Source organism: Phragmites australis, chromosome 3, assembly GCF_958298935.1.
Source record: "Phragmites australis chromosome 3, lpPhrAust1.1, whole genome shotgun sequence".
In the NCBI taxonomy this organism is placed as follows: Eukaryota; Viridiplantae; Streptophyta; class Magnoliopsida; order Poales; family Poaceae; genus Phragmites; species Phragmites australis.
Window position 1 is genome coordinate 21714940 of NC_084923.1, and position 70822 is coordinate 21785761.

At 41.5% G+C, this 70822-nt stretch overlaps 7 protein-coding genes and 1 pseudogene across 8 annotated transcripts in view; 2 read left to right on the top strand and 6 right to left on the bottom strand.

The window, feature by feature from the left end:
* Window positions 1-2161: 2161 nt before the first annotated feature.
* Window positions 2162-6984, top strand: LOC133912624 (phospho-2-dehydro-3-deoxyheptonate aldolase 1, chloroplastic-like). The gene is made up of 5 exons (XM_062355467.1): window positions 2162-2937; window positions 3045-3322; window positions 4233-4509; window positions 4598-4843; window positions 6461-6984. Exons 1-5 carry the CDS (start codon window positions 2374-2376, stop codon window positions 6743-6745), a joined length of 1650 nt encoding a protein of 549 aa, XP_062211451.1. The 5' UTR covers window positions 2162-2373; the 3' UTR covers window positions 6746-6984.
* A 6662-nt stretch (window positions 6985-13646) lies between these two features.
* On the top strand, window positions 13647-21264 carry LOC133912625 (lysine-specific demethylase JMJ21). Of its 2 annotated transcripts, XM_062355468.1 has the most exons (16): window positions 13651-13905; window positions 15053-15160; window positions 15312-15367; window positions 15465-15607; window positions 15696-15893; window positions 15974-16173; window positions 16602-16701; window positions 16787-17371; window positions 17523-17645; window positions 18034-18114; window positions 18281-18588; window positions 18661-18897; window positions 19480-19564; window positions 19640-19820; window positions 20343-20517; window positions 20818-21264. In XM_062355468.1, the coding sequence occupies exons 1-16, from the start codon at window positions 13775-13777 to the stop codon at window positions 20960-20962; spliced, it is 2856 nt and encodes a 951-aa protein (XP_062211452.1). In that variant the 5' UTR covers window positions 13651-13774; the 3' UTR covers window positions 20963-21264. The 2 variants fall into 2 exon arrangements, with proteins under 2 accessions (XP_062211453.1, XP_062211452.1); XM_062355469.1 differs by lacking the exon at window positions 20818-21264 and having other exon boundaries at window positions 13647-13905; window positions 19686-19820; window positions 20343-20511.
* A 14706-nt stretch (window positions 21265-35970) lies between these two features.
* On the bottom strand, window positions 35971-36543 carry LOC133910591 (uncharacterized). The gene has a single exon (XM_062352935.1). It carries the CDS (start codon window positions 36541-36543, stop codon window positions 35971-35973), a length of 573 nt encoding a protein of 190 aa, XP_062208919.1.
* Window positions 36544-38240: 1697 nt separating this feature from the next.
* On the bottom strand, window positions 38241-39733 carry LOC133910592 (uncharacterized). The gene is made up of 3 exons (XM_062352936.1): window positions 39350-39733; window positions 38948-39273; window positions 38241-38734 (listed from the first exon to the last, which is right to left on the bottom strand). The coding sequence occupies exons 1-3, from the start codon at window positions 39586-39588 to the stop codon at window positions 38241-38243; spliced, it is 1059 nt and encodes a 352-aa protein (XP_062208920.1). The 5' UTR covers window positions 39589-39733.
* Window positions 39734-43619: 3886 nt separating this feature from the next.
* Window positions 43620-48272, bottom strand: LOC133912626 (serine/threonine-protein kinase SAPK1). Its single transcript, XM_062355471.1, has 9 exons — window positions 47884-48272; window positions 46533-46607; window positions 45106-45207; window positions 44966-45019; window positions 44785-44877; window positions 44607-44699; window positions 44411-44515; window positions 44217-44315; window positions 43620-44128 (listed from the first exon to the last, which is right to left on the bottom strand). Exons 1-9 carry the CDS (start codon window positions 48001-48003, stop codon window positions 43841-43843), a joined length of 1029 nt encoding a protein of 342 aa, XP_062211455.1. The 5' UTR covers window positions 48004-48272; the 3' UTR covers window positions 43620-43840.
* Window positions 48273-55241: 6969 nt separating this feature from the next.
* Window positions 55242-56231, bottom strand: LOC133912627 (L10-interacting MYB domain-containing protein-like; annotated as a pseudogene).
* A 10834-nt stretch (window positions 56232-67065) lies between these two features.
* On the bottom strand, window positions 67066-67638 carry LOC133910593 (uncharacterized). The gene has a single exon (XM_062352937.1). The coding sequence runs from the start codon at window positions 67636-67638 to the stop codon at window positions 67066-67068; it is 573 nt and encodes a 190-aa protein (XP_062208921.1).
* Window positions 67639-69335: 1697 nt separating this feature from the next.
* Window positions 69336-70822, bottom strand: part of LOC133910594 (uncharacterized) — a 1493-nt gene continuing 6 nt past the window's right edge. Inside the window, exons 1-3 of the mRNA XM_062352938.1 lie at window positions 70445-70822; window positions 70043-70368; window positions 69336-69829 (exon numbers count right to left, since the gene is read on the bottom strand). The exon at window positions 70445-70822 is cut by the window's right edge and continues 6 nt beyond it. Of these exons, the coding sequence (XP_062208922.1) occupies window positions 69336-69829; window positions 70043-70368; window positions 70445-70683 (1059 nt within the window). The 5' untranslated portion in view covers window positions 70684-70822. The remainder of the gene's footprint in view (window positions 69830-70042; window positions 70369-70444) is intronic.

Genomic DNA, 70822 nt, shown 5'->3' on the forward strand with positions numbered 1-70822 from the left:
TTGTTAGTTAAAGTTTTAAAAATTTGACTAAATATTTTCTAAAATACTATGTATTTATGGCCGAAGGTCACCATGGATGATAAATGTTGCATGTCGAATTCGTTAGGATATGATTCATGAGGAGATGATTAATTTGAGTTGCAAAGATTTTGAGAAGTAATTTGAGTTGGAGAGGTATATACCACACCAGAACCGTATTAATTGCAAAACATACGGTCTCAAAAACAAATAGTTATGGATAGCAAATGATATTGTATTTAACATTGTTGAAATTGTTAAAAGCCAAACACGGTAAACATAAAATTAGGATCTAAGGGTAGGGATGGGTCTTGAGCGGGGTTCTCTTAATTAGTCGCTTGTTAAGTAATCCCACAAGAACAAAAGACATGTAAGAAATTAATGATATACATGCACGCATAGCATCATCCCTGTTCACTATTTTCTTGTGAACTTGTCCCTGTTAGGAATGTTAGTGTGTTTTTGGTTGCAGTGCGAGGTTAGATATAATAGGATTATCTGTATTTTTTTGGATGAGATAATCTAATTTTTTATTTGGTTGAGATACATGGGATGAGCCAATTTTCTATTTTGTTGATGAGATTAAAGTGGATATGATGAGCTAGTTTTTCATTTAGTTGATAGGATTATATTGAATAGGATAACTCATTCATATTTATAAGCATTCAGATGAATTTGTACATGTTTAAATTTGTTTGAATTCAAATTAAATTATAAAGAAAATATGACATAAAATGATAAAAATATATATAGAGAGAGTATTATAAAAGAACTTACTTTTTTACCAAATAACCTAGTGTTAAAAATATTTTTATAAATTATTACATTACATGAGAAGAATATTAGTGAATTTTAGCAGTTTTTAAAAATTTATTCGAGGCATTAAAAATTACTAGAAGTTATATAATTATGTTTCTTTGAGAATTTTAATTAAATATTGGCTCATGATTTTTTATCAAACCAATTAAAATGGGTTGTTAGTGATATACACATCAAAATATTTAAAATGTTTTGACCACTGATGTACTCCCAAATAAAATCGATAGTTAAATGAAAAAATGAGAAAAAAAAAAAGAACGAACGCCCCCAACAACATCGATGGATCGGTCCGGGCGTTTTCGGTTGGATCGGCTTTCAGAATTTCAGAGAATATTTTTGAGCAATGGTCACCTCATCTACTCTATTCACCCAACCAAATACCTTTAAAACTAAAATCGTTATCTCTCTTCCACTCTTATCTTTCCAATAAAAATACCTTTAAATATGTGTTTGGTTGCTCGAATATCTTATAGTCTAGTATGTTGCAAAGTGTATCTAGTTGTTCGTACCTATTGTTCTAGTTTAACCTAACAAATACAAATATACGGTCCTATCCTATACTAGAAGTGAATCTTGATTCGAGCTTCACTTCGCAGCTTACCCGACAGATGCAGATTCTACATCCACTTATGCAGACGAGCCTATTTATCAGTATCAAAAATTTATATTCATATGAATAACTAATCACAATCAACCAAATAGAAACTTAATGTAACCTACCCAGATAGATATAGCTAATAATCATTTTTCTTTTTAATAAATATAAATTCACTTAATCTACTAATATAATACAACTTATAGAATCTTATCAGAAAACCAAATAAACCCTAACATACTTACTAGGTTGAGGGTACTTGGTCCAACATCTACTACTCACCCTAACATGCTTACTAGGTTGGGGGTACTTGGTCCACCATCTACTACTCACAAGTCTCCAATTAGTGATCAAAGTAGGAATCAAGTAGCGTACACACTGACCCCAAGCCATCATCTCAAAAATAATAAGACGAAACCCAAACCATGAACAGACACGTGTCATCGTCAGTTGGCATGTTAACATCCTACAATCCATATCCCATCACCCACCCCTACCACTAATCCCCCGCTGATCACTAACTCTCTAACCCAAGCTGCAGCCAGTGTCAGCTCAGCTCGACCCAAGCCAAGCCTTCTAGCGACACGGCCCCACCAGTCATACTCTTCACCTACCATTCCGGGTCCGGCTCCAAGTGGAGCAAGCCGCAAGCACCAAGCAGCCAGCCCAAACAAAAGTTATCCCCAAATTACCCCCGCACTCCTCTCCTCCACGGGGCATGGGGTCCAATTCAACTACCGCGCACTGTCTCACCAACCCCTATATGCCTCAGCCTCGGCGGCGAGCCGGCTCCGGCCACCTATAAGTAACCCCCGCCCCGCTCCTCTTCCTCCCAGGAGACACCGCGCCCGCCTCCCGCACGCACCGCCTCCTCGTCCATTGCCGAAAGGGACCCTAACCGTAGGACTTAACACCCAACTCGCCGCCGCATTCCGTTCGCAATGGCGCTCGCCACCACCGCCGCCGCCGCCGCCGCGGCAGCCGCCATCTCCGGAGGAGCCGTATCGCAGCCCCGCCGAACGCCGGCGTTCATCCCGCTGAAGCGCCGCGCCACCATCCGCGCCGTCCACGCCGTGGAGCCGTCGAAGAACCCCGCCGTCGCGGCCGCCGCGAAGACCTCGTCGCCGACGGTGGCGCCGGAGAACGACGCGCCCCCGGCCCCGACTTCGAAGTCGCATGCGTCTCCTCCAGGGCCGGTGAAGTGGACGGTGGACAGCTGGAAGACGAAGAAGGCGCTGCAGCTGCCGGAGTACCCCGACGCCGCGGCGCTGGAGGCGGTGCTGAAGACGATCGAGGCCTTCCCGCCGATCGTGTTCGCCGGGGAGGCCCGGCGCCTGGAGGATCGCCTCGCCGACGCCGCCATGGGCCGCGCTTTCATCCTTCAGGGTGGCGACTGCGCCGAGAGCTTCAAGGAGTTCAACGGCAACAACATCCGTGACACCTTCCGCATCCTCCTCCAGATGTCCGCTGTCCTAATGTTCGGTGCCCAAATGCCCGTCGTCAAGGTACCCACTATCACCCGCATCCACAACAATGCAACACACACAAACTTCCCCCTGGGAAAAAAATTCTGATCTAATCTTGAGTTGATGTGATTTCGATTGGTGCGCAGGTTGGTAGGATGGCCGGGCAATTCGCGAAGCCGAGGTCGGAGGCGTTCGAGGTGAGGGACGGGGTGAAGCTGCCCAGCTACCGGGGGGACAACATCAACGGCGACGCGTTCGACGAGAAGAGCCGCATCCCCGACCCCCAGAGGATGATTCGGGCGTACGCCCAATCGGCCTCGACGCTCAACCTACTTCGCTCGTTAGCCACCGGAGGCTACGCCGCCATGCAGCGCGTCACGCAGTGGAACCTGGATTTCACCGAACACAGCGAGCAGGGCGACAGGTGAAAAGATCTTCCATGCACTTTGTTTGGATTTTTTTTTTGGTGATGCGGATTTTGGTGACCCCGACAGCTTTCGGTCGTGGTGAAAACAAATTCTATAGAATTTTCTTACGAAAGATCAAATGATAAATGTCTACTTTTTTTTTTAACCATTGAATTACAGGATGAATAACGTAGATAAGATCCCATAAGAATCTTTCTCAACAAAATCCTATAAAATTTATTTCCTTGTCATAACAATTGAACAAATGCTACTTGATGGGGCTGTCTTTTGTCCATGCCCTTCGTCATGTTCACACCCTCCAATTTAACTATCTTTTAAAAATTCTTTTCGTATTTGAGGTCAAACGTCACTAGCATCCCACATATATATAGAATCTTTTCTGCAGTTCTAGTATATATACTCTCCCTCCAACAGGTGTGTATATATACGGAGAGAGTCTTTTCTGTACTCTAGGTGTATATACTCCCCCTCCAATGAGTATTCGAAAAGTAGTACATATATATTAGAAAATAGTATATATTCTACTTATAAAGAAATATATATAGTCAAAAAATCTATATACTTCAGTTATAACAGGATCACTACTGATCCGCCTGAGAGTATATACTCCAGTGACTATAGAATATATATATAAACCTTTTCTTTTTTTTTTTTGATGAAAGCACATTGTCGACTTCATTCATATCTCATATATATGTTGTGCTCCACCGAGGGGCTTCCACTCAACATATGTTAGTTCACTATGGTAGTCGAGGATAACAAAATCAATCGTTGGTCAATAACAGCTGTTCAAATGTTAAAGTGTTATATGATTACTATCTGTTTTGGTGGAAACATTAAACCTTTGTCTATTTGGTCTATTGTGAAGTTTTATAATGATCTTACCATTGTTCGGATGCTGTGTAGGTACCGTGAATTGGCACATAGGGTTGATGAAGCCCTTGGCTTCATGTCTGCAGCTGGGCTAACAGCGGACCACCCCTTGATGAATAGCACTGAATTCTGGACCTCTCATGAGTGCCTCCTCCTGCCCTATGAGCAAGCTCTAACCCGTCAGGACTCCACTTCTGGTATTTACTATGACTGTTCTGCCCACATGCTCTGGGTTGGTGAGCGCACTCGCCAGCTCGATGGTGCTCATGTTGAGTTCCTCAGGGGTATTTCTAACCCTCTTGGCATCAAGGTTGCTTCCAAAACCAACTATCCACTAACGAAATAAAAAATATATACAGATTCTCATAAAAAAGTGGTTTGCAAAATGTGGATTGCAGGTGAGTGACAAAATGAACCCTAGGGACTTGGTGAAACTGATTGAGATATTGAATCCATCAAACAAGCCTGGGAGAATTACCATCATTACAAGGATGGGGCCGGAGAACATGAGGGTCAAGTTACCTCATCTTATCCGTGCTGTCCGCCATGCTGGACAAATTGTCACCTGGATCACTGATCCCATGCACGGGAACACCATTAAGGCTCCTTGCGGTCTAAAGACTCGTCCTTTTGACTCCATTCTGGTATGCTCCATTTTTCTATCAACTACATTCCTTTATGGCTTTCACAAATTTGATACAGCCTCTTTGAGTAATTTGTTCGACCACAAATAAACCCCAAATTTGCTTGCACATTTGTATTCCCCTACTATATGTGATTCTTTTTTAATTCGCACCTTGTATGCTACCCCATTAGCATGAAGACAAAAAAAAAAAAAGAACCATAGTTTGGGCATATGCTCACCTGTGGTATTCAAAAGAAATATGGAGGGTAACTTTTGGGGACAATGGAGTGAACTAATTAGCTGATGAATTGTCAAAGTTGACACTGGTACTGTGCTGTTCCACTTCTTGGTTCAGGTATTCCAACCCATGCGTATCATAATGGGAACTGCTATTGTAACTGAGTTATTTTAACTAGTTGGCGACTAGTTGTCACTCGTCAGTAATACACAGTACGAAAGTTGGTCATCGGTCATTATTGTCACAAGTTTGTGTGCTCTGGCCTCTGGGCAGAATCTAGACCCCAAAAAAAATTTAGTCATGGAAGGTTGTGTTAGGTATAAATACAGATGCCCATCTTAGGTTTCAGGATGATGGTGGTTCTTGACTGGTACGCTGGAATAGAAAACCTTCTTTTGGTCACTATCATAGGTGGTCACAACTCACAAGGTAGAGCTTGTCATATTTTCAAGTTAAATGATATGGTTCTTGATGCAAGTGGGTCTACTGAAAATCACTTGTTTGTGATGTGGGAACTGATTGGTTGGAGTACCGGAGGTTGGACGGTCTTGTCCTTCAGAAATTTTAGGTGCATTAGGCATCTTTCTAGGGCAAATGATTGATTTGAGTTTTTTCTCTACAACTGCTGCGGTGGTGACCATCGTTGATGAATAAAGCAAGTTGTTTTGTTAGTAATGTAAGTCCAAGGGTAGAGGATGGTGACAGCACAGACTAATTTTGGGGAATTTCGCTACAGGACACTGCTCATATGTGGCCTTAGCTGTGGGACACTCAATATCCTACAACAATGATATTTTTGTAATATGCAGTTCACACGTAGTGTCCTACAGCAAAAAAAAAATTTACTTAGTGTCCCGTAGCTAATATAACAAAATAATTCTTTTTTTTTTTTGGTTCGGCTGATGTATCTCTTTAACTTTACATCAACATCACACAGAAACTACTTGCATGCGTTCCATAAAACTGATGAGGAATAGTTTTACAGTCGGTGCCAACGAAGCACCTTGCCACCTGGTTGTTGATTACCATCTATCAGCTACTATAGGAAGATTCTAATAAAGCTGATCTGAAATTGCAATAATCCTTCTGTGCCTTTGGAAGTAGTTTGGACACTTGATCACCAAATTGTATGAATCCTAGGTACCATAAGATTAATAAATAACTTCAGCCTATGTTGAAGTTGAAATGCAAAATTAATAAAATGGCTTTTCGGTGTTCATTCATTGAGGTATCTTTTCAATAAATAAATAACTCAGAACACTGTCTGCACTGTTCGCCTTATTTCAATAAACTGCACAGTGGAGATTGTTGGATTGCATAAGTTAGCCATGCTTCTTTTAGTTATAGCCTTTTGCAGTAAAATGAATGGACGAACCATGAATTTTTCGTCTGTAACAGGCTGAGGTACGGGCCTTCTTTGATGTACATGAGCAAGAGGGAAGCCACCCGGGAGGTGTCCACCTTGAGATGACTGGGCAAAACGTAACTGAATGCATTGGTGGATCACGCACTGTGACCTTCGATGACTTGGGCGACCGCTACCACACTCACTGTGATCCAAGGCTGAACGCGTCGCAGTCTCTGGAGCTCTCATTCATCATCGCCGAGAGGCTAAGGAAGAGGAGGATCCGGTCATCATCTGGGCTCAACGGTATCTTGCCTTTGCCACCCTTTGGTCTCTGAATGAGTAGACGGGGCAGGATATAGATACGTGTAGTCCATTTGTTGGTGGTTGCTCCTGGTAAAATCATATACCTGTGAGCTTTCTTCGAGCCGGGGAGGATCTGTTTGAATTTTATCGTTTGCTTTGGTAAATACTATGTAATGCTATGTATGACTGCACGCGCCGACGCTTAGTTTTCTATTTGTATCATGTATAAGAGAATAATAAAGCAAGATAGATGAGATGGCTTTGTGAATAAGTTACTGTCAATTGTTCCCTTCAACTCACCTTCAGCCCTCCACTTGATGTATCCTTTTCCAGAGTTGCACTTGTTGTTCAATCAACTGAATGAACGAGCTTAAGCACACTCGGGAGTAGAAAGTACTGTAGAAATTCTCCAAACTGAGAAATTTGAACTTGGAGGACATTCCTATGTAATGGAACAATAACTGGATAGAGAGAAAAAAAAGATACAGATTGGAGCTAATGCACATTTCTGAAGAGGAGCTTACTTGGCTGAAACAATCAGGTCCGCAATGGTTGTTACCAGGGCCTTTACAATACCCCTCTCAGTACGTATCTACCCGCTTAGGTTTCACTGCAACGTGATTCCACCTTAACAACAAAAGCCCCCTCTTACGCCTTTTAGATCCCAAGACATTGTCCACTCACCACTCTTCTGTCTGGTCTACACTATGCTGAGAGTAAGTAAATTACTTGATTAAGCATGTCTCATATCAGACTTATGGTTATACTATAAACACAGAAATATTACCCCACAAACCGGTCCTTAGATTTGAGCAAGACTATCACTTTTCCAACCATACATCTCATCATACCACCTACTCAAATCTCTATATTATATTGCTATAAAAATTATTTTATCATATTTTATCATTGTTGTATAGGCTTATTATCAAGTTTGTGGAATAATTATCATGATTATCATCCTAAAGCAAGGCTAAGTATCAACTACCTATCTATAACCCAAAAATATACTATAGCAACAAGGATGATAAGGGAGGGTAAAGCCTCACTCTTGAGATTCCTAATAAATTATTAGCATATATGTTTATAAAACAAAAATTTTGTAAAACTAGGATAAAAATGATCAAAAATACAACTTGCCTTCACTTAACTTAGTTAGGTCTTCAAAACCTTGATCCTACCGACCTTCTAGCTCCTCCTGAACATTGACATCTACTCGCAACATATGCAGAAAAACAATAACATATAAACACCAAGATAAAAAAGAACAAAAAAATCACATAACAAACATCATCACTCACAAGATTACACTAGTCCATACAATTCAAAGAAAGAATGAGTCAGAACGGAGCTTCGGTTGACAAGTTATGATTTTTTAAAGATTAAAACAGGACTAAAAAGATTATATATTGATGAAATTATGTTGCTAGGAATTTTCTAGAATTCTTCCAAAGCCATCTATGTTTTTTTGGTTTTTTCTTGATTTTCTAGCATTAAAAATATTAAACAGAATTAAATATACCTATAAAATATTATAAACATTCTCAGAAATTAATTTACTAATTATTATTATTTTCTAGAATTATTTTTCTACTGAAAACTATTTATTGCACAATATTTACTAATCATGACGTCATCCAACAATTAAAACATATAAAAACAAAAGCTGACTGGCACTACATGCTGAGGTGGCTTGACACGTAAGCAAAAATGCTGACGTGGTCGGGTGATGTGGCAGGACAAGGCTGGCTGGGATTATGACTTGACACATGTTGCGCTCAGATTGGCTACCGAAGGGGCTTCTAATCTTGGCTCTTGGTCTCAGATCGGATGGCTCACCTTGCTTCTTCTTCTCCCGAGCGAAGATGACGGTGGCGACTCATTGAAGACCGGTCGGAATCACGTCATCGACCTCCTGCTACACCAGCGAGCGGCAGGACTCCGGCACCTCACGAACTCGGCTGGGCTACGGGTTGTCGTTGGTGGTGTGTGGTTGAGGTTAGCGACGACGGGTGGTGGCTTAGAGCTTTTGTTCTCATCAGAACTAGGCTCTGGGCGTCGATTTCTCTGCGAGAAGTTGGCCAAAAGCTGCAGGATGATCTAGCTTTGGGGATGCATATTTATAGGTAGGGGGCTCCATAATCTCTAATTTGACTCGGATTTGAAAAGGGGTGGTGGCGGTAATCCGAATTCGAATCTGGTGATTCAAACATGCTCGGGTCTCTATCTCTTAGTCAAAAGATCACACATAGCTTCATGATTCTTTCTCCTTTTGATTCATCGCTTATCTCCATCTCTATCTCGTGAATTTGATCGGGACTTCGTGCGGCCGGTGGATGAACTCAAGTGCACAACTCGTGATCGACTCAAGCTTTAACAATATTAGCACGGGCTTGAGCTTCTAGAAGCACTAGCGAACTTATTTGGGTAGTTGGTGCTTGCTCTCCGGCTTTTACACGGCATCGACGGCGCAGTGGTACCGGCTACTGCTGCTGCGAGCGGAAGCAGAGAGAGAGAAGAGAGGAGGGGTGGCAGGCTGGCAGATGAGCTGGGCTGGCTAGAGTTGGGCCGAACAGAGAGAAGAGAGGGGGAGAGAGCTGAGCTTTGGTCCATTCAGCTCAAAACCTTTCCTTTTTCCATTCTTTTCCTCTCATGTATATACACATATATTTTTATACTTATACAATGTATATAACATGTATATATAGGCTCACATAAATAAGCAATCCACCAAGCAATCAACTATATATATACTCTTTGAATTATTTAACTTTGCAAATTCTTTAATTTCCTTGGAAAAGTTTTATATTTTCTTGGTTTTAGGATTTTGGGTTGTTACACCACCGATACTAAGGGATAAAAATCTCTTGTACCGAGTTTATTTCTCTACCTTATTTATGTTTCCATATTTACATACTTGCAATTTACTTTGCTAGAGTAGGTTGTAATCTTCTTGAGCGGTAGAGTAGATACACTAGATAAATCTAGAGCATATTTAGATAGAAATTGATATAGATTTATCTTGTGAAGTTTTTGAAGTCATTAGTTTTTAAGTGTCCTAATTTATGCTCATCCTAGGACGTCACCGTTCCTCATAATTTGGCACTAAAAATGTTAACAAAAGTCTTAGCCAATATATTACAGTCAATTATTCTTAAGCTAATTCACTCAAACTAATATGATTTCATCAAAGGGAGGACCATCCAGGATTGCTTGGGCTGGGCTTCCATCAATGTCATTCTTCTAAGAGAGAAATTGTAATCCTAAAGCTAGACTTTGAAAACTTTTGACACTATTGGGCATCAAGCTATCTTGCTAATGCTGAAACAGCTAGGGTTTGATGACAAGTGGATCATTTGGGTCCAATGCATCATGGATTCTGGAACCTCGACAGTCCTCCTCAATGGAGTCCCAGGAAAGCTCTTCCATTGTAAGAGAGGGGTCAGGCAAGGAGACCCTCTCTCACTTCTTTTATTTGTGCTCGCTATAGACCTTCTTCAGTTCATCATAAACTAGGGTTGGCGAAGGGGGTTTATTCACACCGCCTATAAATCTTTCCCATACTGAGGATCTCCCTATTATACAATATGTTGATGATACCATTCTAATCATAAAGGCCTCCCAACGTGGGCTTTTATGCCTCAAAGGCATCCAGCACTCTTTCCACTATCAATAAGCTTGAAAGTTAATTACTCTATGTCATGCCTGGTTCTAATCAACGTCAGGCCTGACAAAGTTCCTGAGCTGGCTAGGGTATTTGGTTGCAAGGTTGGATTGTTACCCTTCACTTATCTTGGTTTACCTTTGGGCACCTCGAGGCCCAGAGTTGAGGATCTCTCTCCCCTAATGAACAAAATGGAAAGAAGGCTCACTGTTACTTCCTCCCTACTTGGGATGACCGGACATTTGCCTCTTGTAAACTATGTGCTCTCTGCCCTACCAACCTACACTATGTGTACCTTAAGGCTTTAAGGTCATTGAGATGATTGACAGGGCTAGAAAGCAGTACCTCTGGAGAGGAAGCGACATGTCTTCGAAGGGAAAATGTTTGGTAGATTGGAAGTAGGTTTGTACTCCCAAGAAGAAAGGTGGCTTGGGGGTGATCAACTTATATATGCAAAATAAGGCTCTCCTGGTGAAATATCTTCACAAATTCTATAACAAGGCGGACATCCCTTGGGTTAATCTTATTTGGAACACTCACTATATGGGAGGGTGTATCCCACATGCTTGGATGGTGAAAAGATTATTTTGGTGGAAAGACATCATGTATTTTAGTGATTATTTTAGGGGTATTGCTTTGGAGCTCCAAGTGATAGGCCTACTATCCTTGTTTGGCATGATGTTTGGAATGGCAAATGCCTGAAGACTCAATGGGCAACTCTCTACACATTTTCAATCAACCAAAACATCTCCATTGGCCAGTTCTTAGCAGAAGAAGACATTAACAGCCACTTACATACCCCTCTTTCTGAGCAAGCGAACTAGAAATTATAGGACCTACAAATTCACATGGAGAGCATTCAACATAATCTTTCAGAGCCTGAAAGATGGATCTTTTGCTGGGGCGCCCAAGAATACTCAACAAAGAAGTTTATGAGCTGCCTTTGAAAAATTTGACCCCCTCCAACGCTCTTCCTTTGGATCTAGAGCTCTAACTGTTCTGCAAAGCTCAAAGTCTTCATGTGGCTCCTCTTCAAGGACCGCCTCAACTCCAGAAATCTGCTCAAAAGGAAGAACCATAGGATTGAAGGAAATGACTACAATTGTGTGCTTTGTAGTCACAGTTTTAAGGAACCCACCTTTCAACCGTTCTTTAATTGTGATTTCAGCACTAGATGCTGTACAACAATTGGGCTATCTTGAAATCGGGATTTAAATTTCTTTCACATGAACCAGGAAGCCAGGAACAATTTTCATCAATAGTTCTTCATGGAAGTGTTCTCTATCACTGATTGATAAATCTGGAAACAATGTAATGCCATGATTTTTAACAGATCATTGGCTAATTTCATAAGGTGGAAAGAATCCTTTAAGGACTATCTTTGTTCAATCTCATAGGATGAACCCCACTCTTAAGTTTCAGGTTTTAAACTGGCTACAGTCTCTTGTATAGAGCCCCCTCTCTCTCTTCGTCTCTCTTCTCTTGTTTGTAAATATGTTCTTTTTGTTTCCTGGGTTGTTCTTTTGGCTTCCCTCACTGTATTTCCGTTCAAGAAATAAATTAAGTGACTTAGTTACCGTAATTTTATAGATTGTCGTATTTTTGCAATTTGGGCAGAGCAGCATCAGTTGATGACAATAAACTAAGTGTTTAGTTACCACAATTTTCTAAAATTGTTGCAATATTGGGCAGAGCTGCTGCAGCAGCAAAGTACCCGCAGAGTTGCCCGGCAAAATTTGATTTCAATAAAGTGACTACGTGATATCCATACAACCCCTTAGATTCTCAACATGCCAGATAGCAACATTTTTGAAACAAAAAAGGGTTCAAGCATTCGAAAGTTAATTTCAGTAGAGGTAGTGTACATACCCGTAGAAAAGTGCGCATATTGTGATTCACACATCACAAATGCATAAATATTGTCTTGAATTCGCGCAAGACATTTTCATCCACTACAAAAAGTAAAGGTGAACAAATTGTGGCAAGGCCACCCAAGATTATTCCACACTAACAAAAAGAAAGAAAGAAGAATATGATTCGAGCATCAATTAAATATATATCAGTTGAGACACATGTACGGTAGAGCTAAATGTGTTCTGTTATTCAATGATCCTGCACCGAAAGGCAATCCTGAAGACGTTTGCTTTTGAGCCGGAGGCAGTGCTTGGAATGGACTAAACTACAATAATAACTTGTTTTTGCTGGATTGCATATCTAACTATATATCAAGTTTTGGAGTTTTCAATACATTTTGGTTCAGTTCAGTGAAAGTGCAACATACATAAATAATCAACTGAAAGAGGTAATATATAAACACCTAGCTACAGAAAAAGAACATTAATTTCCAGACAATAAGGCAGCTTAGCCGTCATTATTCATTGTTGACATTGTGATAAATCATATACTCCCTCCGTTCTTTTTTATTCTAGTTGTTGATTTTTTACGGTCTTCGAGGTACACCTTTAACTAATATTTTATGCAACTAAGTATTAATGTGGACGAATAAATTTATACTTTTATGAAAGAATTTTGATAGATGAATGTAATAGTATCATTTTATATAATAATTGTTGATAGGTTTGAGCATATTAGTGGTCAAATTTATGAAACATAATAGGATGGGACGAGTATGTTAATATGTTGAGAAATTTTGCTTTTTCCACCAATTTTTTGCCATCTATTTTTATCCATTTTTGTCATTCTAACCCAACTCCAACACTTAGAGCGTAAGGGGCCAAATCAACTGCCCATTTTATTAACCCTCCCATTCACAATTTCCTCTACATATGGAAGAAAGATTATGCATGTTCTCGAACCTTTGCTCCTTAGAATTCAATATAGGGCGACTTTGTGCGTTTGAGAACTAAACATTGACTTAGTTAGTGAAGGTAGTTGTACCTCTATCTATTAGAGATTAAATTTTAGATTTGTTTCTTATGTGTCTTATTAAGATATGATTTTTTAAGTAGTAGGTGACGTATTTATCGAAAGTGAGACAATTATGATAGTTTCATCAATCTTTAACTCTATATATCTGACCTTTAGTAAATATTATATGAGTATGTACATGTAATAATATCAGTGTATGCGTATATCTACCAATTACACTAGTGTTTCTTAAAAGACGACTTGTGCATTCGTGCCTTACGCGGTCCAGCATGGATTACGTATTTACGGCGATATTTCATAGCGCCAACGCAGCTCGGGAAGCGTCCAGGGCCCGAATCCGGTTCCGCGCTATTAATAATTCCTGCGCCCCACCGCGTGGTCCGCGTCCCTGCTTTCGCTTCCGCTTGTTCCCGACGCGCAATTCCCACCGAGATCTGTACTCCGAATCTCCGATCCCACCCAACCCCCGCCCCGGCTCAACTCGACTGACCCCACCCCGGCTCGGTCAATGGAAGCGGCGGGCGACGGCCGCAGGGAGGCGGCGCTGGGCGGCCTCGCCGTGCTCCCCGACGAGGTGCTCTGCGCCGTCGTCGACCTCCTCCCGCCCGCCGACATCGGCCGCCTCGCATGCGTCAGCAGGTACCCGCCCGCCCGCCCGCAGCTCTCTTCTGCTTCGTCCTCGTTTCTGCCATCATTCGCGATTAGGGCCCCGTGCTAACCGGGGATCGCATATTCCGGTGTCCGAATGGTGAGCTTTTTCTCATTTTTTCCCTGCGAGAAGAATCGTGAGTTGCGACTTGCTCACCTACATTTGGGGACGGAATAACGAGTCTAGGTGATCCGTGGCCTTTCGACCCAGCTGTTTCTGAATTTTAGCTTGACCTTTTTGTGTGTGTGTGTGTGTGTGTTGCATGCATGTGTTACAGTACAGTATTTTGTGCTTATAAAGCCTCGAAGTCTATTTTTCATAGCTCCTATGCTGCTCTGATTCACTGGAACGCCATAACGTGTCACGAACGACATATCCTCGAATCTGAACGTGTTAATGGAAACGCACAAGTTATTTTGGTAGTCATTCTAAGTCAATTCGTCATACAATTAGCCGTTTCAAGAAGATTTTTCAAAGATCATCCCTGAAAGAAACATAGAAAGTAAATTTCGATTTAAAATATCACAAAATTTAGAAGTACATAAATGGGACGCCAAGGAGGATATCAAATTTTCAGGGAGGCCTATCTTTCCTTAGAATAAAAGTTTAAAAACTTGAGACAAAGCGAAACTTCAACGTGTTGTAGTTCGATGACCTCAGCGATCAAAACTGCTACTGTTCTTTGCGATATAGATATCAATCTCTCTTTTGCTTATCATTTCCTCCCAATGACGCACATAGATGTGTGGGGATTCATTAGACATGTTTTCTCTTTTCTCTTTGAGAATTGGACTGCTTCCTGGGATACATCTGTAATTAGGCCCGGCCTCCATGCATTAAGGTCGATTGAATTCCTCTCCTTTCCTCCTTCAGCCTTGACCATAATATTAAAAATATTGAGGAGGGATGATTTGTTCCACAGAGGTCGGAGGGTCAAAAGAAATAGACCGGAACTTGAAAGAGTTTGAAACTCCTATCTCGCTTATAAAATAAGCTCCAAATATTATATATTACTTAGAGAACACGAGATGAAAACTTTACTTTGTTAAAACATTTGTCTTGAACTCCTGCGTGTATCTATACCTTATATTCTAGTACCATGCGACCTTATATCTTAATTCTTAAATCACTTGCCAGTGTCATGTATATACTATGTAATGAAGAACCTCTCTGGATGAGCAAATGTCTTTCGATTGGAGGCCTTCTTGAGTACAAAGGTTCTTGGAAGAAGACAACATTATGTAGGTACGTGGTAATTCAACATTTTCATGTAACATTTTGTAATGTATTACTCATTTATGTTAAGCCCATTCCATTGTGTTACCTTTTGTATTTAGGAGATAATTTTTGTGATCAACGGTGACCATTTTTAAATGGTTTATTGATTTATTTTCAGGCTTGGTCTTTGTTCAGAAAATGATGAGGCTTATCAGAAGCCTCGTCATTTTGATGGTAATTAACATCTACTTTATCTTTGCCATTTCTGCATTTTTGAGACTTGTTGTTTCTGCCTGTATCCTCCACCTCTTTACACTTACCTTTCCTGCAGGGTTCAATTCTTTTTATCTATACAGGAGATGGTACAGATGTTTTACTACGTTGAGTAGTTTTTCCTTTGATGATGGACACGTAGAAAGGAAAGATGACCTTTTGTTGGATCAATTTCGTTCTCAATATGATGGAAAAGGGCCAGTAAGAACTGAGCAAACCTGTTGGTAATATTCAGATTTAATAACACCCTGCCTCCCCTGAAAGCGTATTATTGGTATTCCAATACTAGGTTTTGCTTACTAAGTTGGCTGAAACCTGGCCCGCAAGGACTAAATGGACAATGCAGCAACTGACGAAGGATTATGGTGAAGTTCCATTCAGGATATCACAAAGAAGTCCTCAGAAGATAACAATGAAACTAAAGGATTATCTTTCTTACATGGAACTACAGCATGACGAAGATCCTCTTTACATATTTGATGATAAGGTATATACATAAATCATAGTTTCATTTCATTGGCTACAAAAGTTATCATGACAAAAATTGCAATTGACAAATCATTGCAGTTCGGAGAATCAGCACCTGCACTATTGGAAGATTACAGTGTCCCTCATCTATTCCAAGAAGATTTTTTTGATATTTTGGATTATGAGCAACGACCGGCATTCAGATGGCTTATTATTGGACCAGAGAGATCAGGTGCTTCTTGGCATGTTGATCCAGGACTAACAAGTGCATGGAATACTCTTCTTTGCGGCCGGAAAAGGTTGTAGTATCTTTTTATTTTATAGATACTAAGTATCACCTTATAGTGCACTCTGATAGTAATACCCACATTATTTGGGAATTTTGGTACCTGCAACTAAATGGGTGTGTACTAAACTTGTGAATTGGTAGTTACTCAACTAATGATACTTTTAGGTTTCTTTATCTCTACTTCTATTCAGCTTCAAAATCACAAACACAAAAGAATTGCTCCTTGATCTGTTTATTATGATTTTTAATCATTAATTCACAACTTCACTTTTATTCACCAAGCACCACAATACCACTCTTCTATTTTGGACTAAATAATGTATATGTTAAGATTTGACGTTTACCACTTTTGTTGAATGTCCCTGTTCTGTAAAATGCTATGTTTTTTGTATTATTTGAACCCGATTTTCCACTTACTTTATCCATCTTATTTTATAGATGGGCATTGTACCCCCCAGGAAGAGTGCCTGGTGGTGTCACAGTACACGTAAGTGATGAAGACGGTGATGTTGACATTGAAACCCCAACATCATTGCAGGTAATGTACTTGCTACTCTATTTTCCAAAGTTTTATTATTTCTCTGTATGACTGTATCATTCAAGATTAATGTGTTCACTTGCAGTGGTGGCTTGATATCTATCCAAACCTTGCTGAAAATGAGAAGCCACTGGAATGCACACAATTATCAGGAGAAACCATATTTGTTCCTAGTGGGTGGTGGCATTGTGTTTTGAACCTCGAGACAACAGTTGCAGTGACACAAAACTTTGTAAATCAGTCTAATTTTCAGCATGCATGTCTGGATATGGCACCTGGTCACAGTCACAAAGGAGTTTGCCGTGCTGGCTTACTTGCTGTTCCGGGAACATCTGTTAAAGATAATGAACATCATCCACCTGGCACAGTGAGTAGATGGCACCACCCTGACATCAGCCGTAAGGAAAAAAGGCTGAAAGGTTCAGAACCTCTAAGAACTTTGAATAGTGAAAATCAGTGTTCCTCCTTTGAGTTCTCAGGTGTTCAGGGAAGTTTGGAGAATCAAGCTTTTTCATATGATATAGATTTCTTGTCCCAATTCCTTGAGAAAGAAAGGGATCACTATTCTTCTGTCTGGAGCCCGACTAATTCAATTGGGCAGAGAGAAGCAAGAGAATGGTTGCGCAGGCTGTGGGTTCTTAGACGTGACCTAAGAGAACTAATATGGAAGGTTCATTTTGCTGTCAATTTTCATAGATTTTTCTTTCCTCAATTTTCTGTCTACCTGGTTAACATGTAACTTTAGCTCTTTTATAAAATAAGAAATCTTTTTCTTGAGGATGTTCTTTTCCTTGTGCTAACTGATCTGCTTGTTCCTGCAGGGGGCATGCCTAGCAATTAGTGTTGACAAATGGTATTCATGCTTACAGGAAATATGTTTATGCCATAGTTTACCACTGCCCACAGAGGATGAGAAGCTTCCTGTTGGCACAGGTAGCAACCCAGTAAGTACACTCTTATTTGGTTTAGTGTCTAAAGATGCAATTATCAACATATCAGTTGGCTGTTCACAAATAACATGAATTTTTTTTTGTTGTGTCATGTTGATTTTAAATGCTTACTCCACACGCTACACATATCGCACATAGAAACAGATTCATATCGTGCAAACTAGTTTACTTGTTATTTTGTTAATGTGTCTATGGCTCAGCTTTGTAAGGTCAAAACTTGAGCATATTGATGGATGCTGCATACCTGATGTAACATGACAGCATCTGAACTATGAGAGTAAAATTTAACACCATATTAAAATCGCACATAATTTCAAGCTGCAATATATGTTTGCAGGTCAGTTATTGGTCTTATTTGTAACCTATACTACAAACTTTTCAGGTCTTCATTGTCTCAGGCAATGTGATTAAAATATATGCTGAAGGAGGGTTGGGTTATTCTGTCCATGGTCTGGGCACAGAGGTATTTTTATTGGTTTCTGCAACTAGGTGGTGTTTGGTTCAGAAGTTTTTTATGTTTTCCATTACATTGGTAACCCAATACATTTGCTTTTACAGTTCCAAAACACCACCTTTGTGTGGTTGAAATGCCATTTCTGATAAAGTGATGATTAATTGTTCTGCTGCAGCTTGAGTTCTATGATCTCCTGCGAAAAGTCGATTCACCTTTGATCAATCACATCCCTGAGATCATTGCAAGTGGCTTTCTTGAGTATAAGGATGCTATCTACAGGACGGTTCCATGGGATGGAAAAGGAATACCAGATGTTTTGGCTAAGCACTACCCATTGGAGGCTTCTTATGCAAACAGCTGTTTTCCTCTTGGGCTGTGGAGCAAGCAACGATTTGGAATGAGCAGTTCATCTGATGTTTCAAACAGACCAATTTGGCCTTACATGGTTACCAGAAAGTGTAAAGGAGATATTTTTGCTCGCATGTAAGTTTTGTTCTCCTCCAAAGATAAAAATGTGGTTGTGTAATAATCATGACAAAACCTACTTTTTTTCAGCCATGATACGCTGTCCAAGACTGACATTCTTCTTCTTGCATCGTCTTTGGGGGTTCAAATGCGAAATATACATCTATTACCCCTGCCACATATGGATGTACCCAAATCTGGGGACAATAATGTGAAAGAAATGGCAGGACCAGTTTGTGATGATGACATGATTCTACCTGAATGGAAGCAACTAGTTTCTACTCTAAATGGGAGAAAGAAGAATGTAAAGAAGCACCTAGCTAACTGGTAAGTAAGAATCATATGAACATATTTACTTGGCATAGCTTGATGAGAGCCACTAAAACAGGATTTTTTAAACCCTTCTTAGTCTAATATTTTATTAATAATCCCTCCCAACTAATTTTTTTTAAAATAACCCATTTGGCCAGGCCAAAGCCCATAGGGGAGGGGTTATTAACAAAATATTAGATTAGAAAGGGTCTATTTAAAAAAAAAACAGTACATTTTTCATTTATCTGATTTTTATTTTTTTCCAGAACATTTCATGTTTCAATTGTAAGTTGCAACTGGCGTGAAATAATAAGAATTTAGTCAAAGTAAAAAGGCCCATGGCAACTTACAATATTGTACTTCAATGTGATTGTAGTTCCAAAAACATTGCCAAAGTCATGTTAGATAGGTCTTCAATAAATCATGAGGTATCACAATTAGTTTTCTTTTACAGTTTTAAGTTTTCGCATAAGCAAAACTTAAATTGCAATTACTATCCATTGATTTCACATAGACTCGTTTTAGCCAGATATGCAACCACGATACTTGATTTGATAACATGCTTTTATACCTGAACATCTTTACATGCCGGCATAGGGGGAATTCTGTTCCACAAGTTCTAATTGAGAAGGCTGAAGAATATCTCCCTCCCAATATGGGTTTCTTCATCAAGTTTGATAAGGTAACTTTGCAGTTTTGTCTTTTTTGTATGTATTTTGTGTCAAACTTAGGTTTAATTTGCTGATTAAGCTAACAGGATGATGGTGAACCGGTGTACCCATTCCCCTCTTGGATACATTCAGATATTATGGACGATAACATTCTCATCGAGGGGATCACAAATTTGGGTTCTTCCAGTGACATCAAAAAAATTTGCGAAGGAGATCTGGAAAAAATTAATGCAATTCACATTATTGATTTCAGTGATCTGTCCGTCGGTGAGCAGACGATTTACTTTGTTCCTTATTAATAAAGCATTGATTGCGTTATTTTGATGTCTACATAAACAAATATTTAGTTTGATACATCATTGGCTGATAAACCTAAAGATGTAATAGCCAGAGTTTACAAAACCATTCGTCGAGCAAAATCCAGAACCTGGCCCGGTTCCGGTCTGGTTCCTTCTGTAAAACTTTCAATTTCCATATTGAATTTTGGAATAGATGCTAGAAAGTTATTGTAATCATTGGAGCGGAAGAGGAGTCAGGGTAGCCAGGATGGTGGGATGCTGGATTGCTTAGTAGTTAAACAGTACACACTAGTTTGGTTGAAAATCAGTGGTTCCATCAACCATGGTAATAACCATGTGTGGGAGATCTCATAAATTGGGCAAGTCATTTCCCTTGTTTGCTGGTCCTGCCTTCTTGGGGATAGAACAAGATCCCTACATATGTGTTTTTTTTTTTCAAATTTCAAATGAAATTCACAATAATCTTGCGAGATCCTGTTTGTGTTAACAGGGGATCCTTTATGCGACATAATTCCACTGCACTTGGATGTTTTCCGGGGTGATATTGACCTTCTCAGGGAGTTCCTACGAAGCTACCAGCTTCCTTTTCTGAGGGGGGAATCAAATACTGATCTCTACAAGTCAGTGCGACATTCCAAGTTCAGCAGGGCATCATATCGTGCAATGTAAGTATATTTTGCTTGTTTCAGAATTCAGAGTGGTTCCTCCATCCGTACTTTATCCTTTTCTCCGCTATATCCCAAGTTAATAGATTTTTAGCACAAGGTCTCCGCTATATCTCCAGTTTCTTTGCATTTTAATACTTTCTCGTGTTAAGATAGGATTTTCACCAAAGATCTCATCCATCATGTTTCTTTACGTGTGATAATATGCTGGCTACTCTGCGGTCGAACAATTGGTACTCAGTATGCATTCTCACTTGCCCAAGATATAACGGCAGCATTTTCATCTGGATTGTGTTGCAGGTGCTACTGTATACTACACGAGGACAACGTCTTGGCAGCTATCTTCAGCTTGTGGAAGGAGCTGAGGGCTGCAACGTGTTGGGAGGATGTGGAGCATTTCGTCTGGGAAGAGCTGAATCGATACCAGCAATCCTGCACTCTGTAGTTGGCTCGGCACAATTAACACCGATAAGAATAATCAAGCTGGGAACATGTGTATTATTCCCTTGACATGTCCAACTTCAAAGAGCAGAAAAGTAGTGAGGGCAGTAGCCAATAATTCTGCAAAATGTAGAATATTGTAAAATTGATTATGTAACTTGAATTATATGATTCTTTGGCAAACTTGACATGCTTTCATCGTGAAGTCAGTAGAACTGTATAATTCTGCAAAATGTGGAATATTGTAAAATTGATTATGTAACTTGAATTATATGATTCTTTGGCAAACTTGACATGCTTTCGTCTTGTTCGTCATGAAGTCAGTAGAACTGTATAAATCAACACCTGGTAGCCTCCAATCAATCAGATGGTAGTTTCGCTAAACTGATGGGTTCCCCTTCCCCTCCTCGCTCCCCAGCCCCCTTGTGCCCCATGCGCACACAACCCTAATAGCCAGAATTTTCATATATCATCAATGATCACTGCATCCATAGATCAAGAGTCTTACCTTTATATCAGTAATTTGTTGGCGAGGATTGGTGTAACTTTCAAGCCAAACTAGTTTAGTCAAAGGTCCAACTGCAGATGCCACGTCACTAAATTTAGTTGTGTCCACTCGTCTACAATGCCAGAATATATGTCACACTTGTAAGTGAGCAGCAAAAGAACAAAAAAGAAATCATTTTCATATAGATAATGAATATCACACCGACCTTACTACTATTCTATTTCTTGGCACAACTTGTGTGAGCAAATGATGAGAGCCACTTAGAATGCAAGTGGGTACCTAATAGTTAGTTCTTGATCATAACTTAGTTCATTTTTTCTTAGCTTAGGTAGGTAGGAGTGAACCTTTAGTTTTTTTTTTTTTGAGTTTTAGGTTGTTCGTAGGGTTTTTTAATGAGATTCCCTTTGGCTTTGAGAAGGAGGAGGGTGCAGCACGAGCACAACAAATGGATGATCTCCGCCATCCTCTTACTGATTGGAACTTGAAGATCTTGGCTTCATTGGTGATGAGTTTACATGGAGAAATAATAGTCACAAGCAAACTTTTTTGTCATGGAAAGACTTGACCGGGTAGTAGGTAATGAAGCTTGGAGGATGCTGTTTCCAACTTACAAAGTCATCAATGGAGACCCGCGACACTCGGACCACTGGCCAATCATTGTGGACTGTGAATGGGAGGAGAACTTAGCATCTCTATAACCTAATTCGTGTAAGAAAACTCATCCCAGAATGAGCCACGTCCCAGAATGTCTCAATTCTTCTCCTCCGGATTCTTCTACCTGCATTGTCTAGAGGATTCTCCGTTTCATCCCAACGCTCTTCTCCTTGATGCCACCATCGACCCCACCTGTAGAGGCCCCCAAACCTGGAGCCCCCAACCACCATGATCCTTCCCTCATCCGTCGCCGCCTTCCCCTCACCCTAACCACCACAACTGTGAATGGGAGGAGCACTTAGCATGGTGGCACTATACGGAAGTGATGCTAAAATTTGAAGCTCGATGGCTGCAGGAGGATATGTGTGAGGAGGTAGTGAGGAATGCTTGGGAGGGAGGTTTCACTGAAGGGAGGGTTTCTACGGCGGGGGTGTTGAAAAAGGTGTCCGGTGATTTACATAGTTGGGATAAGATTGTGTTGGGGGAGCTTGTGCGGAGAATAAAAAAGGTGAAAAAGAGTTAGAATGGTGTAGAAGGAGGCATATTTCTCAAGAGAACGTGTCGCGAGAACATTTTTGCGGTATAAGCTTGACGCTTGCAGAACTAACTAAACTTGTACCGGAAGCAGCGAACTCATACCGAGTGGTTACAAAAGGGTGATCACAACACACAGTTCTTCCAAGCATGGGCGTCGGAGAGGAAGAGAATGAATAAAATAAAAAATTGAAAAAAGATGATGGTGGTGTTGTAGAGGGGGAAGAGGAGTTGAAACATTTTATAGCTAGCAACTATACAAATTTGTTTACTTCTTATGCAGGGGATCGTTCTAGTGAATTGTTGGCTAATATTAATCGGTGTGTAACACCGGGTATGAACTCCGAGCTGATAAAGGACTTCACAGAGAAGGAAGTTTAGGAAGCACTCCAAAGCATTGGAGATTTGAAAGCTCCGGGGTTCGATGGTATGCCATCAATTTTTTATAAAAAAATTTGGCATTTGGTTAGGCCTCGGGTTAAACTAGAGGTGCTGGAGTTCTTGAATGGTGGAGAAATGCCAATGGGCTGGAATGATACAGTGGTGGTTTTGATCCCAAAGGTGAGGAACCCAGGAAACTATAAGTTTGTGTAACGTGTTGTACAAACTCATCTCAAATGTGCTCGCCAACCGGTTTAAACAAATACTACTGGATATCATCTCTCCAAGACAAAGTGTGTTTGTTTTGGGCCGACTTATTACAGATAATGTGCTGCTAGCATATGAGATTGCATACTACCTCCGGAAAAGAAAGGGCAATGGAGAAGGTCTTGCTGCTATCAAACTTGACATGAGAAAAGTGTACGATAGAGTTGAGTGGCATTTCTTGAGGGACATGATGAGGAAGATGGGTTTATGTGAGAGATGGATTGGGATAATCATGCAATGTGTCTCCTTTGTTACATATCGTATAAAGGTCAATGGTTGTTATACAAATGTTATTAAACCGGACAGAGGTCTCAGGCAGGGTGATCTGTTGTCTCCATATTTATTTATTCTCTGTGCTGGCAAAAGGCTGGAGATAGATGTGAGATCGAGGGTATTAAATTTTGCCCAAGTGCACTACACATAAACCATCTTTTCTTTGTTGATGATTCATTTATTTTTATGAAAGCAACACCAAGAGGTGCTCGAAAACTAAAGGAATCTTGGATTTATATGAGGTATGCTTTGGACAGATTGTAAACAAGGATAAAACTTCTATCATGTTTAGTCCTAACACTCCAGCGGATATCAAATTGGTTATTAAATCTAAGCTTCAAATGGAAGGGGAAGCAAAGAATGAGAGATATCTTGGTCTACCTATTTATCTTGGTAAATCGAAGAGAAATGCTTTCGAATATATTAAGGAAAAAATATGGAAGAGGATACAAGGCTGGAAAATCAAACTATTATTGAAGGCCAGGAAATATGTCCTAATTAGAGAGGTGGCCCAAGCAATACTGACTTATGAAATGTCAGTGTTTGATCTTACAAAGAGCTTCTGTGAAGAATCGAGCTCTATGATCTGCCAGTTCTGGTGGAGTCAACAACACAATGAAGGTAAAATGCATTGGCTCAATTGGGAGATGTTGACGATGTCTAAAAAGAATGGAGGACTGTGGTTTCGAGATCTACGTATATTTAATATAACCATGCTAGCACACCAAGGGCGACGACTGCTTCAAAGTCTAGACTAACTTTGTGCTAGAGTTCTCAAGGCACGATATTACCCGGATGGTAACCTTCTACAAGGTACCGCTCGACAAGGCATATCTTACTCTTGGCAAAGTGTACTAAAATGAGTAAAGCTACTCAAAGAAGGCATAATATGATGAGTTGGTGATGGGAGCCAGACTGATATTGGGATGACCCCTGGCTGCTGAGAGGATCAACACAAACATCAAGTTCAATTCGTGGGCAAAGTGTCATCACAAGAGTACATGACCTGATCAGTCCGATTGATAGCCAATGGGATCATGAATTACTTACTCAAGTGTCAATGCAGATGATGTGCGTATCATTGAAGGAATTCCTCTTTGAGATATATGCGAAATTGGGTTGCTTCGCATTATGACCAAAAGGGCCTTTTCACAGTGAAATCGACATGTAAGCTTGGTGTGGCCTTAAGAGAGGAGAAATGAAATATGAATGCATCGAGTTCAATAGGTATAGGAGGTTATTATGAAACCAACAAAATTGGTTTCATAATTTTTGGAGCTACAGAAAATTTATTATGAATTTTACAAGTTTTAGCAAAGAAAAAAGAAGAAAAAAGCCTAATGAACAGTACAATCCGGATACTCTGGGTTGAACTCAGACCCTCCAGTATCTGGAGTCTCCGGGCGAACCTCCGGGTGGGATTCCTTGGGTATTTTTGGCTAGGATCACCCGGAACCTCCGGGTTGTGATCCGGAACCTCCGGGTGAGGTCAGAAATGCTGATTTTCGCTGGAGATCTGTCCTACAACGATTTTGACAGTTTTTGGGGTAGAGATTTTAGACCTAGAGCATCATCTTGACCTCCTCTACCGCGTAGGATAACATACATAAGCCAAAAATGACCGAAACTCAGCTATTGCCTCCAATGATGGCAGGGGCCATTGTTGAGCTCTGAGCTCAATACCGGTAGATCCGACCATGGGAATGAAATTGAAGGGGGTTGGGGTGCTCACGTTCTAGCAAGCTTGTGGCTCAGTCCTCGGGGTTGGGGAAGTGTCGGAGCTCGAGATGAAGCCGGAGAGGTGGTGGCCGGCTTGAGGAGGAAGAAGAGGTGGTCGAGGTACATGACCTCGACGTTGAGGACGACCTTCGGCGGGCTGTTGTGGGGGAGCTCGCCGAGGACCCCTCCTTGGCCTCCCCTTGCTTCTCCTCCCCTCCTTTCTTCTCCTCCCCCTCTCCTTCTCTTGGCCAGTTGGGAGAGAAAGAAAGAGAGAGCACGTGAGGGAGAGGGGAGTGGACGGGGGTGAGAGAGAGGGATGCTAGTGGGAGTGGGAAAGAGTGGGTGAGGCGGTGGTGCCAGCTAGGTGGGTCCCACGTGTTAGAGAAACTAGCCTATTTTAACTAAACAAAATCTATTCTTTCTCTCCCGAATTTCTTTGTCTTATTTTATTAATCCAGAATAAGGTACTGTAGCGCTCCAAAATAAAATTGCTCAAAGTTAAACATGATGCTTATGATGCATGATTATGCTTAATTATGTGATTATGGATTCTGGACGTGATAGTAATATGTTTACTTACCGTGAAGCCAGTCTTGTGTGATAGTCTACAACCATCTTTCCTGTTGTAGTCAGGTTGAGCTCGAAGGTACTTATCAAAAGCCCTGCATAAAGATGGATCGATTATGGAGCATTTAAATGTTAGAAAAGTTAAATATGTAAACTAAGTTAGGAAGAACTTACGCGTTGAGAATTCCTTTTATATCGTTGTAATTACACTATCTAAGTTTGCCTTTTGGTCCTACTGGTCTTGATGAGTCGAGGTAGAATACCAAGTCCCACTTGAGGCAAATAACCAGTAAGATCCAATGGCCACCAGTGTTGTGGGCACCCATTAGGTATAGCATTTTGGAATATTGTTGCATTACCCTGGCCACATAGTCCATAGCGTAGTCAGGGTGAAGTTGGACGGCCAATATTGTAATGGCTTCAAGGTCAAGACATGCGATGGAATCCTCGTTTCTTTCATCAAGTGTCTACATATAAGAATATAGTTAGATTCAAGACTTAGTGGTATTAATTCGTGAATTTTCAGTTTCAAGGGACTTACAATGTGAAGATCTGTAATAACGAAATATCCAGGCCATCAAGGTTGAAGAGGTCGTATAATTCATTGAAACCCACAATGAAGTAGCTATCATCATTACTTAAGAGGTGTCATCGTTTGTACTGTACGACTATGAATGTGGCATTGTTATCTCTAGAAGCATGCATGTAGTAATTATGCAGGTCGACACATGCTTTTTCCACCCTTGCTAGGTCATCTATTGTCATCATGGGCTTTCCATATTGGAATTTTGTGTTGGCACTAGTCCACGCTGCTCTAATGTCTGTGGACTTCTTTGCTGGTACAATGGCCTTCAATATCTTCGGCAGATGCTTCTTAGAGCCTTTCTTCTCAGTCTACTTTTCCTTTTTCTTTGGACTCTCTAAGGGAGACAGAATTGGATCTAGAAGAGGGGCTGTCAGATGCAGAGGAGAAGGCAGTGAAGCTGCCTTACCTAGAAGTGGGGGGTGCGATGGCGGTGCACTTGGAGCTTGTCCAAATTGGGATGCACTGGAGACCATGATGTCGCCTCTCTTCCACTAGATCCTTTGACAAAGAGCTTCACTAAGAGTTGTGACTTCATCATTAGGGGGGAGCTTCAACACATGATCGGTGGCATTGCGATGTACCATGTCCACCGTAACCACGACATAACCTGCATGTATCAGGACCGTATGTAAGATACAGACGCCTAAAAGTACTTGGCCCTTTGCAACCTCAATGTGATACCCGCCAAGCCCGATTACAAGGCTACAGGGCGTGAGCCCTTCTAGTAGGTCAATCATATCTGTTTCAGTCATGGCAGCAGCTACTTGTTGCTCGACCTCCATTGAGGCACAGCTACTCTTTCCTGCAGCTCCGGGGCTAGCTTCCGTTGGCATGGAAATATTTATTCCCTGTGATGCAAGCTGCTCCATGACATTTGCGTAAACTTTCTAGGTGATGTCCTGTGTCAATGCCTGTGTCAATGCATCCACGTCCACTATAGACCTCTTCCTTCTCTTGGACATCCCGAGGTCTTCGGGAAAGCCTTATTTCTAGCCCTGGGAACTTGATACACCTCGCACTCGACCTGGGTGCTCCGAGTTCCCTAGCACCGCTGAGAGAACATCATGTTTCCTGACCCCGATGAAAGAACCTTAGCTAGCTTTTGCTGCCTTTTCATTTACTTTTTTTGTGACTAACTAGGTTTCGCTGTTTCTGAATGTGATTTTTCCACTTTCGACATCTCACCCTTTGCACGCAAATATGACCATGATCGTCCTGAGAATTGCAACCAAGGATTCTTGTGATCTTCTCTGGCTAACTTTTTGTCCTCTGCTTGCCATTTTGGCCTTTTTCCAGCATACCCGGTTGCACCGGTCCTATGGTTGTGCTTGTTTCTAATCCGAAGCTGCTTCTTCTCCTCACTCTCTTTTTAAACTACTATAAGTTCTTCATTTGCACAAAAGCATCACAATCTTCCTCTTTCAAGTGCTTCTAACTCTCGAAGGGCACCACCCTTTAGCCAAATATCGATTCACAAGCTTGCTCTTAAAGCTTTGTGAAGTTTTATGATCGCTTTCATTGTTGCATTCACCGCGACGATCGTTTTACGCTCGCTCATGTTTCCAAGGCACTCCAGATACTCCTTGACAACATTATCGAATAATTCCCTCTTCGTTTCGTCACTGAGGTCATCAAACTTAGTCGTTATCTACACCCTCTCCCGAGCAATGAGCCCTGCGACCCTTCGAAATCTATTCAGGGCCTTTTCATCCGTAGACAGCCCATTACCATCGATTCCTGTGACAGTAACCTTGTCTGTCAGCCACTGTGTTTGTGACCTTGGCTTTCGGGCTCGTGCACCACTACAAGTTGTCTGGCTTGGAGACTGTGCTTCTGCCATCGAGAGAGAAAACAAGGAGAGTTGGCATAAACAAAAAAATATTCCTCCATTCAACAAATATAAAATGCATTGACTCATATCAATACCTCTTTGATGGGATTGTATTCTTTGTCACTTGCCCAACGCCGGCTCTCCCACTTGCGTGGAACAGGGCTCAAGCTATGATACTGGCTTTCACTGCTGTTGAAGGAGGATGACGAGTGAGGGCTTGGGCTCCTATCTACCCCATCTTGTGTCGGGGCGACCTCTAGTGCTAGCATTCTCTGTGCTTTTGGTTTCTCAGGGGTGACAGTCATCTTCTTCCCCATGGTTTCTTAGAGGAAAGAAAAGGAATCAAGGTTAAGGATTTTCTTTCGATCAAATGTAATATAATCGTGGTGATTAAATCTACTAGTCAAACTATCACTAAGATGTCTACAGATATTGCAAGATTGATGATTTAGATCAATATAAGCTAATATATAAATCTAAAAGCCAATATATGTCTATGTATCAAGCTGAAATTCTGAAAACAATTGAATGCATGTTCAAGCTAATTTGTTCTGTTTGCACACTAGTGAGAAATTGTGAGTTGGATGCGATTGCAGAAATAGACTATAATCTTAATTATGTTTTTCAATAACCATTGTGATTTAATTCTTAATGTGCTGTGACAAAAGGATGCCAAGCAGCCACTGGAGAAATTAAGAATGAAGAAATACTAAAGGCTTGAACAACACACAATTGAATTTAAAAAAGAAACATGTGGAATCAGTCTTACAAGTTTGTGGCTGCTACAAAAATACATTGAAAATATCATTGACATGTCTACGATAGCAAACATGTACATTTTCAGAAACTACAGAAAATGATCTACAGCTTTCATGGATACACCATATTTTTATTATATCATTAAGGTGGCACAATGTGCCGTTGAAAACTGATATCTAAATCTGCCTGAATTTCTGACATCAAATGTTTAGACGTCCATTACTACCAAACCACTTATAAAAAATTATGAAACCTCACCAGAAGATAGATAATTACTTGGCTGGTGTGTGATTATAATGCATTAGAGAACGTAAGGATGAAACCACTTATCGGTGTTTCAGAATACATCAGCACACTAAATGGAGCATATTGGTTATCTTTGAGCTTACTGCTGATATAACCTATAAGGATGGATTATTGACTTCTTGACCATTAAGGTTTGTGTCACCTTACTACATAGTGTATAAAAGTGAAGTCTATTAGACATGCATTTCTCTAATGACATTTTGTATTGACATTTTCTTTCTAACACTATAGCAAGTGATTTCCATCTACAACTAATTGCAAGGTTGCCAGTATTGCCCAAAGGACCGATGGATACTATCAACGAAACATATACCTTTTTTTCTTCTTTACATGAGCAACATACATCTTCTTTACATGGTACAACAGAAATTTAAACCTTGTCCCATGTAGATGAGTATTATGGCACAAGATTAGTTAATCATTTTGATGCAGATTAGCAGCCGGTTTGGACGAGGTAATTTAATTAGATTTTAAGTGATGCAAAGATCGATGAAACGTATTTATTAAACATGTGATACAGAAACCAGAGATGTTGCTTCCGAAATGTTTAATAGGGATAGGAATATCTGATCATGCGAGTTCGCTTAGACATGTTGCTTCTTCCAAAATGTTCTAAATCTCACACTCTCCACACGATCACAACCACCAAACCAAACCTTGGGACCGCCGCCCCGTCGGGACCGTGTCGACCCACAAGCTAGGATTACTCACCAACAAAAGAAGCAAGCTAGGATTAGTCACCAAAGGAGGAGCAGTAATGCGACGGTGATAGTGGACCAAGGATCCGACGTTGGAGAGAGCGTCATAGGCGACGACAGGCTCGGGGGTGACGGCGCCGAAGGCAACAGGCTCGGACAGCGATTACGGCGACGGCTATGGGCTCAGATGGCAGCGATGGGCTCGGACGACGGCAATGGTGAGGGTGATGAGCTCAGGAGCGACAACGGCAATGGTGACAGGCTTGAACGGCGTCGACATCGACGGCGACGGGCTCAGCAGCGACGACGGCGGGCTCAGGGGCCAGAAGGATGGAGGCACGGCTTGGGAATTAGGGCTAGGACTTCAAAAAATAGAAATGGGTTGGCAGCTTATATATAGTTAAACGGTCATAGGTGACGGGTGAAAACTATCACCCGTCACTTATTACAAGTCGTAAGTGACACGTGAAGAGGATCACCCATCACTTATCACTTGTCATAGGTGACGGGTAAAGAGTATCACCCGTCACACATAACTTTATTAAAAATTTAATATTAATATTACAAATTCAAATAACTTTAAACCTAAAATTTAAATTGGATATTAATATTACAAATTTGACACTTGAATTAAAATTTGTCGTTTTCATGCTTTCTTGATATGGATCTCTTCGTTATGGTCAGAGCGTAGGTATGGGGTTTTCTCAGTCGGCGAAAGGCATGTCACGATTGCAGTAGCAAAAGGTGGGATTTCATCAAATTGATTGTACTCCTTCTCATCAATGACGTTTGCAACTCCGACTATGCATCTTTTCCCACCGAGAACCACATGGCATTTCTTTTTTGTTGTGTCAGTCATATAAAAGACTTAGTGAACATCTTTAGCGATTACGAAGGGTTCGAACTTGTATCCGACATGTTTGAGATCGACACTAGTGGATCCATACTTGTCATTAGTGACGCCCTTTGCTCCATGTACCCAACAGCACCGAAACAGGGCTACCTTGAATCCCAAGTAGTTCAGCTCCTAGATCTCCTCTATTTGACCGTAGTATGTGTCGTTCCACATGTTAGTATCATGTGGATGGAGCTTTGGTCTTAAACCCATTTCTTCAAGTTCAGCTCGTGCGTTCTCATGATCCTTTCATTTTCTCTTCATTTGGACAATGTACCGATCAGACTCTCACATATATTCTTTTTTACATGCATATTGCCGATGAAGTGGAGAAAATCTAATTTTTCCATATACTCTAGCTCAAATAATATTGATTTCTTGTTCCACATTCCTAACTGTTCATCATCCTTGGAGTATTGTTTTCGCTTGCCAAGGACAATATTGATATTCTTAACCTGATTGTGGATATCTTCCCCGCTGAAATACCTTGGAGATAACACTTTCTCCCTTGTGCTATCAAATTGCTTGTCCATGTTTCAGTGCGGGTGCTTCCTAGGAAGGAAACATTGATACCGCATGTACACTATTTTCTTTGAGTTTTCAACCTCAAACTGCATGTGTCATCTAAGCAATGTGGGCAAGCTGCACCTTTTCTTTTGCTCTGACCTGACAAGTTACGAAGTGCTGACAGATCATTGATAGTGATGAACAACATGGCGTACAAGGTAAAATACTCTTGCTTGTACTGATCTGAAACATCGGCGCCTTCCGATTAGAGTTTCTTAAGATCATCGATTAAAGGACTGAGGTACACATCAATATCATTGTCAGGTTATTTCGGTCTTGATATCAATATCAACAACATAATGTATTTTCGCTTATTACAAAGCCAGGGTGAAATGTTGTAGATCGACAATACAATAGGCTAGGTGCTATGTGAGGTACTCATGTTACCAAATGGATTCATGTCATCTATGTTCATAGCAAACCTAATATTATTCAATTCTTTAGCGAACCAACCAAAATATGGAATCAACGATTCTCCACTGAGCGGAATCCACCTGGTGTCGTATCATTGCGTCATTCTTATAATCCTCCTTATGCCAACACACCAATTGGGTCTCCTTTCAGTTGGCAAATAGAAGCTTCAGATGGGGAATTACAGGAAAATACCACACCACCTTCCTAAGACACCTTTACTTTTCTTGCCTCCGTCCCTATCACCACCGTCATTTCTACGCTTATATCGATAGGTGCTCTGCATGCTCTCCATGAAACAAGATACAATCCTGCTTACATGCATGTATTTTTTTTATTTCCAATCCCAAAGGAAAAATTACCTTCTTCGTGTTGTAGATGCTCTCGGGCACCAAGTTCCCCTCCAGTAGCATGTCCCTTAGCAGATCCAGCAATGATTTGAAACTCTTGTCAGTCCAACCATGGGTTTCTTTCAGCTGTAGAAGCTTTAGGTTCCCAAATATCCACATGTACTTTTCCTTACAGTTGGGATAAAGGGGTGTCTTAGAATCCCGCACAAATTCCTAGAATTTAGCAAACTCACCATTGTTATACTCGTCGTGCTGCTCGACATCCCGCACCATCTGGTTCACATTCTCCACAAAATCATTGAGATCATTATCATTTAACCCTAATATGTCGTTCTTGAGATTATGATCCATTTCACCGGGTGTAAGTCCTTGATCCACACTGTCAGCATGGAAGCCCCGTTCTATCTCTCCCTCGTTAAGGCCTTTCTCACCATGTTTGTTCCGACATGTATAATTCTCTTTAAATCCACGCATGACCAAGTGTGCATGGACATTGTCTGGTTTCGAGAACTTTTTATCATTCCTACAATCGCGACATGGACAATACATTGTTTTTATCACGATCTTTCATATCCACCAAGGAAGCACTTATGAAATGCTTCACCCAGCTCAGGTACTCTGGACAAGTCCGGGTCTCAAGGTACATCCAACTTCTGTCTGTCATCTATAATTAATGTAAAAACATTCATTCTTCATTAACAACTATCTTAATTTTGTGGTTAAGCATGTGATCATACAACTATACTAGATATGTGGCATCTCGCGGTAGATCGGGCAAACCTAGTACCAAATCTAACATAAATACAACTTACTTGTACTAAGATTTTAGATAAATATGCAAAATGGTCGATTACAACTGAAAGCACAACAAATCTAGCAAACAGGGATTAGAGGAGGAGATGAAAGGGGAAGATGCAAACCTTCAAAGATCTAGCAACAATTCAAACTTTAAATCACCAAGATATTAGAGAGTCTCTCGCAGAACCGAAGAAAATTGCCAGAACAGTGTGGGCGGCACTGTTGAGTAATTATTCGACCCACACAATGGCTGGCCAACTCTTATACAGATCTTGTAATAAGTGACGGGTGATAAGATTATCCATCACTTATTACTTCTCATAAGTGACGGTACAACACGTCACTTATGACTAGCCCAAGAAGATCCATCACCTATGCCAAATTATAAATGACTGGTTGTAACATGATCCATCACTTATGACTGATGTGGGGAGACCCGTCAATTATGGCCAGGTGATAGATAACATATTTAGTCATTACCCGTCAATGTCATAGGTGACGGGTAATATTATGACCCGTCACTTATTACCTGTAATCTGTGACGGGTATATACCCGGTCCCCATCCGAGGCGATATAAGTGACAGATCGTTTAATGACACGTCACTAAATTGTATCTCATTTATCCATTTTCCACATAGTGCCTACAATTGCGATCTTGATGACCTTGCATGTTGCCATTGGTTAGAAGTAGTCAAAACATAATTGGATGAGTTAGTGCTTTTATCATTGGCTTGGTGGTCCCAATGTTTTCATTGGATTTTGTGATCTTTAGACTACTCCTGATGGGGAGTTTCATTTTGGTTTTTCCAAGAATGCCACGTAAGAAAGAGAGTATTGATTTGATGATTGAAATAGTTGTCTCCAATACATTGTATCATTTTGATGTGTCATAGCTCCTCATGGCATTAAATTGTTGTATGATGTTGTGATCAAATGTTTCATATGGATTATGTGGCTACTTGTATTGCTTTCCATCAAGTGCTAACAGGTTTGTACTATGAGACGCATGAACGATCTGACATGATATGTCGCGCTCTTTTACATTCAAACATCACATTGGCAAATATATGATCAAACTAAAATAGATTAATTTACTTCAATATTTATACGGTATGAAATAGATTACATATAGGATAGAGCGCAACGAAATTGTATGGTAAACAAGAAATATATTAGTAAAATAGCATAACTAAAACTAGACTCAATATTTTAACCACACCCAAACTTTGCCAAATACGCTCAACCTAGTCCTTTTTAAGTTGGATATGAGTTAGGTGAGCCTGAATATAGGAATTTTTCTCTAGTATTTGTTCAAATGCAGGGCTTTCTTCATGGGAGAATTTTGGTGCTAAAACAATCGATGTACTTGGAGTCTCGTTCAAATCAAGATTCTCTGCAATGCCCTCTTCTTTTTCATCTTTGACTATCATATTGTGAAGAATGATGCAAGCTAGCACAATTTTCTCAAGATCTCCTTGGTCATATAAACGAGCTGGTCAACGCAAAATGCAAAAACGAGATTGCAAGATACCAAAAGCTCGTTCAATATCCTTTCTCTCTACTTCTTGCTTTGCTACAAACAACTTGTCCTATTGGCCTCAACACCATCGTCACTGTCAATGGTGACGTTTCTTTTCTCTTGTGATATAGATTGTTTGTCCAATGGTTCTTATGGTGATGGAGTCCCTTTAGCACATAGTGGTGGAGCCGGTGATATTGGAGCAAAGTTGTGAGGAGCTCCAACAAAGTGGAAATTTCTCTTGGTGGCAGTGGTGGTGACGGAAATTGTGGTCATTTTAAGAGATTTACGAAACCACTTGGTGGATAACCTCTAAAATAAAACATTGGGGTTACATCATCAATTCACTAGGCATATCCAGTTGCAAGCAATTCTTGGAGGCAACTATATTCTTTGAACAACAGAATTGCTTACTTATTCATGAAAGAATTGCTTGCTACGTTGCAACTATCACACCTTGGAGGCAACTATATTCTTCGAACAACAGATGAACAATATCTGAAACAGTGTCATAGTCGTTCAACCTACTGAATCTTCAGACTGGATTCACATGCTGAACAAACCAGAGAAGAAATTTACCATGGATTCGGGCACTGGTTTCCTTAAGGGGAATAGCTCGCACCGCTGCTACCACTGGATCCAGGCCACCATCCTGCAACTGTCGATTCCGATTAAGGTGGTGGCGCCGGCGGCGCTGGAGCAGCAGGCGAGGATGAGGTCCGGACGGCGGAGCCGCTCTTCTTCTCCTGGCGAGCCATCCGCCTGGTGGCCAGAGGGGACAGCCGCCTCCGCATGATTGCTTGCGACGCGCCTCCGCCTGGCTGCTTGCAACGTGTTGCCGCCTGTCTACTCCAAGCACACGGATGCAAGGGAAGAGGGCAGACGCATGGAAGTGAAAAGTGAGGCGAGGGAGTGGAAAGGGGTGGCGGGAAGATAGCGAGAGTGGAAAGGAAGGCCTGCCCCCGCGTCACACGGGATTGGAAATGACGCCTGAGAATGAAACCGATCTGTCCCAGTGTAGTGTCAAACGCTTTTTAACGACTTGGAAACAGTGCACAAGGTATCTCATCCGGATGAAACCTCTCCATTATGAATCTTCATAAAACCAGTGCCATGTCACCAAATTTGCCTATGTGGCAGCTCATTTAATGAAAATGAAACCAGCATTGGGAGTGGTCTTACATTGATGCGCTTGTAGGTGTTGGCGAGGTGTCTTGCCTTTCTAGTTAATGTTTGTATTCTCTATAGTCTACTTAGAGCATCTCCATCCGGCCCCCTTTCCCACTCCTTATCCTATTTTTTAGGAAAAACAGTACAAAAACCTCTCCAACCGGCTCCCTTTCTCACCCCTCATCTTTGAGGGACCCCTAAAATTGCATCTTCGAACCTCATCTGTAGGAAGTGTGTACCGAGCCCCTATCCATCAACGACCGAGCTTCCCGCGCCGCCACGGATATCTCCTCCGCCATCCACGCCAGGTACACCTTCGCCCCCCTCCCCTGTCCCGCCGCCTGGCACGCCGATGCCTCCTCCGCTTGCCCGGCAGGCGGCTCCTCCGTTTTGGCCGACGCAGCCGCCTCCTCCGCGTGCCCCACGCCGCCGAACCCCGTGGCCGCCCGCGCCGCTGGCCCCCTTCGCCGCTCGCGCCGCTGGCCCCCTGGCTGCGCCGCCGGACCCCTTGGCCGCCCGCGCCGTTGGCCCCCTTCGCCGGCTTCCCGCGCCGCCACAGACATCTCCTCCGCCATCCACGCCAGGTACACCTTCGCCCCCCTCCCCTGTCCCATCGCTTGGCACGCTGATGCCTCCTCCGCTTGCCTGGCAGCCGGCTCCTCCGTTTTGGCCGACGCAGCCGCCTCCTCCGCGTGGCCCACGCCGCCGGACCCCTTGGCCGCCCGCGCCGCTGGCCCCCTTCGCCGCTCGCGTCGCTGCCCCACCGCTCGCGCCGTCGGGCCCCTTGGCATCCCGCGCCGCTGCCCCCCTGCCCGCGCCGCCGGCCCAGCACCTCCGGTGCCCCGCCCAGCAGATCTGAGCGAGAGAGGAACTCGGAGAGGGAGGGAGTCTGGCACAGAAGGAGTCCGGCTGGAGAGAGGGAGGGAGTCCGGCCGGGGAGTGGGAGAGAGGAGGAGGGAGGCGACTGGGAGAGTGAGGCGACGGGGAGATATTTGGAGCCGGCTGCAGAGAGGTTTGGAGTGGGCCGGCTTTAGAGAGAAATGGTAGAAATTGATTATGTGTAAATTTTGCAATGCTAAAAATTGATTATATGTATACAATTTGTGTTATGCAGGTGTAGGTTACAACAATGGATAGTTTTTTGGATTTGATGAGTGATCGAAACATTGAAGACAATGGACCGTATTGGGATGATAGTCAATTTGCAAGCCCACTTGAGGAGCAACAAACGCCACATGTAGAAGCTGGTGCATCCCAAAAAGCAAAAAAGGCTAGATCAAAAAATTTCAGTGTAAAAGAAGACAACATGTTGGTGTCGGCATGGCTAGAAGTTAGTTTGGATGCTATACAAGGGAATGAACAATCACGTGCTACGTATTGGCAAAGAATTACTGATTATTTTCATGAGCACAAGGACTTTGCATCTGATCGTAATTCCAATTCTCTACAGCATCGTTGGTCTGTCATACTAGAAGGTGTTAACCGATTTTGTGGATGTTATGTTCAGATTCAAAACAGGAGGCAAAGCGGGGTGACAGAATAAGATAAGGTATAATGTTCTCTTCTTTATTTGATTGTCATTTTATATGGTGGTGCAAGTCTAATAAGGTGTACTTACATGTGTAGGTAATGCATGCATGTGAATTGTATAAGTCAAAAGATCCGAAAGGCAGATCGTTCGGATTGTTGCATTGTTGGAATATCTTGCAGCACGAGCAAAAGTGGAAGGATAGGTGCGGCGAGAAAAAACAGAAGACATCCACCACTGGAAGTCCATTGTCCAGTCCTGGGACCAATGAGAGTCATCTAGAGGTTGATGGGGAGGGTCATACTTCAGAGCCCGTGGTTAGGCCAGTAGGTAGGAAGGCGGAGAAAGAGCGACAGCGGCGAGGTAAAAATCCCATTTCTTCTGGAGATAATCTTTACATGGAAGCGATGGAAAACTTGTGGGCTAAGAAGAAAGAGGCAGAAGCCTTGAAAGAGGTTGCAAAAAAAGAGCGCAATGATGAAAGACTTGCACTTGAGAAGAAAAAGATTGAACTGAAGGAACAAGATATTGAGTTAAGGAGAAGGATTGAAGATGATAAGGTGATGAATATGGATCTTAGTGCTATGAGTGAGCGACAACGACATTACTATACACGCTTGCAGGATGAGATCATTGCTCGGCTGTTTGGCACAGGCTCGGGTTGAGCTACTTCATATATAGAACTTTAAGTATTTTGTTGGCACTTTAAGTATGTTGTATAAACTTTAAGTATGTTGTATAAACTTTAAGTATGTTGTACAAACTCTATGTTAGTTTTATGGACTATCTATGTTAGTTGTACGGACTATCTATGTTAGTTGTTGTGTGATGAAAAATCTGCATACATTACCATACGTTATTACAACTGCATACATAATAGGTACTGACTACATTATTACGAGTGCATACATAATTAAAACAGTACATGGCAGGTACCGACTATATTGGTACAACTACACACTACACCCCTCCATATTTTTTCCACAGGTGCTCAACTAGATCATCACGAAGCTGTGAGTGAGTTTCCCTGTTAGTAATGGCTAGATGAGTTCGAAGAAACGCTTGCAGTTCAGCCGTAGGACGATGAGAAGCTGTCACAACTTCTCCCATCCCATCGAAATGGTGGTCACCTTCTGCATCTCGCTCATCTTCAACGATCATATTATGCATGATGATACAAGCTGTCATGATTTGTCCTAGTGTGTCTTGATCCCAAAATCTTGCTGGCCCACGAACAATGGCAAAACGAGATTGCAGAACTCCAAATGCTCGTTCCACCTCCTTCCTCACCGCTGCTTGTACTTTCGTAAAATATTTCCTCTTATTCCCTTGTGGAGATGGTATTGGCTTAACAAATGTGGCCCATTGAGGATATATGCCATCTGCAAGGTAATACCCTATTGTATAATTATGATCATTAATGGTGTAGTTCACTTCTGGAGCGTGCCCTTCAGCTAGATTTGCAAATAGGTGAGAACGGTGCAGAACATTAATATCATTGTGAGATCCTGGTAAACCAAAGAAGGCATGCCAAATCCAAAGATCATGTGAAGCAACGGCTTCTAGAATAATGGTGGGCTCGTGCACATGACCGGTAAACTGACCTTGCCATGCTGCAGGGCAATTCTTCCACTTCCAATGCATGCAATCTATGCTCCCAAGCATACCGGGAAAACCCTTTTGCTCTCCAATTGTAAGTAATCTAGCTGTATCATTATCATTTGGGGATCTCAGGTACTCATCACCGAAGATTTCAACAATAGCTTTCACAAACCTTTTAAGACTCTCTACAGCAGTACTTTCTGTAATCCGAATATAATCATCAGTAGCATCTGCTGCTACTCCATAAGTTAGCATCCTAAATGCTGCGGTTATCTTCTGCAAAGGAGATAACCCAAGACGTCTGATTCTATCTCTTTTCTGCACAAAATAATCATCATGTTGTTCTACAGCTTGCAGTATGCGAAGAAATAGAGAACGAGACATTCTAAACCTGAAGAAAGTAATAAGAATCAGCCGAACCCTAGAGGATGCACAAAAATAATGAACAAACAAAAACAGATACAAACCTGCGACGAAAGAAAGTTGGACCGTAGGTAGGAGCATCTGAAAAGTAGTCTTCGTATAGCCTCCAATGCCCGGCTTCTCTGTTGCGGTTGATATACTGACGTCCAGGCACAGAACCCCCAGGTCGTGCAGCATTCAAAAGCGCATATTGAGTGTGTGCTTGGTGTAGTGTAGCAAGAATGAATTCGTCGTCATCATCCTCCTCCGACGACGATGAATCTACCAGAAAATGATGACTCATTTCGATCAGAGAGGGAACTACAAAGGAGTGTGACTTGTGAATGGCAACCGGGGACTGGCCGGGTTTACATAGAGTTGGAAGTAGCTGTTAGAAAAAACTAGCCGTTTGAAAAAAAGTAGCCGTTGAAAAATAAATAGCTGTTGGACAAAAGAGTAGCCGTTGGGAAAAAATAGCCGTTGGGAAAAATAGCCGTTGAAAAAAAAACCGTTGAAAAAAAGTAACCGTTGCAAAAAATAGCTGTTGGGAAAAAACCGTTAGAAATATAGCTGTTAGAATTAATTTGGTAGTTAAAGGATAATATTAAAATATGGGTGAGTGAAATATAAGGGGTCAGATTTAGGGGATCGGTTGGAGCGCACAGAGAAATAGGGGGTCAGTCTGGATAGGAAGAACCCCTATATGAAGATATAAGGGGCCAATTTTAGGGGGCCGGATGGAGATGCTCTTATAACGCAAACAGAGCCCCTACTCTTGCTCTTTTATAAAAAGAAAAAGAACCCCTAGAATTTCACATCAGCCCAGGAAAATGTTTTCTAAGCAATGGGTCAGCTAGCTAATTACCACATGAGCAATTACATAATATTCTCTCCGATCATAAATACATATCATTTTAAATAAGACATGTTTCTAAGGTTATATCCAGCAGATACTCTAAAAATCCATCCTTTATAACACTATTACAGTATCCTCTAATACTATTACAGCATCCCCTATTTTTTCATCTCCAGCAGCTACTCTATTTTCTACTTTTTATTACTTTTGATCTCTATTCGGACCCATAGTCATCTGCTGTGCACAGTAATACAACCTCCTTCCTTCTTCTGCAAAAATGCGGTCCCTCTCTCCTCTCCCACTTCCCTGTAGCAGGCGACACGAATGCTGCTGGAGATCGATACAGGTCGGCTGGATCGACAAAGACCACAGCACAGGGATACGAATCGGCTTTGCCGATCCTGTTGGAGGTAGCCTAATGTATAGCATTATCATGATTTTATATTAAAATATATTTACAAAATTTATTATATCTACATGTATGATTTAAGGTTTTAAAACTAAATATTTTAAAAGTTATTGTTAATCAAAGTTTTAAAAGTTTGATGTGACACTCGTTTCTCTCCCTCCTCCATTCTCTGTCTGACACGTGGGCCTGCCATCATCCTCAATCTCCCGCCCCCGCTCCCCTCTCGCCCACTCAGCCAAAACCACCATCACGATCTCCCCCTCGACTCCGCAATCACTCTCGCGCCACGGTGCAACGGCCGCCCGAAACCATCGGCGCACGTCCACGACACTGCGCCCCAAGACCTCGCAACCGCTCGCGGCGCCACCTCACACCTATAAAGCTGGCCTTAACCAGACACCCTTCCTTTTTCCCTCAACCCCACCAAAACCCCATCGCCTCTCCCCGCCATTGCCGGCGAGGAGCTCCACTGCGTGTCAACTACCGCAGCCGAACTTTCCTTGATGCGTCCAAGGCCATCTTCGGCACCGCAAGGCCTCGAGGAACGCGTACCACCCCTCAGCTCTCCCTCTTCGTAGCTAGAACCTCCTCTCCTCCGAGCTCCGGTAAGCATCATCACCATCTCACCGCCGCCACCCCCCTCCATTGCGCAGCGAAGCCCGCTAACCCTCTCTTCAGCTTCGCAAGACCTCTAGCGAGCTCTCCCGACCCGCGACTTTGCTTTTTTGTCACCATAGCCGAGCCCCCATTAAGCTCTGACCCCGCCATCGCCGACTACCGCCGAGGCATCTCCGGCCGCCGTGAAGCCCTCGGTGAGAATCCTTATCACCGTCTCTTTCATTTGCGTCGCTTCCCGTCGAGTTTGGTAGCCCATAGTGCGATCCCGTGTGTCGCCGGTGATGCTCTGACGAGAACTGAGGCGGCGCCACCGCTTATCTATTGCCACTGGCCACCAACCCTCCCCAGTTGCCCTCGTCCATCCGATCGTTGATGAACGACCACGATTAGATCCAGCCATACCCCTTCATGAGCCACTAGGAAGCCGCCACATGGCAAATAAGTCCAGTGAGATTATGTGATCCACGTCAGCGTCACGTGTCGCCCACGTCACCCACCCGAGCCCAGTCAGCCTACTAACGCATTAATTAGGTTTTTCAATTCAAAAATAAATCCTTTAATCTCTAAAATTAGGAGATCTTGCATTTAGGCCCTTAGACTATACTATTTTCACAATTATGCCCATATCAATACTGCTATTTTACTTTCAGCCCTCTGAATTTTTACCTATTTACAAATAGGTCCCTAAATTTTACAAATAAGCCCTGAAACTTTCTATTTTTACAAATTAGCTCTTGTTCTTTTTTAGAAAAGCCCTAGTAGCTTAAAACCCTCATAACTTTTTCATACGAGCTCTGCTTTAGACGATTCTTGCACTCACATGATCGTAGCAGCGAGTACTATCTGTTAGTAGGTTTTTCATAGCACTTTTCTTCTATTTAGTATATTGTTCTTAGATGTTTGTACTTGTTTATTTTTTATGTGCGCGATTGCAATAGGAGACGAGCAATTCATGAATCTGAAGGACCAGACTTTTGAAGAGTTTGAGCAGCCCACTGCTGAAGGCAAGTGTCCTTGATAGCATTGATCCTATTGTAGAAAAGTGTATCTTTTACTTTCTAATTGCATGCTTTGTCAATATGAATCCCATGTTTAGGGTTTATTAGTACTTTCCATGATTATCCTTATTGCATGTATTGTAGTTCGGTGTCAATGGTAGAAATGCTTAGTTGGGCTGTCAAGTCGGGTGGGATAAATGTTAATTTGATTAATGGTCTATGCAATATGAACCGGTTTGAGTAATCTTTTGTAGAAATATGGAACATAGGGATCTAGACAGGTTGGTTTGGTTTGTATGGCTGCTATATGCGCATTAGGTGATGTGCGAGTACCTACTTGAGATCCTAAAGACCAGTTCATAGACATGTAACTCAGCATAGCAGCGTAACCACAAGGCCTATATGGGTACAACCTGACCAATTAATTAACCACCCTTCTGGTTCTGTGAGTACTATTGGATGGTTGAGTGATACAAGAAGGGGCTTCTGTAGTGATGGAATCGCTGTTAGCGGTGAAACCTCAGTGGGTGCTTGCAGTTCGACAGGAGCTTTGTAACGGCCTTGTAGTGATCTCTCTGCGCATACCTTGGAATTATGTAAGGTACCGACTGGTACTGGCAAAAGAGTTGTTCACAACTAATGAGTAAAGTGTGCAGACTCTGCAGAGTATAAAATTAATCGATCAGTCGTGCTCACAGTCAAGAGCGCGCTTGGACTTCTTTATGATTAGTGGGGATCTTGAATGGCCGGTTTTGGGTAGTCAGATGATGGTGCCCCAATGAGTTGGTAGCCAGATATAGGATATCTGGCGAGTCTGGTTGTCGGATGGAATCCGATGAGCTATTCCTTTAATATTGAAGTCGTCACACATAGTAAATAGAGTTACTAAGTCCTAGATTAGAATGACATAGATACAGTCAATCTGAGTCGAGCCTTTCTTGTCTTAAGCCTCTATATCATGTTTTTCCACATTTGCTGAATACTTCGTGTACTCATGTTGCCTTCTCCCAACCTTTTAATGTTGCTTAGAAGGTGAAAATTTCGAGGACGTCCCGGATGATGAAAGCTGAGTTCTAAGCGAAGCAAGTCTTCGATCTGAAGACCATATTCTAGGCTGATGCTCCCTCGAACAATACATATGGATTGATAGAAGACTCACTACCGCTGAAAGTTATCTTAGTATTTTCTTTTAAGACATACGGGTCCTTTGTAATGAATTTTATCACTATATTATGACACTATTACTTTATCACTTATAAAGTCACCACATGTATAAAACTTGATCCTAACATATATGTAAAATACATCTATTTTATTCTTTTAAAACCGGATATTACATTTGATCAAATCCTTTTCAAAACCACATATATTTATGACGAAGAGAGTAAATACATATCATATACTGTAATAGAATACATGCTATACCATTGCAAAAAAAAAAATGATAGGAATCACAGAGGAAGTGATTGGCTAATTTAATACAGCACTGAGGATAGAAAGGATTTTGCCATAGATACCAGAATATACAAGCTCATGCTGTATGTATCCACAGCAATGGCAATTTCTCGATTACAGAAAATACGTGATCCAGAAGCGATGCAAAGCATGATACAACAAGGATCTACATACATCAGCAACCAAGGAAACTCGCTGCTACTTGAACCACGTATGAGCATCACATTGCGCAAACAAAGTCCCCGCTGTTCTCAATGTCGATGTCATCGATATCGTCCAAATCAATGTCATCAAGATCCATGCTCCCCAGGCAGGGCACCTGACCGGCAAGCTTCAGGGCATCCCCGGGTTTCCGCGCCTCCTGGATGATTGCCATTACTTCCTCCAGGCTTTGCTCCGGGGTGTTCATGTCTGCCAACTGCATTCTCTGTTGGTACTCGTCGGTCATCTCGATGGGCAGGTTTTTGAGGAACCATGGGTGGTTCTTGATCGCTGGAATAGTTATTCGCTGCACAAAGCCAAACATGGGTATAACACACTATTGGAAAACAGATATAGGTTGGCGCTCATAAGCTGAATTTTTTCACGAGAAGTACCTGCTCAGGACTTCCGACAAATATCCGGGACAGCAGATGTCTGCATTCCATTGAAACTCGAACATAGTCTGGAATTGAGTACTGTACACTGAGTATCCTCTGTAAAATACACCATTGCGTTCCATATCATTGTCTAAATTATCACTGAACTAATTGCGAATACCATAAAGGTGTTGGGGAATTGGTGTACTCACAGTGATTGTCTTCCGGAAGTTCCTTGGGTCATCAGGGTCCTCAAAAGGATATGCCCCAACAAGCATCACATATAATGTTACTCCACAAGACCAAACATCAGCAACCTAAGATTGCACATTGCGGTGTTTAAAGACTTCAGTTGCAGTAGCCGGTACCCAGACCACTGAAATTGTACAGTTACGAAACAGACATTACCTTTCCATCATATTCTTTTCTAGAGAGGACCTCTGGAGCAATGTATGCAGGTGTGCCAACAGTTGATTTCGGTTGAGAGTGCAGCACAGAAGACTGAAAATGTGAAAGGTCCAAAGGAAGGTAATGATTTAGGAGACGAAAATTTCATCGTGAGAGATTATAGTCTGCATAGGAGTACCTTGGAGTAACCGAAATCACAAATCTTAAGACGAGGAGCAACACTACCATCCAAGAGCGTATTTTCTAGTTTCAGATCTCTATGGCATACTTGCTGCAGGGAAAAAAGGATAAAGATAGTACTGAGTGAGCAGTGTTCTAATTAAGTTGCTATGTGCAAGTCAACTTGACAGAATTTGTACCATGGAATGACAGTAGCTCACTCCCGAAATCAGTTGTTGGAAGAAGAACCTTGCCTGTTGAGAGCAAGGAGTAAATGGTCAACGTAATGGCATAAGCCCTCACAACAAAGTCCTGAAAGATTGTGGCAAATATCCTGTACCTCGTCCTCACTAAATCTCCCCGCATTGCAAATCCTTTCGAATAGCTCACCGCCAGCAGCATATTCCATAACTATTGCCAAATGTGTGGGAGTTAGCACGACCTGAAAAACTGAGTACTCTTTTAATTTTTAACCCATAAATGATTTTTGAACATTAAACATCGACAATGAGTCCAAAGCAGGTGTTTAATGGTGAATGGAAAGAAACAGCAGATAGAGCTAAATATGAATGATCTTTGAATGAACTTCTGAGAGTCGCATAACTATATCAGATGACTAGCAAACGTGCAGTCACTAGAAGAGAAAACTGCTAGCAATATTCACAAGGCTTGCTCAAACTCCTCGTTCACCAGGCAAAGAAAGCCAAAGGAGCCCCAATGACAACAACATAATTTACTAGATCCTCCTGCAGGGAATGTTCAGCCAGTTTTGAAATATCAAATACTTCCATACCAATAGGGAATGTTCACACCATAGATTATCCAAAAACACATGACAAACACATCTCTAATCTAAGTAATCACAATTGCCTAATTCAGGCTGCAATTACCATTGCTCCCCAAAAGCTCGTGACTCTAAGGCAATGCATATCCTATAAAATCTGTAATATGACAACTCTGATACACCGTAGAAATACATTTAAGAGAAAATCAGGTGTGGAGAACCTAGTAGAAAGTAAGCGAGCAAATGAGATCAAAACAGCCAACAAGCTGCAGTGGAATAACAAGAGGCTGTAAGCCTGTCAGCTAACAGTTTTAACAGCCACCTTGCTATTATTGGCCAATTGCATTACTGGATGTAAATACTAAATAACCATAATGTGTTAATAAATGCCGTGGCATCGTAAATAACAAATCACGGATCACTTCAAGGAATAAGCCAAACTTAAGTCGATAAGCATAAGCATCTAATGATTCCACGTAAATTGCCTACTGGTCCCAATTTGAGAAAAAAATTTGAAAAAAATAGGTACCCTGGTTATCCTGCTAACTTTTCTACCACATGAGAACACAGCCACAAAAACCGTACAACTTAAGCGAAAATCGTGGAACTGAAAGATAAGAGTCGCCATCAAAAGAGCCCTCGAATATCTGCAACTAGACTTTCACGTTGCATATTGGGAATAGAGGCAGACTACAGGTAACCATCACTTTCTATGTGGAACAGGTCTTCGTAGAGAAGAGAAGAAACAATTGCACATTGCATTGCATAAGAATGTTTCGATATGTCAATCATTGTACTCTAGCTGTCCCAATTAACAACTTGAAACCATAAGAACAGCAACAGATTTTTTTTTTGTTTCAAAAAACACACATATTTTGAACAGTCTGAAGTAACTATGCAAAACAATTACCCTAGTAACTACTAACCATTCAACTTTGAATTCATATTAGGACAATTCCTTTCCTAGAGGTCAGAGATATTACCTCCTTGAATCTAATTATGTTTGGATGCTTCAGTGACCGGTGGTTCATAATCTCCCTCTGAACATGTTCATCAATCTATGAAACAAGAAGAAACATGTGGAGTTAATTGATGGACTAGATGTGCTCAAGGTTCAATATAAAGTGTCCTCTAAGGGTAACAAATGAGGAACTTTCTATGGGAAGTACAGAAAAACTTAAGGGAAAAAAACTTAATAACAGCAGCTGGTATAGGGAGTACACACATAGAAACTTGAGTAGAACTCTGATATTATATTCAGCTCGAAACAATGGACACCATAGCACACTATAACAGTAGCATCAATTAATGAGCTCAACTGTATTCACAGGCATGCATGAACAGCTAATACATATGCTAGAAACGTCTATCAAAAGATCTTCATGTAAAAGAGGCCATCAAATAAAAAATAAAGCAAAGTACTAGTAGTATATTTGTTTAAATACATTAAAGAAAACGTTTGGAATAATAAACGTTATCGAAAGACGTCATAGTAACCCATGCTTCAAGCTAATAACTTTGGCATTTCTGGAAGACCTAATATAGCAGGCATTTACTATTTGTAGAACAGTTTGGTTCTGGTAGCTTCCTTGGGGCCAATGCCGTACGCAATAGTTTCCATTATTTAATCACGTGGAGAAGAAAATAATCAACGAGTCCCCCAGTCAAACAAGACAGAATTGACCGAACACATAAGCTGCAATTTACTAGCTGATAAAAGAGACCGAAAATCTGGGAGACCTTTCTTTTCTGAGAAAAATTACTGGGAAGAGAGACTATCCGCCTGCTCTTTGTCCTTGAAAAAAACTTTGTAATAACTAAAATAAACTAAAAAAAGGGAGACCCAAAAGTATCAAATAAAAAAAATGAGATGCTAATCGGTACTCGCAAAGGAAAAAAACCTCTGCTATTGTGCTGGAAACTCTCATAATCATAATACAAACACTAACTCCTGTGATAATCAGACGAAGTATGTATTCTCCAACGTCATGAAACCGCCAAAATTTGGCTGACGAATCTGAAGGTCCTTAAATTTCAGGACCTCTGCACCAAACTGAACCCCACCAACATCTTTGGAAGGACTCCCGATCAGAGGAATCAGAAGACGCAAATGGAACGATTCGGTAGTGGACGATACATACATCTGAGCATCCAACACCAACTCCCTGCCGTTGCGCATCAAGAAGTGAAACAGCAGGGAGCGATCAGCCAGACCGCAATCTTCCAACGCATCAAACACCTACTCGAATAAACCAAGGCTGCTTGCTACATACAAGCACCAACGCCTCAAAAAGTTTCAAATCTTTTGGTGCAAACAGAAGCAGCAGTGGTTACCTTCTGGCCCCTCTCGATGAACTTGACGGCGAAGAGCTCCTTGGTCCTGACGTCCCGGACCAGCTTGGCCACCCCGAAGTTCCCCGACCCGATGTCCCTGATCACCTCGTACCGCTCCATCCTCTTCTGGCCGTTTCCCCCACCGGCCACCCGTTCTTGATCCCCTCGATCGCGGCCGAACAGCTCGTCGCAGCTCAAGTCAGGAACAGGAGGAGGCGGACCAAGTGAAGAGAGGCAGCAGCAGCACGATGGAGTATTGGAAGAAGAAAAAGGATGAGGTGTGGGGTGGGGATTAGGAGCTTGCGCCCTCGTGGTGGGGGATGGGGAGGCCAGCTGGGGAGTCGGGCACGGAGTTGAGTTTGAGGTGGGGAGGAAGGAGAAAGAGACGTATCTACCCCGACCATGTGTCGCCGCGGGTGCCGTCCGGGGTTACCGGTTACCGAGCCAGGGTGCCGCCGTTGAAGCCAAGGTGGAGTATGGACTCCGACCTAAATTTAAAAATTCACACCTTATAATATTATTATAATATTATCTAACATTATTACAGTATCTCTTATTTTTTTTTATCTCCAACAGACATCATATTTTTTTATCTTTTATTACTCTCTTTCTCCCTCTGAACTCACGTGCATACTCAGTGCATAGTGATAAAGCATACTACAGTAGATAGCAATTTGCTGGCTCCTCCAACCCGGCCGTAATACTGTAGATGCGAAAAAGTTGATTAGGAGTTCTTATTGGAGAGAGGTGCAGTGTAGAGATTGATGTATTTTACTGTAGCATAAAGAAAAATACATATACTACCTCGACCAACCTAGGAACTGGGCATTGTTAACAAGAAAAAATAGAAACCTAAAATCATGCCGGGAAGGACTTAACCTAGTTGATCTGGATGTGCATCCACTAAATCAGCGAACTGAGCCAATCTCAGTTCTCAATGAGTAAGTTAAATAGTAATATCATTAGCATGTGTAACACATCAACTTCCTCTTCCTATCCTCTTGTTACCTCTCGATCTACCTTCACCACCTCTCACTAAGTGCATTTTTGGTTCAATTTTTCTATTTTCTGATTTTTAGAAGTCAAAAGTCGAACCAAACAGTTTAGTTGTGAGTTAGTTTTTGAAAAATTGAAAAATTAGTATATAAGGAAATGAACTAAAATTTGAGAAGCTAATTTGAGTGAAACTTTCCACCAAGAGCCAACCTATAGTTAAATTGGTAAGTTGTTTTTCTGATTTTTAATATGCAAAGAAGCTAAAAAATTTATTGTAAAAATTAATAATAAAATGTTAGAAGTTGGAAACTAGAAAAACTAAAAAGCCTCGATCTAATCAAACAGACAAAAAGTAGAGCATATCACTTTGTCATCTTAGCTATGCACTGTTTTTTTAATGTGATGCTAATATTTAGGTGATTCATGTTCACCCTTTCTTTTTTGAATTTTCTAGTTTACAAGGTTGAGTTGAAATAATTAATCTTCCTAATCATGTGCTAGAGTCGATGATCGGAGATACTTTTCAGATACCTAAGTTGATCTTTTTTAAAGAATTGATCTAATGGCGAGAACCTTTTTGAGCTCTTAGGTGGTTATTGTCGCACGTAAATGACTGAGAGAATTCGATAACTTTGTAAAAGATGCACAAAGAGGAGCTGAAGTTGAACCATCGGGGGTGAGAGAGGTAGAAGTTGAACCACCGCCGAAGTTGTCCCTGGTAGCGGTTCAATGTTTTGTATAATTTAAGTGGAAAAGCAACTCCACACTGGCATGGCATGTGACCAGGGACACGCTATCTTTGGTCGTTCACGCTACTTCGAGATTCGTGTTGGAGTTACAAAGAAATGCCTTTTCCACTATCATTCCACATTGGTATGGATCTCAAAGCTATTATATACTGCCACAACAGAGCAAGCGGACGCATAGACATCTGAGAGTTCAGACTGAAACTCAACTTAAGGCTGTAGATAAAACTTTTATGCGATGATAGTGAAGCAGCTAGATTTGTGATATTCCAGTGTCACTAGTCTGCCCCCCCGCGAGTACGCATGCCATCTGTGACGTAAAGAACATCCACCCAGATTCCCTCCATAGAAATCTAGAGGCGACCGGACCAAATTGAAACACGTCGACAGACTTCGGGATCGCAAAGGAATTTGGAATGCCACTCCAGACCATGAGCAGCAAAAGAGGAACAAACAGCTGATGAGCACGTCCTCCTCTCGCTTTTGGAGAAGAAAATAGTGACTAGCTCAGGTGGCGGTGTAGATCGAGAAGAGACGAGATGGCCGAACCGAAAGAATATATGACATGTGGGACGTGTGACAAATGTGAATGCCGGAACGTCATAACGTCGGCCCAATATTTTCATAGAGCTTATAAACTGAGCCAAAAATTAACTTTCACACATTGGAATGTCTATTGAATGAAGCAATGAACGTTGTACCTTTTATTAGAAAAACTGACTTCTAAACGTCGGAAGATCCGGTGCCGATATTTTTTTCTAGTCAGACTATTTTTGAATATACCTAATTTTGTTATCTCTGACTGAGTGTCGGATAGTTCGGTGATGACCTAGAGCTGACCCAGACTTTTTGCAGGGGGGCTTTATAAAACACATACCACTTAGGGCCGGATGATCTATTGAAGAGAAAGCAGAGAGCGTCGGATCATCCGGTGTTAAAAAAAAGATTCTGCTGAACTAAAATCTCTTGCTGAGTTCAAACTTTAAATAACCACACAATAAAAACACATGTTTGAACCAATTTAAGTGAATCCTTACACTCTCAATCACTCATTTGCAAATATTTATCAAACAACTATCTTATAATAATTTCGAAATACAAAAAACCAAAGAAAGAGGGAGAAAACTTTAAAAAAAATATTTGAGCCATATTACCTATAAATTAAAAAATTAAGACTTTAAATTCGGTAGAATATGATTCAATAGGCATTAAGCACTAACATCTTTTTAATCATACTTGTAGAGGTGTATGTCTATATTGAGAGGGAGCAACAATCTCAAATAGTAATATTCTTGTTTATGATCTCTCTAACACCAATGCACATGCAATGTAAAATAAGTACGTGAATTTAAACACGAGTGCACATTATATGACATGTGCTTGTCATATTACTTCACTTCTCAAGCTTATTCATGGTGAACCTAACAACATACCTTGAGAGAAACAAGTAGACTATCATCTCAATCAAAACTCATATTCACCACTATATTAACAAGGTTAGACAAGTTATAGCGAAAATGGTCCTATTAGACTATGATTATGATTTTGATGATTAATGACAACATAGTCAATATGACTAATATGTTTGTCAAGAATATATGTTAGTAGGTCTCATAGATGTAATACATGAAGAAGCCACCGCAGTCAGGACAAAGTTTAGTCGAATTGAAGAAGTTTCAGAAATATTTGCCTCATCGGATGGTCTGGTGCTATGGATATTGAGCTCATCAGAGCATATTTGACAAAAGGGGGAGAGACCTAAAGATCTCACCGGAAGGTTCGATGATTAGCAAGTGTACTCACTAGAGAAATTCTTCTAAAGAAGAGTGTCGTGCTGAAGAATAAAAGCTAAGCCTCGCCAGATAGTCCGGTCATCAAAGCATGGCAACACCGGAGTGTTTCTATCCATAAGGCAGAATGGAACAACTCATCGGATAGTCTGATGATGAAGTGATGTGCATCGGATGCTTTTACCGGAGCAATTTACATAGAGAAGAAGAAAAGACTCGGATGGCTTAGAATAACTCACTCACTGGATAGTCCAGTGATAGAGATAAAGTATACACCGGAGTGTCCGGTGTTCACAGAGGTCTAAGTGTGGTTCTAATGGCTAGTTTGTAAGAGTGTACTCACCGGATGATCCGGTGTTAGTACTATTATTCTCACCAGATGATCCGGTGTTAGTACTATTATTCTCACAGGATGATCCAATGTTAACAACTTTTCTGAGCCGTTAGGTTAATGGCTAGTGCGCAGGTTTGAGGCTATAAATATCCCTCTACTCAATTATTTGATGAGGTGGTATGCTACTGGAGTCCTGAGAAGTTCATATATACCTGAGAAGACATACAAACCACCAAAACGTTTAAAGTGATCATCCAAGGAAATTAAACACACCATTAGAGAGTGATTAGTGCTTATAGGCCTAGAGAGTGTGTTGCTAGGTGATTGTTGCCTAGAGAGTGGATCAAGGAGTGATCCAAGCTTATACCTCTTGGTACACCTGCACCTTGGAGTCTTAGTGACTCACCGGCAAACTTGTTGACCCTTCAACTTGGTGTGGAGCGGCGACGAGAAGCGTGTACGAGGATGCGGAGACACTTTCCTTGGTGGCTCAAGCTTTGAAGTGATCACAGCGCCAAGAAACTGGAAGAAAGGCTAGTGGTGAGACATTACCTTGGTGGCTTGGTGGCTCATCCGGATGGAGGCCTTGTCTATGTGACTTGGTGGCTCAACAACCGTAACTGGGTGCCGACCGGGAGCATATCCTTTGTGAAGCTCCAACGTGGGCTAGGGTGGCATCCATGCCATCGATACCATAGGATAAATATCCTTGTGCCAAGTTTGCTTTCTTTACCTTATTTATGTTGCCGTATTTATATTCTTACAATTTACCTTCTTAGATAGGTTGCAAACGCTTTAATAGGTGAGTAGATACACTAGATAAACCTACAACACATCTAGATAAAATTTGATATAGGTTTATCTCGTATAGTTTTTGGAGCTGAATAGATTTTAAATATCCTAATTCACCCCTCCTCTTAGAACATCACCGATCCCTTCACAAGCACCTATCATGAATGCATCTACATGACAAGGAAACACATGACATTTGAAGCATCTATCACGTTAAATTCACTTTGTAATCTACAAAATATGGCTTCATCTAGAGTTTTTGATGAAGATATCCATCAATTGATCTTCCAACCTTACACCACTAAGAGAAATATTATTTTTAGCCACATGATCTCTAAGGAAGTGATGACGAATATCAATGTCCTTTGTGCGAGAGTGTTGAACGGGATTGCTTGCAAGCTTTACGGCACTCTCGTTGCCACAAAGGAGTGGAACCTTCTCTGGATGAACACCAAAGTCTAACAAGGTTTGCTTCATATCAAGGATTTAAGCATAATATGCTCCGGCTGCTATATATTCAGCTTACGCGATGGACAAGGCTACTTAATTTTGCTTCTTGAAACACCATAAAACTAGGGATCATCGTAGCAAGTGGCACCCACCCGAGGTACTCTTGCGATCCATACGGTATCCGGCAAAGTCCGAATTCGAGTAACCCAAGAGTAAGAAACTAGCACCTTTGGGATACTACAAGCCTATACTAGGTGTATGCTTTAGGGGCCTGTTTGGTAGAGCTCCACTCCCTGATTCTCTGGCTCTAGCTCCTGATTCTCTGGTGGAGTGATTCTGAGTGATTCTTTGGTGGGAGTGATTCTGGTTGATAAAATCGTTTGGCAAGCTGACTATGAAGTGATTCCTGAAAGAGAAGATTGCGCTAGAATTGTCCATAGTACCATTGGTTGTCTAAACTAACGTCTTCAAGACATATCATGTACATGGACCCATTTATTTGATACATTTATGTAATTTTATGTGTAAATGCCAAATTGTGACTACAGAAATTCGTCATATAAAATATATAAAGTGCATACATTAATTAATAATAGTTAACATCATATTGTACAGTACAATCACAACATCCAAGGTCCCATATATTACAACAAAATGTCCAAAAGAGAACAAAATAATCCCATACAATACAAGAGATTATGCCCTAGATAAAGTGATTGCCCTAGCAAGGTCATAACGGAATCTATCCATAATCCTATCGTTGGCTTGTGAGGTAGACACATCCGAGGCATTTTGAGAAGGGGCATGTTTCCTATACCTTGTTGGCATGGTGGGTGCATAATCTGGGTCCTGATCACATCTATGAAAATCGTTGTCAAGTGCATGATTTTCACGGATAAAGTTATGGAGACACACGGTAGCCGCAACAATCATCTTTTGCTTCACCATCGGATAGCTTGGCATCTTGAGAAGAATTCTCCATTTCATTTTCCATACACCAAATGAGCGCTCGACAACATTACGAAGACTTGAATGCAAATAGTTTAAGAATTCTTGCTCACCACTAGGCGCCGGACCGCTTCTCCAATCTGGAACATGGTACCTTTGACCTTTATATGGTGATAAGTATCCGGGTCTATTCGGGTATCCAGCATCAACAACATAGTATTTTCCTAACACGAAGTAGTGCAAAGTCAATATAAAGTGTTGACGGAAGAAAGAATGAATGATAAGAGACAAAATTACCAAGAGGGGGATGTGGAAAGATATCTTCATCAGCTTGAAGAGCATTATAGAGAACAGTAGTGTCGTGCATAGAGCCCGGTTGACCAATAGATGCATAGGTGAAGTGCATGTCAAAATCAACCACCGCCATCACATTCTGTGTTGCTTTACCGGACCTCCCAAGATATCTAAGAAAATCTTTTGGAGGTGGTGTTGCACTAATATGAGTCCCATCAATAGCTCCAATGTAATCTTTAAAGTGTGGCCACATCCTTTGATCATTTCTTATCCTATTGTGCACATTATGAAAGTTTGGATCCTTAGGTCTGATATAATGCTTGGACATGCCGACTACACAATTTAGAACCTCAAAAAATTTCCTACTAATTGTCTCCCCAGAATGCTTGAATTTGTTCTGAATAGCATCGTTTGACCAAGAATGACCACATGTGAGGAGAAATATAGCAAGTGATTCCATAGAGCTCATATGACTAGAGGAAGTTAACCATAGTCCCTCACCAATATGTCATGCAATTGGTAAAAGAGAGGTGCATCCATTCTAAACATCCTATGGCTTTCACCTGGAGTGTTCAATGTTTCCATTAGCCAAGCAAAACCAAGTAGCTGTGAAGTCCTTGGTGGATTCTTGTCATGATAGGTTAAAAAATAATTGTTTATGAGGCATGCAGTAAGAGATAAGTTTGATTGATTTTGTCTCATAAGTTGCATGACCCTCATATCAAACAATTCATCATCTTCTGATTCACTACCATCCATATCACTTTCAGAAGAAGACATCTGTATAGTAGCAAATAAGGAACAGATCATTACATTTGACCACTAGGACATCAAACAAATAAATAATAGGTCATTACACATACATGGATATGAGAGGACAACAAACAAATAAGTAGCAGATAATTAAAGAACACATGATAGACATAACTAATAGGTTTAGAGAAAAAGTAAAGAACACATGATACATATAAACATGCAGCATGCATGTAACTCACAAGCTCCCACTACTTAGCCCTTCTTGTTCACAGTCATCCACTCATGCTTCATTGACAGCCAATTAAAGCGTTCCTCGGGTGTATCCAATGTCAAGAACATCTCTCTTTCAGCTTTCTTGGTAAATATTTGAGTTGCAATGAAGTGCTCTTTTGTGCCAGCATGTAGCACCACATGCCTTCACTAATTCCATTATATCTTTTATGGAATAGCCAGGTGTGTCTTGTGTTCTTGCCAACACAACGGATTCACAAGATGCGGTTGTCCTCTCATTCAATTCTACAATTTTAGCCATCTGTTCTTGCATCTATTGTCCTCCACTAGTCTTTGCTTTTTTAACCTTCTTTTTGTCAACCACACGACGCCTTTTTGCTTTAGAACTAGAAGGTGTGCCATCCTTGCCATCACTATCATCATCATCGTCCATGTCGACATCCTTATTATTATCATCTCCTGGCTGTCCTTCAGTACCTTGGGGTAGGTCACCACTAGTTGGGGCCCAATGATCATCACCTGTGTTCCAAAGATCTTCAAACATGACAGACAGTTCATCTTCATTTTGAAGTGCTCGGTCTTTAAACTTGGATATGCCTTTGAATTGCTGCACACGTACAAAAAAAATGTCAGCTATATATTTACACAAACACATACATCACAAGTAGGCATTGACAGGAAACAAATACACTATAAACTTACATTGTTTGTCTTCTTCCACCACCAATCTGGAGCGGTATACATTTTCTTTACAGGGTCCCAGCCTGCCCCTGTTTCTCTTCCTAATTGTTTCCAATTGCTGTAATCTTTCTTCATCTTGTCCCATTTGTTCTTGAACTGCAGCTTTGTATAAGTTAACCCAGTCCTCTCTTTGAACTGTGCAATTACATTATTGTAGCCTTGCCTGTTTAAGTGGGATCCCGATCGATTCTTGGCCCTAACTTGCTCGGCAAATAACTCACAAACTATTTTAAGGTTCTCATCACACTAGTCCGCACTATCATCCTTCATGGTGCTGTTATTACACAAGCATGAGCAATCAAATAATTGCATGATAGGAGCCTGCTGTTTTCAATTACACAAATCAAGCAAGATTTATTTTCTGAATAACATCTATAGCACTAGATACTATTTTTTCCAGCAAGATATGGGCCAAATGCATGCAAGTGCTTGTCTAACAACTTGACAGGGACATCAAATTCATAGTTTTTCCTATACTGACAGTGCTAGTAAATAGGATCAAATTTTCTACACCACAAATCCATATAGAAAGCCTGCGTCACGCCTCCTATGCATGGATTGGCTTATCTACCTACCAAATCAAACCTTAAACAAATATTATTCTTGCCATGGCCTATGGATCTGAGTGAGAGAGGGAAAAGCAAGGCCTCACCTTTGGCCTGGAGAGGAGTGCTCGGCTGCAGCCTAGAAGGAGATACTGGGCTCCTGGCAGTGCGGCCCCCTAGCGGACGGCTGTGGCCTGGGGACGAGAAGACAACGGTGGCTTTGATGGGAGCGGGCGCCAGCGGCCTGCAGGGGAGTAGTTTGAGGCTGATCTTCACACAAACGGACGACGACGGCCTTCAGGCGAGCGGGTGACGGCTTCCTTTAGGCGGCAGCCGGTAGACAACTCCGACGCAAGTCGGGGCGACGCACACCGCAACCCTAGTCACTACTCTACCTTTAGCGCAGGTGCGAGCCGTGGGCAGTGCAGGATGCGAACTGGTGGGACTTGGGAGGATTGGGGATTTTTGCTGTCTATATATCAGTGGCAAAGGTGGGTAAATAACTCTGAACTTGAAGCCTAGGTTCGTAATCGGAAGGGTGGGGAGCGGGTGGTGGAGCGGGAGAAGCAGGTTTTTTTCACTCTCAGGTTTTAGTACAAAACAGGAGAGCGGTTCACGTTGATTCTACCGTGGAGCAGCCCGTTTTTTGCTGTTTGGCTAATCTAGAGCAATTCTCATAGAGGAGCCGGAGCCGGGAGCACTACCAAACAGACCCTAGGTATCTAATGATTCTCTTAACTGCACTAAGATGTGACTCCTTAGGATTAGCTTGAAATGAGCGCACATACACACACTAAACACAATATCAAGCCTAGATGCAGTAAGGTAAAGAAGTGACCCAATAATAGAACGATAAAGCTTTTTGTCAACCCGTTTACCCATTTCATCCATGTAGAGATGTCCATTAGTAGGCATTGGGGTCTTGATTGACTTGCTATCATCCATCTTGAACTTCTTACGAATGTCCTTTGTGTACTTATTTTAATGGATGAACGTCTCTTCCTTCAATTGTTTGATTTAAAATCCAAGGAAGTAGTTGAGCTCGCAAACCATTGACATCTCGAACTTCCTAGATATCATGTCACCAAATTCCTTACAAAACTATTTGTTAGTTGAACCAAAGATAATATCATCAATATAAATTTGACACAAGAATAGTTCATTGTTGATGATCTTTATGAATATTGTAGTATTCACCCTTCCGATCTTAAATTCTTTGTTAATGAGGAAGTCACGCAGGCATTCATACAAAACTCTTGGGGTTTGCTTGAATCCATAAAGCGTATTGTGCAACCTATAAACATAATTAGTATATCTAGGATCTTCCAAACCAGACAATTGTTCAACATAAACGAGTTCATTGATGAAGCTATTTAAGAACATACTCTTCACATCTATTTGATAAAACTTAATGTTATGATATGAAGCAAATGCAAGAAGGATATGGATGGCTTCATGCCTTCCCACGAGAGGAAATATTTTGCCAAAATTCAAACCTTCAACTTGTGTGAAACCTTGTGCGATGAGTCTTGCCTTGCTGCGTTCCATCACACCATGTTCATCTTGCTTGTTGCGGAAGACCCACTTTCTTCCATTTACATTCTTGTCTTGAGGCCTCTCTTCAAGAATCTAAACTTGATTTGCGGGTGAAGTTATTGAATTATTCTTGCATTGCCATCATCCAATCCGGATGCTTAAGAGCCTCATATACATGTGTGTGTTCTAAACAAGAGACAAATGAGTAGTGTTCACAAAATAAAGTATATTGACGAGAGCGTGTTCTTACTCCCTTAGATAGACTCGCAATGATCAAGTTAATGGAGCGATCATTAGAAATATGTGTTTGCTTCACTTGTGGTTCTTCATGTGTATCTTGAGGTGGTCCAACATTTTGAGCTTCCTCCTGAGAGATATGTATATCATGTGATGAAAGTGGTTGATCATCTTTCTCACCATCTTGATCAACTTAGGGCGCCATGGAGATGTGTGGAGTGGAAGTAGAAGGTACATCTTCATTCTCCTCCTTTGGCTTGATCTCCCCAATTGCTATCTTCTTCATTGCATCTCTTAAGGGTTCATCACCTGCATCATCACAAGAAATATTTTCTCCTTGGAAGCCATTAGATTAATCAAACTCCACATCACATGTTTCCTCAACAAAACCGATGTCATTATTGAATACTCGATATGCTTTGGAGTTACATGCAGAACCAACAAGAAAACTAATATCAGAACAATGCTCAAACTTTATTAGGCATTTTCTTTTCTTGGAGATAAAGCACTTGCACCCGAACACCCGAAAGTAGGAGATATTGGATTTTCTCCCAATGAGAAGCTCGTATGACGTCTTTTTCAATAATCAATGGAGATACACTCGATTGGATGCATGACACACCATGTTGATTGGTTCCACCCAAAATTTATGTGGTATACATAACTCATCCAACATAGTTCTTGCAAGCGTGATCAATGTCTTGTTCTTTATCTCCACCATACAATTTTGTTGAGGGATGTAGGTTGATGAGAATTCATGTTTGATGCCTCTATCATCACAAAAATTTTCAACTTAAGTGTTTTTGAACTCCGTCCCGTTATCGCTTCGGATCTTCACAATTGTGATCTCAAATTTGTTTTGAGCACTCTTTGCGTACTTCTTGAAGATCCCAATGGTCTTCCTCTTGTCATCTAGAAAGAAAATCCAAATGTATCTTGTATAATCATCAATAATGACAAGATAATAGAGATTACCACTAAGACTTTTATAGGTTGTTGGTCCAAAGAGGTGTATGTGTAGTAGCTCCAAAAGTCTTGATGTAGATATATAGACTTATATAGATCAAACCCAATGAAAGTGGCTAGCCGAACTTCGGGGGAAATAACTTCAAGATAGCTCACCATGCGAACTTTTCAATAGGTAGAGTTCTTTCCCTCGAACCTTGGCACACTATATATTTCCAGAGGCCATTTCTCTATGATGTTAAGCCTATCAAGAGCACGATACTCTGATACTAATTGAAAATATTGAATGGCCCAATAGGGGATGAATTGGGCTCTAATTAAAAATACTTCTACCAAAAACTAAAACAAGTAGCAACCTTATCCTAAATAAAATATAATGCAACTACGCAAACAAGCTAAAGCAAAGCAACAAAATAAGCAAATAAAGATACTAAGAAAATTATGGAAATAAAGCTTAGAATAATATAAATGCTCAAATTAAATGCGGGAAAGTAGAAAGATGGACAAGATGACACTATTTTTTTCCCAAGATATCGAGGAGTTGACACTCCCTCCTAGTCCTTGTTGAAGCATCCACCAAGGATATCGCTCTTCCTTCACTAAGACTTAAGTGCTCTATCATGATTGCTACTTCTCTATCTCCGAATTGGCAGATATCAAACCAAGTACATCGGACTTTTCGGGGCTCCCACAGGAACTCCAAGAGCTCACCGAGACAACTCCAATCACCTAAGATTGGCTAAGTGTTGCCAACAATCAAGAGTAACAAGTCAATAGCTTCACGTGACTAAGATCAAGTCTAAATTGCAGCTAGATGCACACTTGCTACTCCCTAAACACTAATGATGTCCTTAATCTTCTAATTAGAGACTTTTTAAATCACTTAAGTGCTCTCTCCTACTTCTCGATGACACACACAGTGTGCATACTCATCTGGGTTGCAAGAGATCAAAGTGAGACCGAGTGAGGGGGTATTTATAGGCTCGAGGTACAAATCTAGCCATTGTTCAACTACCCTATTTTTCTATCAACACCGAAAGATCCAACGTGCACTTGCTCACACATGCTGGAAAATCTGACGTATACCTTTTTAACCACTCCTAACTGCTAGTTGTCAATATCCATTAAGTCTGTTAAACACTCCAGTGAAGCCTTCGGGCACACGTCGGATGATCCAGTGTGTAAAACCACGAAATCCAGACTTTGAAATTCTTTTCTGCAAGAAATACTCCGTCGTATACTTTGGTGTACACGCTGGACCATCCATCATCCATATTCTTCAACACCTCGCTGAAATCCTCTCTGTAATAAATGCTCCGGCATAGCCTTCTTTACATGCTAGAACATCCGGTATGAACTTCAACTTTTTTGTGCTAAGTCACTACACAAAAATATTCCAATGTTAATGAGTCTTAGATCGTCAGACCATTTGGTGTACTTAAGATCTTTTTTCCTTGATCCAAGAAATAGTCCAGCGTGTTCATCTGTAGTATCGTTGGACCATCCGGTGTACTAAAAAAATTATGAGCTCGTCCAATTCAAGCACTCTTGAGCTCTAACTTCTCGACATCTTAACCATAGGTTTATTTGAGCTACCTAGTGCTATAAATTCACAAATGTGCATCTTTTATAGTACTCTTAGCCCCCAACCTTGTCTAGGCTCAACTAAATCAAGCTATAACTTTTAGCCCACTTTATAGTACGGTCAAAAGACTAAAAAAGACTTAAACTACTCTAAGTGTTATTTATCTCCTTGTGACACTTAGAATTAGAAGATCCTTAATCTTAATGTACATATTCTTTGATAGTCCATTATATTACCTTCCAGACTAAGAAACCCACTTATCATTATGAACTAAATTTTTATATCCTTCAAAACACATATGTTAATCATAATGATACAATTGTCATTAATCACCAAAACACTTACCGCTTATCTATAGATATAAATACTACTCCCACCAATTGTAAATATAGATCGTTTTAGACTTGTGCACAAAGATTAAGAAAATAGATCAAATGACCTTGTTGCCCCTTCATTTATTCTACATTAGAAAAGATAACTTATTTATTTGTGAGAGTTATAGTATTTATTAAACAAGGGTAAGACGGGAACAAAAGAGAAAAAATACATAGAAGTTCGAGAATAACTTATATTTAAAGAATAGTTGAGGAGGCTAAAACGACCTACATTTATAACTAGAGAGAGTACAATAGTAAGCAATAAATAATGCTTTACTACCCGTTAGAATCACTACAGAAGCCGGTCACAATAAAAACCCGATCATACAACTACTGCCGACTGTAATTCTATAAAATACATTATCTCTGCCTCGTTCTATGGTCTACACACACGCTTGCTGCAGGATCCGCTTCAACCGCTCACCATCCATTTCTCCGCTCCACTCTGCTATGTCGGACGCAAGGATCTTCCCACACACTGGTGCCCGCCACCGCTGCGTCGACTGCACATCCGTTGTACCCTGGATTTGAGCCCATCGGGCTGGCCTATGCTCGGGAAGGAGGCCATAGGAACAAGGAAGAAGCACCAGCATACATCTTCGGACTGGGTTGGTACGAATGGAGAGGAATTAGGGGATTTGGATGGGGTGGCGGTGAGATGGAATCGAGGGAGGCATTGGGATCGAGGAAGCTTCTTACAGGAAGGGAACGCGGGAGGTGAGGGACATGATGATTTTTTATCCCAGGCAGAACTCACCTTATTTCTCATTGTATAAAAAAAATATTATGGTATCTATCACAACTACTATCACTTGATCTTGGATCCTACCTTGCTCTTAAGGGTAAAAAAACCATATCCTTTTCTGTTTGGGAACGTAAATTTTATCTTCAATGGCATATGCGCTTGTGCACATGTCCTTTGGATCTACACTGAGATTTGTACACTATAAGAAGCTGACACAATATTTCTCTCTCCCGCTTTGCACGAACCTTAGTGCAGATCTAACGGACATGTGCACAAGAAAATGTCCTTAAGGGTAAAAAAAACCATGTCTCTGTATGTCTTGCGTTTCCCATCAGGGCAGTAACCCAAGCCGGTGATCTCTCACAACTCGACTGCTTTTGTGATTTCTGAAACCAAACACCCCGTAACAAACGCCAGCAACCGATATATATTGACATGGATGGATATTTTTAATTTCTACTATATAAAACACGAGTTGGTTCATATATCACATCTTCCCTCTACTCCCTTCTCATCTGATAAAAACTCATAAAATTCAAATAATTTACCTATTTTTACCATACACCTTTACAATCCAATCTTCTTGTCTCATTGCCGGCTATAGATATTGGATCCATTTTACTAATGAGAATAAATGGAGAAATTAGTGGATAATATTCTTCTCTTTTTTAAATTACATCTAAAATCAAACTACGATATCACTCCCAACGTATTCGTTCAGCGATGCTCCCATAGCGTATCCACATCTCCATACATTAGGTTTGTGTTTGATATTATCGCATCTAATATTTATGTTTTCGTTACAACATACGAGTACTTAGCTAGTTGGTGTATATGTATAAAGGGGTTCTCTTGATTCTTAAATTATATCTCAAGAATTTAGATTTGTAGGACCAAGGAATGCAACTAGAGTGGGTGAATAGGAGTATCACTAAATTCTTGGATGGCTTATCATAATTTTTCACCCTAACACACCTCAAATCAAAAAACGGAAGCTACAAACTGAGAGAAATAAGAATAAATCATACCAAAAATCTTCATAAAGAACATAGCTCCAAATGATGAATCTGAATCTTAGGTTCCATAGAAAACCATTTTAAGTATCATAGCTCAAACAAAGTTGCAACCAGAAGAGAAGAAACACTTAGATCCAAAGAACTAGGCACCAGATGAAGAAATCCTCTAAGGTGATGGATCTAGAGATAAAGGATAGTTCAAGACCAACTTATAGATGATTTTTATCCCTTTAGCAATAAGAAAAATAACTTTAACACAATGCAAATATTCAATTCACTAACAAAAATGAAAATCGCAATAAAATAGAAAAACTTGCAATCATGCGAGGAAGCTAAGAGAGGGAAACTAGAAAGAGATGAACACAAGCGTAAGAGAAAACATAATATTCATCACTTTAAGAGGAACGCCATATTTTCAGTAGATTACAAAATATTTTTGGATACACAACTCTCACCGAAATTATAGACTAAGCTCTCATCTCTCTTCTAAAACTCTAACACACTACTCTCAAATGGCTAGCTCAAGGAGGCTCTCGCAATCCTCCACCAATATTTATAGACCTTCGGAGCTTCTTTGGATGCTGTGTTTCCTAAATTTCTTACCTTCAAGTAATCTAGATTTCTTGCTTCGGAAGTAACCTTGCTTTCTTACTTCCCAAGAAACCTTTCTAATGATGATACGTGTACTGTGTCTTGTGATCTCGACCGTCGGTTAGTCTCTCCCGCTCCTGATTCCTCAAGCTGCCTTATCACTTGCACCGGTGTCCCTTTCACTTGACTATGTTAACATGCTGTTTTCATCTATCTTCTTATGCTTTGCTTACTCTCCACGTGTATAGCTAGGATTATCCTTGACTCCACCCAACCCTCCTTGATCGTCCGGCACTAAGCACCCCGCTTAGCCGCGATCATTTCGCTGTCGACCACCAAGTTGCACCAATCACCTACATATCATAAGACAAGCACACAAGATTCTACAACTCCATTTCTCTCCATCTCCAGTTAGTCATAATCAAAATTCTATGTCGAAAGCTCATAAAAAAATCGTGAACACTGGATGTTCCGACATTAGCAGTAGTACAAGCACCGAAACATCTGGTGTGTACAACTCCATTTCTCTCATCGAACTGAAAGAACACTTTTGAAAAAATACTTCGGTGAAGCATTCAGCATCCATAACTTCAATCACCGACCATCCAACGTGTTTAATTTCATCTTCCATTGAACCAAAGAAAATCTTCTAGAAAATGCTCCGGTGAAGCATCCGACGTGCATAACTGCAAGCATCGGATCATCCAGCATGTAGAACACTTGAACCCCGACTTCTGGGATGCTTTGGCGTGCACAAATTTTCCATCACCGAATTATCCGGTACGTACGAACCCCTCTGCACTAGACCATCCTATGTGTACATATTTCTTCAGACTTGTTCAATTCAATTCAATATTTATCCTAGTTTTGATAGCTCCTCCATGTGTTATATTCTTAAGACATATTAAAATATATACTTAATAAATATATTAATCTCATAAACTATATTATCAATAGCTCATCCTATATAAACTAATTTACATATAGACTTCGTTTCTGAAGATCACATCGGTACAGGTAAAACAGTGAATAGGTTAAACAATAGTGGTACTCAATATTTTAACAGCCGCAATGGAGCCTTGGCATATACGGAAGCATACGTCCGATATGCTCTCTAGCCCAAGGCCCGGACTTGAACACGTCTTGCATTGCCCTGGATTGGATTGACCACCACTAGTACGTAGCGTACGAAGCTGATGGGCGTACGCGACGCGAAACCCTGCAGGGGTTTCCTCTCGTAGCTATCTAGCCTCGTAGTCGTAGACCGTAGCTAGGACTCCACGTACACCCTGACCTAGGCGGCGCGCGAGCGCGCCCATCCGTTCACATCACATGTTCCAATATTCCATGTCGACCGATCCCTGCTGTCGCCTTCGAGTCTTGCTTGCTGCTTCTTTTTCTTTTTTTAAGAGTTAGTAGGTAGGCCGATCGTGGCGCGCTATCCCTGGCCCTCGCGGCACGCCGTTCGGACGTGCGTGGTACGGGCTTTATCGGCGCCCCATGCGCGCGGTCGCCTCCGAACGGGGCCGGTGGGGATGATAGAAACGCAGATACCGACGTGCGTGGAAACGAGACAGAAAAGAGGGGGCTGCCAATCCCGATCGCATGATGCATGGTCACGAGCTTCGTCTGGCGCGGCAAAGCTACAACCTGCGAGTGCATGCACCTGCTTGGTCGTCCAGCGTTGGCAAGCTAACAACATCCTTTTTGCATCATATTAGATTAAAACATAATTTTGGTCATTTAAGGACATTGTGAGAACTTTGACATCCTTCTATGCTTCTTAGTCTCATCATCCACTTATAGTGAAGAAGGATATGAGTGATGAATGATAATTCTCATAGGTGATAGGTTTCGTACCTGCCATTCTGAACGTGTAACTGATGAGTTGTTATAGGTGACGGATCGTCTTTTTGATCCGTCACTTATAACTGAACATCAGTGAAGAGTCGTAATAGTGATACATCACTTAAGATTGATGAACGTGTCTCGTGTATTTAAAACACAAAAAAGTTAAAAAAAAATTCTTTCACCAAAGAGCCACCTAATATAGGGCTCATTGTATATGCACAATCCACATCATTTTTAAATATATTTTGGTCTTTGCATTTCATGATACTCGAACATGCGCCTAGCGCCTCACGTGTGACTCCCTTACCACCTCAATTATCATGTGCTTGTGATAGAAACTAGATATATTATCCTTTTAACCTTTATTATCGAAGATCATAGGTGACGGATCGTAACTGTGATCTGTTACTTATGCAAGTCATAGATGACGGGTCACAATGATGTTTTTTCTGAAATGTTAACTTGAAGTGCTTTTAGTAAAAGGGGCATAACTTTTGCATACAGACTCTGATTTCAACGTTTTTTTTACTCTATAAACATCTACAGAAAAAAGTTACATCCATTTCTCTCGTACTTTGTTGGGTTTAGAGAATTTTTTTTAGCCTAAAAATGGCTTAGAATATTGAGTTCTCACCCCCGAAAGTTTCTGCACCGTTTTTTACTGCAAATTTATGTCCATAACCGCCACCCCTTACATCAAACTTGAGCAAAATGATATAATAATTCCTATTCTAGTATTGCTAAGGTGAGAAAAAAAAAGATAAAAGAAAAGAAATTTTTTTACCATCATATATATTCCCAAGCCTGTATATTATATATATACACACCCCTGATGAATAGAGAAAAATAACATAGAATACAAATATATATGACTATATATTTGTACTACTATACATATACACACACATGGCATAAACCTAAGTATATGAATACCTAGGGGTATATATACACACAATATATAAAATGATAGCTCTATGTATTGATCAAGTCACAACTTTGACTCGCTACTAATGACTGGCTAGAATGACTCATCACTGATGAGTTAGTCATCAGTGACGGGTCAAGTTGTGCCCCGTCACTAATAACTGGCTAGGTTGACCAGTCACTTATGGGTCGTAATAGGTGATAAGTCACAACTACGATCCGTCACCTATAACTAACCTAGAATAACCCGTCACTTATGATAAATCATAAGTAACGAGGCACAACTATAACGTGTCACTTTTATCATCAGTTACGAATCATGTTATGACCCGTCACTCATTTCTTGTCTCCTTTGTCTGTTTTTCACGTAGTGATCATCTTCATCATCATGGAGAACATATACATAGTTGTTTACAATGTTTGTTATAGTTATGAGATAAACAATCAATAAATAATGGATACTTATATTGGTTGTTTTCATGCCTTCTTCTTTGTTGTTGCGAACATCTAAGTGTTAGTTTCTAACAATATAAAATAAATGGATGATTGTTAGAGTCATATCTTGGTGTACAATATAAAACTACCTATAGTGGATCTAAGAGCATCTCCATCCGGCCCCCTTTCCCACTCCTTATCCTATTTTTTAGGAAAAACAGTACAAAAACCTCTCCAACCGGCTCCCTTTCTCACCCCTCATCTTTGAGGGACCCCTAAAATTGCATCTTCGAACCTCATCTGTAGGAAGTGTGTACCGAGCCCCTATCCATCAACGACCGAGCTTCCCGCGCCGCCACGGACATCTCCTCCGCCATCCACGCCAGGTACACCTTCGCCCCCCTCCCCTGTCCCGCCGCCTGGCACGCCGATGCCTCCTCCGCTTGCCCGGCAGGCGGCTCCTCCGTTTTGGCCGACGCAGCCGCCTCCTCCGCGTGCCCCACGCCGCCGAACCCCGTGGCCGCCCGCGCCGCTGGCCCCCTTCGCCGCTCGCGCCGCTGGCCCCCTGGCTGCGCCGCCGGACCCCTTGGCCGCCCGCGCCGTTGGCCCCCTTCGCCGGCTTCCCGCGCCGCCACAGACATCTCCTCCGCCATCCACGCCAGGTACACCTTCGCCCCCCTCCCCTGTCCCATCGCTTGGCACGCTGATGCCTCCTCCGCTTGCCTGGCAGCCGGCTCCTCCGTTTTGGCCGACGCAGCCGCCTCCTCCGCGTGGCCCACGCCGCCGGACCCCTTGGCCGCCCGCGCCGCTGGCCCCCTTCGCCGCTCGCGTCGCTGCCCCACCGCTCGCGCCGCCGGGCCCCTTGGCATCCCGCGCCGCTGCCCCCCTGCCCGCGCCGCCGGCCCAGCACCTCCGGTGCCCCGCCCAGCAGATCTGAGCGAGAGAGGAACTCGGAGAGGGAGGGAGTCTGGCACAGAAGGAGTCCGGCTGGAGAGAGGGAGGGAGTCCGGCCGGGGAGTGGGAGAGAGGAGGAGGGAGGCGACTGGGAGAGTGAGGCGACGGGGAGATATTTGGAGCCGGCTGCAGAGAGGTTTGGAGTGGGCCGGCTTTAGAGAGAAATGGTAGAAATTGATTATGTGTAAATTTTGCAATGCTAAAAATTGATTATATGTATACAATTTGTGTTATGCAGGTGTAGGTTACAACAATGGATAGTTTTTTGGATTTGATGAGTGATCGAAACATTGAAGACAATGGACCGTATTGGGATGATAGTCAATTTGCAAGCCCACTTGAGGAGCAACAAACGCCACATGTAGAAGCTGGTGCATCCCAAAAAGCAAAAAAGGCTAGATCAAAAAATTTCAGTGTAAAAGAAGACAACATGTTGGTGTCGGCATGGCTAGAAGTTAGTTTGGATGCTATACAAGGGAATGAACAATCACGTGCTACGTATTGGCAAAGAATTACTGATTATTTTCATGAGCACAAGGACTTTGCATCTGATCGTAATTCCAATTCTCTACAGCATCGTTGGTCTGTCATACTAGAAGGTGTTAACCGATTTTGTGGATGTTATGTTCAGATTCAAAACAGGAGGCAAAGCGGGGTGACAGAATAAGATAAGGTATAATGTTCTCTTCTTTATTTGATTGTCATTTTATATGGTGGTGCAAGTCTAATAAGGTGTACTTACATGTGTAGGTAATGCATGCATGTGAATTGTATAAGTCAAAAGATCCGAAAGGCAGATCGTTCGGATTGTTGCATTGTTGGAATATCTTGCAGCACGAGCAAAAGTGGAAGGATAGGTGCGGCGAGAAAAAACAGAAGACATCCACCACTGGAAGTCCATTGTCCAGTCCTGGGACCAATGAGAGTCATCTAGAGGTTGATGGGGAGGGTCATACTTCAGAGCCCGTGGTTAGGCCAGTAGGTAGGAAGGCGGAGAAAGAGCGACAGCGGCGAGGTAAAAATCCCATTTCTTCTGGAGATAATCTTTACATGGAAGCGATGGAAAACTTGTGGGCTAAGAAGAAAGAGGCAGAAGCCTTGAAAGAGGTTGCAAAAAAAGAGCGCAATGATGAAAGACTTGCACTTGAGAAGAAAAAGATTGAACTGAAGGAACAAGATATTGAGTTAAGGAGAAGGATTGAAGATGATAAGGTGATGAATATGGATCTTAGTGCTATGAGTGAGCGACAACGACATTACTATACACGCTTGCAGGATGAGATCATTGCTCGGCTGTTTGGCACAGGCTCGGGTTGAGCTACTTCATATATAGAACTTTAAGTATTTTGTTGGCACTTTAAGTATGTTGTATAAACTTTAAGTATGTTGTATAAACTTTAAGTATGTTGTACAAACTCTATGTTAGTTTTATGGACTATCTATGTTAGTTGTACGGACTATCTATGTTAGTTGTTGTGTGATGAAAAATCTGCATACATTACCATACGTTATTACAACTGCATACATAATAGGTACTGACTACATTATTACGAGTGCATACATAATTAAAACAGTACATGGCAGGTACCGACTATATTGGTACAACTACACACTACACCCCTCCATATTTTTTCCACAGGTGCTCAACTAGATCATCACGAAGCTGTGAGTGAGTTTCCCTGTTAGTAATGGCTAGATGAGTTCGAAGAAACGCTTGCAGTTCAGCCGTAGGACGATGAGAAGCTGTCACAACTTCTCCCATCCCATCGAAATGGTGGTCACCTTCTGCATCTCGCTCATCTTCAACGATCATATTATGCATGATGATACAAGCTGTCATGATTTGTCCTAGTGTGTCTTGATCCCAAAATCTTGCTGGCCCACGAACAATGGCAAAACGAGATTGCAGAACTCCAAATGCTCGTTCCACCTCCTTCCTCACCGCTGCTTGTACTTTCGTAAAATATTTCCTCTTATTCCCTTGTGGAGATGGTATTGGCTTAACAAATGTGGCCCATTGAGGATATATGCCATCTGCAAGGTAATACCCTATTGTATAATTATGATCATTAATGGTGTAGTTCACTTCTGGAGCGTGCCCTTCAGCTAGATTTGCAAATAGGTGAGAACGGTGCAGAACATTAATATCATTGTGAGATCCTGGTAAACCAAAGAAGGCATGCCAAATCCAAAGATCATGTGAAGCAACGGCTTCTAGAATAATGGTGGGCTCGTGCACATGACCGGTAAACTGACCTTGCCATGCTGCAGGGCAATTCTTCCACTTCCAATGCATGCAATCTATGCTCCCAAGCATACCGGGAAAACCCTTTTGCTCTCCAATTGTAAGTAATCTAGCTGTATCATTATCATTTGGGGATCTCAGGTACTCATCACCGAAGATTTCAACAATAGCTTTCACAAACCTTTTAAGACTCTCTACAGCAGTACTTTCTGTAATCCGAATATAATCATCAGTAGCATCTGCTGCTACTCCATAAGTTAGCATCCTAAATGCTGCGGTTATCTTCTGCAAAGGAGATAACCCAAGACGTCTGATTCTATCTCTTTTCTGCACAAAATAATCATCATGTTGTTCTACAGCTTGCAGTATGCGAAGAAATAGAGAACGAGACATTCTAAACCTGAAGAAAGTAATAAGAATCAGCCGAACCCCAGAGGATGCACAAAAATAATGAACAAACAAAAACAGATACAAACCTGCGACGAAAGAAAGTTGGACCGTAGGTAGGAGCATCTGAAAAGTAGTCTTCGTATAGCCTCCAATGCCCGGCTTCTCTGTTGCGGTTGATATACTGACGTCCAGGCACAGAACCCCCAGGTCGTGCAGCATTCAAAAGCGCATATTGAGTGTGTGCTTGGTGTAGTGTAGCAAGAATGAATTCGTCGTCATCATCCTCCTCCGACGACGATGAATCTACCAGAAAATGATGACTCATTTCGATCAGAGAGGGAACTACAAAGGAGTGTGACTTGTGAATGGCAACCGGGGACTGGCCGGGTTTACATAGAGTTGGAAGTAGCTGTTAGAAAAAACTAGCCGTTTGAAAAAAAGTAGCCGTTGAAAAATAAATAGCT

Coding starts and splice junctions, on each gene's coding strand:
- LOC133912624 (XM_062355467.1), top strand. CDS start 2,374: ATGGCGCTCGCCACCACCGCCGCCGCCGCCGCCGCGGCAGCCGCCATC. Junction 2,938..3,044: donor CCCAAATGCCCGTCGTCAAG/GTACCCACTATC, acceptor ATTGGTGCGCAG/GTTGGTAGGATGGCCGGGCA. Junction 3,323..4,232: donor CACAGCGAGCAGGGCGACAG/GTGAAAAGATCT, acceptor GATGCTGTGTAG/GTACCGTGAATTGGCACATA.
- LOC133912625 (XM_062355468.1), top strand. CDS start 13,775: ATGGAAGCGGCGGGCGACGGCCGCAGGGAGGCGGCGCTGGGCGGCCTC. Junction 15,161..15,311: donor AAGAAGACAACATTATGTAG/GTACGTGGTAAT, acceptor ATTTATTTTCAG/GCTTGGTCTTTGTTCAGAAA. Junction 18,115..18,280: donor TCCATGGTCTGGGCACAGAG/GTATTTTTATTG, acceptor GTTCTGCTGCAG/CTTGAGTTCTATGATCTCCT.
- LOC133910591 (XM_062352935.1), bottom strand. CDS start 36,543: ATGCCAAGGGGCCCGACGGCGCGAGCGGTGGGGCAGCGACGCGAGCGG.
- LOC133910592 (XM_062352936.1), bottom strand. CDS start 39,588: ATGAGTCATCATTTTCTGGTAGATTCATCGTCGTCGGAGGAGGATGAT. Junction 39,274..39,349: donor CCAACTTTCTTTCGTCGCAG/GTTTGTATCTGT, acceptor TACTTTCTTCAG/GTTTAGAATGTCTCGTTCTC. Junction 38,735..38,947: donor AGAGCAAAAGGGTTTTCCCG/GTATGCTTGGGA, acceptor TTGCAAATCTAG/CTGAAGGGCACGCTCCAGAA.
- LOC133912626 (XM_062355471.1), bottom strand. CDS start 48,003: ATGGAGCGGTACGAGGTGATCAGGGACATCGGGTCGGGGAACTTCGGG. Junction 45,208..46,532: donor ACATAATTAGATTCAAGGAG/GTAATATCTCTG, acceptor TCAGTTTTTCAG/GTCGTGCTAACTCCCACACA. Junction 44,878..44,965: donor TGAGCTACTGTCATTCCATG/GTACAAATTCTG, acceptor TTTTCCCTGCAG/CAAGTATGCCATAGAGATCT.
- LOC133910593 (XM_062352937.1), bottom strand. CDS start 67,638: ATGCCAAGGGGCCCGGCGGCGCGAGCGGTGGGGCAGCGACGCGAGCGG.